Genomic DNA, 71,412 nt, shown 5'->3' on the forward strand with positions numbered 1-71,412 from the left:
TCTGCCTCCTGGGTTCAAGTGATCCTCCTGCCTCAGCCTCCCTTGTAGCTTGCACTACAGGCACACAGCACTGCACCAGACTAATTTTTGTAATTTTAGTAGAGGTAGGGTTTTACCATGTTCGCCAGGCTGGTCTTGAACTCCTGACCTCAGATGATCCACCTTCCTTGGCTTCCCAATGTGCTGGGATTACAGGTGTAAGTCACCACGCACAGCCAAAGTGGTTCATTTTCAATATGTGTAAAAGATGTGTATTGGAAACATCTGTCTTGTGAATAATGCATAACACTGTCACATAGATTTCAAAGCTTCTCACTGAAATGTTCAATAATGAGACTGGGGTGGAGGCTCATGCCTGGAATCCCAGCACTTTGGAAGGCCAAGGTGGGTGGATTGTTTCAGTCTAGGAGTTCAAGACCAGCCTGGACAACATAGTGAAACCCACTGTCTTTACAAAAAGTCAAAAAATAAAAGATTAGTTGGGCATGGTGATGCCTGCCCATGGTCCCAGCTACTCGAGAGGCTGAGGTGGAAGAATCCTTTGAGCCTGGGAGGTCAAAGCTGCACTGAGCAGAGATCACAGCACTGCACTCCAGCCTGGGTGACAGAGCAAGATGCTGTCAGAAAGAAAGAGAGAGAGAGGAAGAAAGAAAGAAAGAAGGGAGGGAGGGAGAGAGAGAAGGAAGAAAGGAAGGAAGGAAGGAAGAAAGGAAGGAAGGAAGGAAGGAAGGAAGGAAGGAAGGAAGGAAGGAAGGAAGGAAGGAAGGAAGGAAGGAAGGAAAGAAAAAGAAAGAAAGAAAGAAAGAAAAAAGAAAGAAAGAAAGAGAAAGAAAGAAAGGGAAGGAAAAAAGGAAGGAAAGAAAGAAAGAGAAAGAAAGGAAGGAAGGAAGAAGGGAGGGAAAAAAAGAAAGAAGGGAGGGAGAGAGGGAAAGAAGGAAAGAAGGAAGAGAGAAAGAGAAAGAAAGCTTAAATAATGAAAAGAAAACAAATAGAACCAGTTCTAGGGATGCCCCATGAGTGTTCCCAGCCAGCTTATTTGTAGGAACAGAAAATGTAGGCATGTAGGCTTGTGACTCTTCCATTCCCATTGTTTTAGAACCTTGAGTAATTAGAAATTTCCCCAAAGTTGGGAGGGATTAGCTTTCAGGTTCCTCCATATTCACTATTCACTGGATGGAGCACTGGATAGAAAGGAAGGGCTAGTGGTGGTCCTGCCTTCTCACTGCTGGGAAGACGCTCGTGCTGATGCAGCAGAGGCAGAAGCCTGGCTTTGTGGCCACTTAGTACAGAGTAGAATTGGAGTAAACCGAGGGCTCTTTCACCACTGCCAGAGCAGTGACTTTGGCCATAGGAGAAGATGAAATTGCATGGGCTTGGCCTGAGAGTGATGCCTTTTCTCTGGACTTGTCCTGTGGAACTTTTCCTTGCAGATTGGTGAAGATGAGCATCCGGGCTCCACCCAGACTTCTGGAGCTAGCAGTGCAGAATCTGCTGAGGGACCAGGTCTTGACCATCTCTACCCTGGAGGAGCTGCCCATGGAACTTTTCCCCCCACTGTTCATGGAGGCCTTCAACAGGAGACACTGTGAGGCCCTGAAGCTGATGGTGCAGGCCTGGCCCTTCCGCCGCCTCCCTCTGAGGCCTCTGATAAAGATGGCTTGTCTGGAGACCTTCCAAGCTGTGCTCGATGGGCTTGATGCACTGTTTACCCATGGGGTTCATATCAGGTGAGGTGGGCCAGGTGGGCTGGTGGGGAGGGCCCAGGTGTCCAGAGAAGGAACAGCTGGGTCATTAGAAGTGGGGAGGCCCAAGAGGGGATGACGCTGGTAAGAAAGCTCAGAAAGGCCTTGGCCATTCCCCAGCTCCTCAGGGAAAGGACTGCTCACCACCCAGGGTCCATGGAGGTAACAGGAACCTCCCCTCTAGTGGCACTGAAAGGCGCCACGAAAAGTGAGAACTGGGCCGGGCACAGTGGCTCACAGTGTAATCTCATCACTTTGGGAGGCCGAGGTCAAGAGTTTCAGACCAGCCTGTCCAACATGGTAAACCCCGACTCTACTAAAAATACAAAAATTTGCTGGGCATGGTGGTGGACTCCTGTAATCCCAGACACTTGTGAAGTTGAGGCAGGAGAATCATTTGAACCTGGGAGGTGGAGGTTGCAGTGAGCCAAGATCACATCACTGCACTCCAGCTGGGGAGACAGTGGGAAACTTCATCTCAAATAAAAAAGTGGAACCGGGCAGGATCCAAGGGGAAAACAGGGTGCAGAACAGTCAGAGAGAGGGAGAAGCAGCAGCAAAGGGAGCAGCTGCTATCCAGGATGTGGAGTTTAAGTTCAGAAGTAAGTCCTTGAATTCTCAGCCTCACCTCTATTTTCCCACAGGAGGTGGAAACTTCAAGTGCTGGATTTACAGGAAGTCAGTGAGAACTTCTGGATGGTTTGGTCTGAAGCCATGGCCCATGGGTGCTTCCCCAATGCCATGAGGAACAGAAAACCAGTGCCAGACTGTCCAAGGATGAGAGAACAGCAGCCCTTGACTGTCTTCATAGATCTTTGCCTCAAGAACATGATTCTGGATGAATACCTCACCTGCCTCCTTCTGTGGGTCAAGCAGAGGAAAGATGTACTACACCTGTGCTGTAAGAAGCTGAAAATTTTGGGAATGCCCTTCCACAACATCAGAAGCATCCTGAAAATGGTGAACCTAGACTGTATCCAGGAGGTGGAAGTGAATTGCAATTGGATACTGCCCATCCTGACACAGTTTACCCCATACCTGGGCCAAATGAGGAATCTTCAGAAGCTTTATCTCTCCCACATGGATGTCTCTCACTATGTTTACCCAAAACAGAAGGAGTTTGTTACCCAGTTCACAACTCAGTTCCTCAAGCTGCACTACCTCCAAAAGCTTTATATGAACTCTGTTTCTTTCCTCGAAGGCCACCTGGACCAGCTGCTCAGGTGAGGGAGGGTGGTGAGCTTTCTCTGTAGACCACAGCAGAGCCTATGTTACAGTAAACGCTAGTGGGCATCTACTGTGAGCCAGCCTATGAGGATGTAACAGTGAAGGGAACACTAGCATGTCCATGCATTGCCCTGTTGGCGGCCCTGTCCTGAAATGGTTATCATGCAAGCATCTCAATAGAGACAGAGGGATCAGCTAGTGGAGATGCTATAGAGAGGCTGCCATGCTAGGAAGCTAGCTACTGGGGAGTTCAGATCTAATGAGGGTGCCTTTCTGAATTCTTCCTGAGGACGTGTGTCTAAGTTAAGATGATGAAAACTAGGCCAGGGATGGTGGCTCATGCCTGTAATCCTAGCACTTTGGGAGTCTGAAGCAAGAGGATAACTTGAGCCTAGGAGTTTAAGACCAGTCTGGGTAACAGAGCAAGACCCCTGTCAGAAATGAATAAATAATAACAATAACAAACAACATAACTGTTTTTTTGAGATGGAGTTTCACTTTGATTGTCCAGGCTAGAGTGCAGTTGTGCCATCTCAGCTCACTTCAACCTCTGCCTCCCAGGTTCAAGCGATTCTCCTGCCTCAGCCTCCCGAGTACCTGGGATTACAAGCATGAGCCACCACACCTATCTACTTTTTATATTTTAAGTAAAGACAGGGTTTCACCATGTTGGCCAGGCTGTTCTCCAACTCCTGACCTCAGGTGGTCCACTCGCCTCAGCCTCCCAAAGTGCTGGGATTATAGGCATGAGCCACCGCGCCCAGCCAAAAAGCTAATTTTTAAGAAGATGATGGGAAGTAGGGAAGTGAAGTGGGCACTGAAGGGGGGAATGCTCAGCAAACCTGCACATTTCAGAATATAAGCTTTGTGCCCCACAGCTTGGTGAACATGAATGATCCCATCTCTAATTCCCTGTTTTAATAGGTTGTTTTGAGCTCCAGCTAAATTAATTACCTAGGAAATGCATGATTCTGAAACAGAGGGTCAAGGAGTAGGCACAAAGAATGGTGAAAGTGATAGATTGCTTGCCAATGATACAAGCATGTCAGGGAAGCCTGCAGCCCGCTCACCCTAGCTGATGTTGCAGGATCCTGCCTGGATTTGTCCTTTATGCCTGCATCTCCACTGGGCTCCTGTGGCCCAGAGATGTGGTTTTCTGCCTGACAGATGAGGAAAGGGGGCTTTAGGGATTCTGTGAACTTGATCCATTGCTGTAAATGATGGTGAAAAGACTCAGCCTCAAATGGAATTATTTTTCTCTTTTTTTTTTTTTTGCTTTTTGTTTTGATACAAAATCTCCCTCTGTCACCCAGGCTGGAGTGCAGTGGCATGATCTCTGCTCACTGCAACCTGCACCTCCTGGGTTCCAGTGATTCTACTGCCTCAGCCTCCCAAGTAGCTGGAGTTGCAGGCACCCACCACCACACCTGGCTAATGTTTGCATATTTAGTAGAGGTGGGTTTTGCCATGATCGCTAGGCTGGTCTCAAACTCCAGATCTCAAGTAATCCACCAGTCTCAGCCTCCCAGTGTTCTGGGATTGCAGGAGTGAGATACCGCATGGGGCCTAAAGTGGAACTGATCTCAATGGCAAAGCTCTTCGTCATGCTGAATCTGAAGTGCTGACCATCAGACCATCAGAATGATCCTGGACTTGGGCAAAATGGTCTCCTTCCATCACTTTGAAGTCATTTGCCACCGCCCTCCACTCACCCTTATGATTCCCCAGAACTAACTTCTTGCTCTCTCTCCCCAGCTGTCTAAAGACCTCATTAAAGATCCTCACAATAACTAACTGTGTGCTTTTGGAATCAGACTTGAGACATCTGTCCCAGAGCCTGAGCATCAGTCAGCTAAAGACCCTGGACCTGAGTGGCATCAGACTGGCCAATTTCAGTCTTGTGCCTCTCCAAGTTCTGCTAGAAAAAGTTGCAGCCACCCTTGAGTACCTGGACTTAGATGACTGTGGCATCATAGACTCCCAAGTCAATGCCATCCTGCCTGCCCTGAGCCGCTGCTTTGAGCTCACTGCCTTCAGCTTCTGTGGAAATCCCATCTCCATGGCCACCCTGGAGAACCTGCTGTGCCACACAATCAGACTCAACAACTTATGCACGCAGCTGTATCCTGCCCCACGGGAGAGTTATGATGCTGATGGTACTCTCTGCTGGAGCAGATTTGCCCAACTTAAGGCTGAGCTGATGAAGAGACTGAGGGACTTAAGGCACCCTAAGAGGATCTTGTTCTGTACTGACTACTGCCCTCACTGTGGCAACAGGTCATTTTATGACCTGGAGTCGTCAGATCATCGCTGCTGTTGAATACCTGCCTATTTGGATGGATTTGTCAAGCACTTTCTTCTGGACACTTGGAAACTAAAACCCAGGTCTTAGGTACATCCTAAAGGGAGCACAGAACCCATCGTTTCAGACACAGGCTCTGAAAATGGGAAAGGAAAGGTGATCAAGCAGGGGCCAGACTTGGGGGAAATGTTGACCTGGATTCATTGGGACTTTGGGGACCTGTGTCCTGTACAGTTGAAAATGGGAATCTGAATGTCCAGAATGGAATTCAGGCTTGAGAATACATGAGGGAGTTCCCCTTGCATGGATGGTTGTAAAGAAACAATCAGAAATAAAGGGAAACTGAGTGGAAACTGTCTGGTGCCCTCTATTATCAAGTAACCTGTTTTCCAGCTTAAGCCTCAGGAATCTTCAGGTATTGATGGAAAAAACAAAAGGCACTGAGTTGCCCAATCAATAAGATGCAGCCCAAGAAAATCAAGGCATTTAAATGAAATTTGGTTATTTTAATCAGTTTCCTCCCATTCTTTTATTTGAGACAGAGTTTCACTCTTGTTGCCCAGGCTGGGGTGTAGAGTGCAATGGTGCCATCTCAGCTGACTGCAACTGCCACCTCAGGTTTAAATGATTCTCCTGCCTCAGCCTCCCAAGTAGCTGGGATTACAGGCATGCGCCACCATGCCCAGCTAATTTTTGTATTTTTAGTAGAGACAGGGTTTCCTCACTATGTTGGTCAGGCTGGTCTCAAACTCCTGACTTCGGGTGATCCATGCAAGTCGGCCTACCAAAGTGCTGGGATTACAGGTGTGAGCCACTGTGTCCAGCTCTTTTTTGGTTTGTTTTTTAAAGGTCTCCTTCTGTCACCCAGGCTAGAGTGCAGTGGCACAATCATAGCTCACTGCAGCCTCAATTTCCTGGGTTCAAGCAATCCTCCCACCTCAGCCTCCTGAGTAGCTAGGACTACAGGCGTGTGAGCCACCACACCTGGATTTTTTTTTTTTAGTAGCAACAAGGTCTTGCTATCTTGCCCAGGCTGATCTGTAACTGCTGAGCTTGTGATTCTCCTGTCTTGGCCTCCCAAAGTGCAGGGAGTATAGGTGTGGGCCACCACGCTTGGCCTCCTCCAGTTCTTCACTTCTTTAGATGTCTGTTACCTCTTTGCTGGTTTCTGTGGCTGTTCAGTGGGTTAATACACACTACGTGGACACCAAGGGCCTGGAACATTAGTGGGCAGGAACAGTGAGCCAATCCACATGGAAAGCACCTTCTTCTCAGGGTCTTTCACTGCTAGCCAGATGCTGAGACCCTGCCCACTCCTTGTGATTCTCCACATGGTTCCAAAAGTCTTAGTTGGTGGATGTCAACTTCGCTGCACAAGTAGCCAATCTCTTCCCACTGCCCTGGAAGGGGATGTCCATATTGTGTATTAGCTGGCGCTTCCGGATGGCACCTACCTTTGCTTATTCCCCTGATGACTAGCAGCCCTTCTTGAATTAAACTGGTTGTAGCCGGTAAAGAAAGCCACATTCCCTTTAAGTAAAATACTAAAACTACACAGGTATGTAACACTTTTTAAATATTTCCATCTGACATTTAAAAAGTTACATCTTACTTGGGAGCTAAGTCAGATGGATGAGAGATTTTCTCATAGCACCTCCCCTCTCTCCCTATCAAGGAAGAGACTAGTGCAGCATGTTCTGGAGTCTCACATGATCAAAGGGTGGATAACGATCAAGTGCCTTTGGGTGATGAGTGACCTTCCCTGTGCTGAGGAAGCCTGCATAATGAGCACCCAAGTGAAAGATCCTGCTAAGGACTCAGGGGCTGGTGTTGCTGTCAGGGATCTTAGCCAAGAGCCTCAGGTTCCTGTAAAATAAGGATGATGATGTCCAATGGCTTATAGGACCCTGGTAGGATCCAATAAGATGGTTCATGTTTAGGGCTTGGCATGGGGCCTGGCATACAGTAAGATCAATACATCTTGTTGTTTTTTCTCTTCTCAGCAGAAGTCCCAGCATTTTTCATCTTTCAATCTCACCTCCTATTCCTGATAACAGGGAGGCAACAAGAACCCAGGGCATGCAGTGGGGCTCAGCTTCTACTCTCTGCCACAATTTCATCATGATTCCCCCAAAGAGCAGAGCCCCAGGAGCCAGCAGGGTGCAGGGTGGGCAGTTCAGGACTAGATTCATTCCTAAGAAGATCAAAATTTCCAATCCATACATCTCGGGTGCCATCTGCTGTTGGATCAAACCAGGTGGTGTAATTTAGTGTTGTGAGGATTATATTTTATGGTATTTTTAAAAATTTACTATTATGAGCCAGGCACGGTGGCTCAAGCCTGGAATCCCAGCAGTTTGGGAGGCTGAGGCAGGTGGATCACCTGAGGTCGGGAGTTTGAGACCAGCCTGACCAACATGAAGAAACTCCTTCTCTACTTAAAATACAAAAAATTAGCAGGCGTGGTGGCACATGTCTGTAATTGCAGCTACTCGGGAGGCTGAGGCAGGAGAATCGCTTGAACCTGGGAAGTGGAAGTTGTGGTGAGTTCAGTTACACTCCAGCCTGGGCAACAGTAGTGAAACTCTGTCTCAAAAAAATAATAATATTAAAATAAAATGAAATTTATTATCATGGCCAGACATGGTGTCTCACTCCTGTAATCCCAGCACTTTGGGAGGCTGAGGTGGGCAGATCACTTCAGGTCAGGATTTTGAGACCAGCCTCGCCAACATGGTGAAACCCCATCTCTACTAAAAATACAAAAAATTAGCCGGGCATGGTGGCATTCGCCTATAATCCCAGGTATTCAGGAGGCTGAGGCAGGACAATCACTTGAACCTGGGAGGCGGAGCTTGCAGTGAGCTGAGATTGTGCCACTGCACTCCAGCCTGGGTGACAGAGCAAGAAAAGACAATTTACTATAATGTAAATACTAGTTGAGTATAAATGTTTGTGTTGTAATTTACGTATATGAAAGATATAAAACTTTTAAATAATGCAATGTGATATTTTAAGAATGGTTAATGGCCAGGCACGGTGGGTCATGCCTGTAATCCCAACACTTTGGGAGGCTGAGGCAGGCAGATCATGAGGTCAGGAGGTCGAGACCAGCCTGGCCAACATGATGAAACCCCATCTCTTCTAAAAATACAAAAATTAGCCTGGCGTGGTGATGGGTGCCTGTAATCCCAGATAGTCAGGAGGCTAAGGCAGGAGAATCTCTTGAACCCAGGAGCAAATGCTGTTGAGCATGTGATGCATGGAAATGTTTGTCATGGGAATAGCCACTAAATTGCTCACTTGGAGATGTCAACATTAGCTGGCTACCAATAATATAAATAAATTGGATTATGGAAAAAAATGGACTTTGTGATACTGTGGCTAATCCATGTGTGTCATGAGAGTCCAGCAATTGGCCCAGCACAGTGGCTTATATCTGTAACCCCAGCACTTTGGGAGACTGAGGATCATGGATCACTTCAGGTCAGGAGTTCGAGACCAGTCTGGCCAACATGGTGAAACCTTGTCTCTATTAAAAATACAAAAATTAACTGGGCATGGTGGCACGTACCTATAGTCCTAACTACTGGGGAGGCTGAGGGAGGAGAATTGCTTGAACCCAGGAGGTGGAGGTTGCAGTGATCAAAGATCATGCCACTGCACTCCCGCCTGGATGGCAGAGCGAGACACCATATCAAAAAATAAGAAAAGAAAAGAAAAGAAAACTAAAGAAAGTCCAGCATGGTAAGAGGTACATAGAGGTACATGTGGGCGAACTTCTTTTGTTTTTCCTCCTTTTTCCCTTCTCTGGACAGAACTCTCAATGCAAAAGATTCCAAAAACACAGAGCAAAGGTTTTCTATAATCTTCCCCTTATCTGTGACTTCTCTTCACAGTGTATGTGCTAGTGTCTTCCAGACTTTTGTATGACGAGCTATACAGAACATCAGATCAAATGGGCACATCCCTAATAAGCGGTGACTTGGCAGATCTGGACTCACTTTGCAGGGTGCTGGGGCCTCTGCCAGAATCAAGCAGTAGCTCCAGGAGCCAGGGCTTTGGGTCTCTTCTGTGCATCTTCAGGAGTTTTATTGACCTTTCTGACCACAACCCCCCTTCTCGATTACCAACTTCCAATCTAAAAATGACATCCGACTAGATCCTGAACTTCCACCCTGTTAACCCTGATTGAGTTCTCAACTTTCTTCTTATTAAGTGATTAAACTAGATATGGATTTATGAAAGTGAAAGAATTAATAATAGGGTGATGGGCAAAAACTCATTTATTCACTTATTCCATAAACACTGGTAAAGTTTGACTAATATGTGACCTTCATAGTGATACAGGGAAGGATTAAATCTGTTTCAGACATTAGAAAAAATATATATATATATATAATATGGCATCTTTATTGGAGAACCTTTGACTACATCAAAAGTATCAAAACTTTTCAGAGTCAAAATAGCTTTAAGAAGACAGTGATGTCATCCCTAAAAAACACAATAAAAATCTCAGTGTATCCACTGGTCACATGGGTTTTATGCCACCTAATATGGTAGATCATATGCCCATTCAGGTGGAAGACAGGAACTCCTGAGGGTGTAATTTATCTCAAGGTTAAGGTCAACGCATCATTGAAAGAAATCAGGCCTACATTACAAAGTGAGGTGGGGGCTGGGCTGGACGGGACTCAGTGTTCTAATGGGACCCTGGGAGGGAACCAAGACAATATAAAACATGGCAGGTATTTTGAGGGCATCTAGACAAAAGGATTGAAAGACTTCCTTCTAGATTGAGTTTAAAAATTAAAAACAATGTAACTACAAAAGAGATAATGCAGACTCATAAAGCATCACAGTGTCTTTGAGGGCAGAGAGGGCAGATACAGTCTTGGCTCCTACTCGAAGGTGAAGCATCATTACTCACAAACATGTTGGGCTTCCCTCAGAATACCAGCTTGGGAAGATTGAATCTGAGTGTGTGAGCTGGGGCAGAGCCCAGAGAGGAGCAGTGTGGTCAGACATAAGGAGGGAGACTTTTCAATCTGGAAGCATGGATGGTGGAAGCTCTGTATCTGCAGAATTTGGGAGAGAAACGAACCCCTTGGGGGAATCCTGCACCATCCCCAGGACACCAGCAACAATCCTGCACTCTGGGGGGTCTTTCTACCATGTTCTGGTTGCCTGTGCTTTGAAGGTGCTCTTCTGCTGTCCAGGTCAGAGCAGCCTTTGGATCCCATCTGAAGGGATGGCCTGACCTCAATTCCACTCACAGAATTTCTACTGGGATTCCAAAGCTTCTCCAGGCTTTTCATTCGGGTCTCTAAAATATTTCTGAACTTCCATTTTCCTCCCCCAACCTGAGCTGTTGGAGAAGGTGAGTCCTCTGCTTCCTGGAAATGTCAGCCGATCTCTCCTGAACCCAGGAGTATGGCCACAAACAATGCTAAGAGACACTCTCCCTGGAATCAGCAGTGACTCATACATTCTCCCCAAATTCTACTGAGCTATTTGGGTGCACTCAGCAAGGTACAAAGCAGGGAGCTCCTCAGCTGCTATTCTGGACCTAAAGAGGCACCCAGGACCAATGGAGGGGAACTTTGTCTGCCTTGCACAGGAAGAGCTGACTCCTCTGGTTTTCCTAGAAGTGCCAGGCTGTTGGCAGAGCTTGGGACAGGTCCCGGTGCAGGTGCCATCCCTTCCAGGATCCCCTTGCCAAGCCTTAGAGCTGATGAGGCTGCACCTGGAATGCAGTAAATCTGTTTCCAAGTCAGGGCTTTCTTTGCCTGTGGGGTTTGCCCTCTCCATGTTTCTAACAGAAGAAATCACTGTTCAAGCCTTGCTGGACTCCTCCGGTCCTCAACAGGGTCTCATTCCAGGTTGCATTTGTGAGCGTCTTTTCCAAGACCAGGGGCTGCCTCTCTTTTTTTCTCCAATAAAGATCTGAGGAGAAGCTCACTCTGAGAGCAGAGAGTAGATGCCTAGGAAGGTGCTTATAGCAGCCTGGGGTGGGGGAGGTCTGGGAACTCACTGCAGGCTGGGTGGAGCCAGGGGGACTAAGGAAAAGAACAGGGTCCAGAAAGGGAATGGCTCAGAACAGCTGATGGGGGCCAGAGTAAGTGCAGAGGAGAGAGATGGCAGCAGAGTAGGGGGCCTGCTTATCTGGCTTTCACAGAGCCACATCACTGATAAGCTATGGACTTGTGTCTGAGATCCTCAAAGGACCTGTGTCTTGATGTGCGGCTGTGAGTTTCCAAGGCCCTTTGATTTTGCCCTGGTCCACATGAGGTTCCAGTGGCTGCCCCATCTCACTCCAGGGGCAGAGAGTCATTCTAGCAGGGAGACATGGGGACAGAGAGTCAGTGGCAAACATCCACCCTGGATGCAAAGACAAAGGACATGTCAGGGAGGGAGCCTTGGCGTGAGGTCAGAGGAAGAGAGCCACGTTGGATATGGTGCAGTTCTGTCTCTGCACTTGCCACAGCCTCATAGGACCGTGAGGATTGAAATTTGCAGGAGGGAATGAGGTAGAATGGGATCTAGACTGGAGTCCCTGTCATCCAAGTGACCGCATATCTACTCCTGCCAACCAGGTGAAGGTCAAACCAGGGCCTATCGGGCTGCCTGGCGCTTTCCTGTGGATCTGGAAGGAGCACAGTGATCCTCAGTCAAAAAAATCTTGCATTGTCCAGGGCTGAGGATTTTTAGGTGTCCCTAAAAATCCTGGAGGGGGAGACTCGGGAAAAACCACAGAGAAGATTTTGGCACATTTGACACTCTTAACGTCCAGTGCCTCCCCTTCCTATTAGTTGGGCGTGGTGGCAGGAGAATCACTTGAACTGGGGAGGTGGAGGTTGCAGTGAGATGAGCTAGTGCCATCACACTCCAGCCTGGGTAGGCAACAAGAGCGAAACTCTGTCTCAAAAAAAAAAAAACAAAAAAAAAAAGACCAAAAAACATGAAACAAACAGACAAAAAACCTTCGACTGAGTGCCTGCAATGTGCCACCTACTATTCTGGATGCTACTGAGGATAAACAAGAAGCAAGACAGCTGTGAAGTGAGCTCCACAGAATACACCTGGCTTGGCACTGCAATGCAGATCAGAAAAAAATGACTGTGCAGCATAAAACGTGAAGAGCCATCTTTTTTGCTTTTCTTTTCTTTCTTCTTCTTTTGAAAGACAGAGCCTCGCTCTGTTTCTAAGGCTGGTGTTCAGTGGTGCAATCTCAGCTCAGTGCAGCCTTGACCTCTCAGGCTGAAGCGATCCTCCCATTTCAGCCTTCCACTTAGCTGGAAATACAGGTGTGTTACATGGAATATCTTTTTCTACCCCTTCACTTTCAGACTACATGTATCCTTAGAGGTGAAGTGAGTTTCTGGAAAACAGCATATAGTAGGGTCTTGTTCTTTGACTCATTCAATGACTCAGCCTTTCACTTGCAGAACTGAGATAAATTGTATTCATTGTTATTATTGATAAAGGCTTAGTACTCCCATTTCATTCCATGTTTTCTGGTTGGTTAGAGATTTCTGTCTTCCATCCTTCTTTTCTTATTTTCTTTCTTTGTGTTTAAGTAATTTTCTCTTATGAAATACTTGGGATGTGACTTTTCTGGCTAGAAACCTCTATGGCTGGGGGCAACTTTGCTGGAGTTTTGATGGGGTTCACTGGGATTGTTCTACCCACTCAGCCTGGTAGACTATGCTTGGCTCATGCTTCTGGCCTGGATCACATGCCTATTAAGGGCAGGTCAGGTTTGGAGCAGTGAGGGGTATGTGAGTGAGCAGGGGGTCTGGCCACTTTGGACAGTCACTGGCTCCTGCAGCAGTGGGGCAGGCAGCTCCAGGTGCCAGCACAGGTGCCAGATTTTTGCAAGGCTGCAAATGAACCAGACACAGCACAAGCAGCTTCCATGTTTGTGCCTGGAGTACACAATGGTGTCTGAAAGCTTGGAAATGCCAGGAACTACAGGACCCCGAAAAGGGAGTCACAGACCTGGCTCAGGAAGCTCCCACAACTGGGCTCCTGGAAGAGCTCCAGTAGTAGCTCTTCTCTTTTTCTCTTCACCTACAACTTGGTGAGCAAGGGGCATGGTTCAGCTTTGTTTGTGTTACTGCTCTTTTAGCCCTACCATTAGGTGGGTCCCAAGTTCTTGTCCTGTGACCAGGAAGAATGAAATATGCAGACAAGTGGAGGGTGAGCAAGATAAAGAGGAGACTTACTGAGCAATAGAACAACTCAGAGACCCACAGTGAGTAGCTTCTTTCTGCAGCCAGGGTGTCCTGATGAGTGTTCAGCCCTGAGCAGAGAGGAGGTCCTGTGGTGGTGGCCCCTCTGTCCTGGCAGGTTGTTCCATCATCACCACAGTTCTCAGTAGGGAGGAGGCCCTGAAGTGGCTGCTGCTCTCTCCAGTTAAGTTATCTCATCATCTCCACAGCTCTCAGTAGAGAAAAGGCCCCAGAGTGGATTGCTTGTCTCTGCAGGAAAATCATCCCAATAGTGGGTAGTTTCTCTCTGCCACTTCTCATCCTGATGATCTCCCTGAGTCTGGGGCTTTTAGGGCATCATGGGGAAGGAAGTATGTGCTGCTTGGGTCATAGATAGCCATTGGCAAGCACAGAAAAGGCACCACATGTTCACACTGTGGTCCATAGCACTGGTGGCCCAGCCCACAGGCTTCAGCCCTCCTTGATCACAAGGTAGAGCCTCACCAGGTACCCTCGTCTTCCCATCCAGAAGTCTGTCTGCCTTCCACCACCACCCATGGCGCCAAGGTCACTTGCACCAAGGAGCATCCAAAGGCCAGCACTGATCTGTCCTCAGGCCCCTCTCAGCCTCCCTCCCATGCTCATCAGGGCCCAAAGCCCAGAGTGTTCAAGACAGCAGGGGGACGGTGCATCAGCACTAACCCTAGCAAGCACACAGTCACCTGGGTTGTGATGGCATACAGGAATGACCCCAACCCTGCTGCAAAATTAGAGCACATGCCAGGGGGGACCACACAGTGGGAGCAGACACCCCCATGCTGCAGGGGAAGGGGAGACCTCCTGGGCCCTTGAGAGCACTGGGGGACCTTAGTTGGAACTGCGACATAAGCAGCTTCATTTGTGCCTTTGGAGCACAGTGCAGGAGCTACTGTCCTGCCAACTCGGGAGGCCAGGACTCCCTCTTGTCCCAGGCTCCCATCAGCTCCAAAGTGTACATAGCCTCAGCTATGCCCTCTCTCTGTGTTTCCCCACAGAGGTGACAGGTGAGATGCAAGTTCACAGCAGCTCTGGCCAACCCTGCAAAAACAAACCCAATGCTTCTGGGTCTGGTTTACTGAGCCCCAACTGCACTCTAGTTAAGAATATTGCAGGCTAACAGCAGGCAGTGAGGAGTGAGGATGAGGCTTTGTAGAGGCTCCAGACCTGGGAGCGGGTCCCATTTAGCCATGAGAGGGTGTGGGTGGCACAACTGGCTGCCTCAGCAACATGGGGCACAGGCCTGGCTCACAACTCTGCCAAGGTGGGGTGCCTCCAGGAGTGGACCATGGTCCCCAGACCCAGCAATGAAGAATGTCAGGCTCTGTGGTCACCCCTGTGGGGAGCAGATCTTGGAAATGCAGCCTCAGGAGGATTAGCACAGAACCTCCCTTCGACACCCAGGAACTTGGCACTGTTAGGGTGGGCACAGTGGCCCCATAGCTGGCCAGATCATTGAACTAGGTGCCATTTCTGCTTCCCAATAAAGGCCCCTGTAGCTTGACTCCTGCTCCGCCTACCACCTCAAGCCCGTCTTCTCCTCAGGGCCCCTCTCTGCCCGTCCCTTTGTGCCCGAATGAGCTGCTCCTTGCAGGCGAAAATGTAAGGAAAAAACAGATGACTGAAGAGAAGTAAAGAATGGGTGGAGATCATTGGCACACCCATAATCCCAGCACATTGGGAGGCCAAGGTCAGCAGATCACTGGAAGCCAGGAGCTCAAGACCAGCCTGTTCAACATGGAAAAACCCCATCTCTACTAAAAATACAAAAAGTAGCAGGCTTGGTGGCACTTGCATGCAATTCCAGCTACTAGAGTGGCTGAGGCATGAGAATCACTTGAGCCCTGAAGGACAGGATTGCAGTGAGCCCAGATGGGACCACTGCACTGCAGCCTGGGTGACAAAGCAATATATATATATTTTTTAAAAAAACAAAGAACAAGAATGGGTGGGAATTAGATGTTTTGCAGCTGAACCTCAATCACAGACAACAGAGTACTTCGATATTTTTCCATCAGTAACTCAGTAACTAGAGATTTCTGATGTATAAATTGCAAAAACAAGTCAATCAAATACAGAGGACACCAGAAAGTTTTCATTGAGGTTCTTTATTTCTGATATTCCTTGGTAACCATCCCTTCAGGGATAACATTCTCATCACTGTAGAACTTTAGCTTCTCTTCTGACTCTGTAGGACATGGGTCCTGTAAGCTCTCATTGACTCCACCTCAACATTTTCCTCCAGCCTTGCCCTCTGCTGTTATGTTTTTTTCCGTCGTACTGAACACCTGCCTGAAGCAAAGAGTTCTGTGCTTCCTTTAAGTTGCATGTGGCCTGGTCACAATCACTCATGCAAGTAATCCTAGAACTTTAGGAGGCCAGGGCAGGAGAAACCCATGTGTCCAGCAGTTTGAGACCAGCTGGGGCAACACAGCGAAACCCTGTCTCAAATGTTCTTTAATAAAATTTTAGAATTATTTAAAAAGGAAATAAGAAAAAACAAAAATAACTTGCACCTACATACTAGATTTTAGTGTCCAAGTGCCTGGAAGAGAACTTTCGATGTATCTACCCCGCTGGACACGCCTTCCCTAGCAGCAAAGATGGAGCTCCAGTTCCTCAGATGGTGATGAGCCACAGGAAGGGCAGGGGGTGGGACAAATGAAGATCCTCTTGGGCTGCCTGACTTCCCTCAGTGTGCCCATCAGCTCAGCCCGAAGTGGGGTGAAGATCTCCCAATTGACACGAACCAAGGAATTCAAACTCTCCTCAGGGGCAGGATCCATCTCCAGGCTTAACTTGCTCAGCCCACTGGTGTGGCACAGCAGGTCCTTCAGGGCGTCCATAGACATGCAATTTCTGCCAAAGTAGAAGGTGGTGAGCTGGGAGCAGTGACTCAGATGGCACTGAGTTGGGAGTAGTGGATCTGACAGCCCTCCAACATGAGGGTCTTAAGAGTGACAGCAACTTTCTCTAGCAGAGCTCTGAGGAGTTCAAGACTGATGCGGAACAGCAGCACATAGCTGAGATTCAGATGATTTAGGTAGCCGAGGCTTGGGTACTGGGAGAGACACTTCACGTCCTCTTCCAATAGTAGCCACAAGTTAATTCCAAGTTCTCCAAGGGCATCTGGAGGCACCTGTGGAGATCAAGAAGTTGGTTCTGTGCAATGGTACCAGTTAGATGAAGGTGGTGGGGAATGACTTAAAGGGAAATGTCTGCTTCACCCAAACACCAGTTTATTCCCATCATCTGATGATGGTCGGCATGCAAGTTGCTGTGTGATGAGGACCCTGATCATTCAGGGGCAGTCCCAGTTTAGCCTCAGCCCTTTCACCGTTGCTTGTGTGATTGGTTCAAGGCCACAAAATCACATCACTAAAGCCTCTTTTCTTCATCTTTTAGCAGAAAAGTTCATCTCTGGGCCACAGGTACCTAGTGGGAGATGTGCACAAAGAACTCAACTCAGCAAGGTCTAGGGTCATCAGCTAGGGCTACCTGCTGGCAGGGGCTCCCTGACATGCCTGCATCTGCAAACCACCTATCATTTTTTCCACTCTCACGCCTACTCCCTCACCCTCCATTCAAGAAGCACATGTTTCCCATGTCAATTACCTTTCCTGGGGTTCAAAACAACCTTTTACAGACAGGGAATTAGAGACAGGATCATTCATGATCACTAAGCTGGTGAGGACAGAGTTTCTACTGTGAAATGCACAGTTTTGATACACTTTCCCTTCTTTCATACCCTCCTCTATTACCTCTTTTATATCATATCAACTTGAAACACACTTTGTAACAAGAAATTCACACGTGCACCCCCAGTAGAGCTGAAACCCCCACTAACTAGCTTGTACTTGTTGTGGCTCTCTAGCCTCTACCCCAGGTGACCCCACTGCCCTCATTGCAGAGATCCCGTGATAGCCACTCCAGAACATGGAGCACTGAATGGGACAATGTGTTGACATTCTGGTGTCCCCTTCACTGTGACATTGCCACTGGCTGGCACACAGTACACGCCTTGTAGTGTTTGCTGTAACAAAACAAGGCTGTGCTGTGGTCTACAGAGAAAGTGTACGATCCTTTCTCACCTGATCCGCTGTTACAGGTGCCCACTGAAGAAGGTGATCAATTTTACTTTAAGCAACCGGAGGTGTTCCAGCCTGAGGAACACAGAGCTGAATTTGGTGACTAACCATTCCTCGAGGTCATTGTCCGACGTGTAATGATGGCATCTGGAGAAAACGAGTTTGCAAAGATTCTTCATCTCCTTCAGGTAACAATGAAGCTTTCTTAACAGACGTAGCCAGGACATGTTGTGAATTTCCAGCTCCTGAATACCATTCAGGTGGATTATTTTCAATGATCTTCTGAGATATTTAATGAGTGTTAGATAATTCACCAACTTACTACAGCACAGGTGTACTAAACCCCTCCTTTGGTAAACCCACTGAAAGAGGTATCTCAGGCATTCATCTTGGGGTATTCCCTTGAGGCAGACGTCTATGAACACCTTTAAGGGCTGGTGCTCTCCTGTCCTTGGACAGTCCTCTGGGTCTGCCTCTTACTCATGGTCTCTGGGGAGCAGGACAGGGCCCAGGCTCCAGGCCATCCAGCCCAGAAATTCTCATCAACATCCAGTAAGTCCAGCACTTGAAGTTTCCACCTCCTGTAGGTAAAGTAAGGGAGAGGCTCAGAATTTAGAAGGACCCATCCCTGACCTTTGCTTTCATTCTCATTGCTCCCTGTTCTCTTTATGACTTTTCTTGGTCCCTTTTCTCTTTTGATTCAGACTGCTCCCCACTTCTAGTCCCTTTACTGTCCACTGGGAAAAAGCAGGTTTCTGTTCCCACGGTGGACCCTGTACGGTGAGCAGTCCTTTCTCTGAGAATCTGGACAATGGCCAAAGCCTCCCTGAGCTTCCTTGCCAACACCATCGGAAGACTCTGGGCCACCCTTGGGCTACTTCTCTACCTGACCCTGCTGTTCTTTCCCTGGACACCTGAGCTCTATCTACCAGCCCTCCTGGGTCACCACACCTGAGGGGAACCTTCTGTGTAAGCAGCAGATGAAGCCCTTCCAGCAATGCTTTTAAGGTCTCCAGATGAAGCGTCTTCATCAGCAATCCCAGAGGGAGGCGGGTGAAGGGCCAGGCCTGCACCATCACCATCAGAGTCTGGAAATGTCTCCTGCTGAAGGCCCCCAGGAAGAGTGGGTGATAGAGCACCCTGGGCAGCTCCTCCATGGCAGAGATGGCCAAGGCCTGGTTTCTCAGCAGGCTCTGCCCCGCCAGCTCCAGGAGTCTCGGTGGAGCCTGGATGCTCATCCTAATGGATCTGCAAGGAAAAAACTCTAGAAGACAAATCCAGGGAAAACATATCACTCTCAGGGCAAATACAATCACCTCATCTTCTCCTAGGACCAATATCATTGCTCTGGTAGAGGTAGAAAAATTACCAGTTTACCCCAATTCCACTCTGCACTTGGTGGCCACAGACCTATACTTCTGCTGCTACTGGTACCAGGAAGAATGTCTTCCAAACACCAAGGAGGGAGGGGTCAAGGAGACCACTGGCCCATTAATTTTCATCCATTGCTCCACTGAATCCCAGAACCACCAGAAACTGTCACTGAGGATCCTGAAAGCTAATGCTACCTCTTTGAGGAAAAATTCCTTGTCACTTACCACCCTGAAGCAATGAGAATGAGAGTGTCCTGTGGTCCCACACAGCCTACATTCTCTGTTCACACCATGAACATACTGGGGGAACACCAAAGGGACTCACTAAAATCGATGCCATTATTTTTAATTTTGAAGAATTTCAACCAGAAATGGACCAGGTGTTGTGACTCATGTCTGTAATCTCAACACTGTTGGAGGGCAAGGTAGGCAGATCACTTAAGGTCAGGAGTTTGAGAACAGCCTGGCTTACATAATGAAACCCTGTCTCTATTAAATATAAGACAATTCAGAATCATTTGACTCCAGAAGGCAGAGGTTGCAGTGAGCTGAGATCACACTACTGCACTCCAGCCTGGGTGACAGAGTTAGACTCTGACTCAAAAATAAACAAATTAATAAATTAACTAATTAATTTAAGTATTAGCCAGATGTGGTGGTGCATGACTGTAATCCTAGCTACTCTGGAGACAGAGGAAGGAGAATCACTTGAACCCCAGATCACCTGAGGTCAGGAGTTTGAGATCAGCATGGCCAACATGGCGAAACCCTGTGTCTACTAAAAATACAAAAATTAGCTGGGCATGGTGGCGAGTGCATGTAACCCAAGCTACTCTAGAGGCTGAGGCAGGAGAATCGCATGAACCCGGAGGCAGAGGTTGCAGTGAGCTGAGATCGTGCCATGGCACTCCACCCTGGGCAACAAGAGGGAAACTCCATCTCAAAAAAAAAAAAAAAAATTTACCAGAAACTGTAAAAGTGATATGATGCTATTCTAGAGCATTCTACCTCTAAGATGAAAGTTCCAATACACATCACTTCAAGATATTCACAATTACCCACTTTTGGGCGGATTCTAGGGGCAAAGATAAATCCCATGATCTGAGCAAAACTGCACTCTTGAGATTGGTGTGTGGGATACCTTTAAGTATTTTATGGAAATGAAAGCACACTTGGAGAATCACAATAACACCAAGTCTATGAACTGTAATTGAAGGGCACAAAAACAAATAACTTCAAGTGTCAAGAAATAAAATTCATCCAACTGTAAATTTTTAATATTTTTTTGAAAACTGCTTCGATAAGAATTTTAAAAGGACGAAAACCAAGCACAAATCACAATTCGATGGATGGAGACAAAACTACATTTAGAGGAAAAATGAAAACCCAAATCTGTTCATCTGATGAAACAAACAGGAAAATATTCTGTGCCACCTTGGGATGCATGTCGCCATCCCTGACTGGCTGGCTGCAGATCAGATGGGCATGAGCCTAAGAAGGTGGTGCCTTACCAGATCTGGACTGAGTTTGAAGGGTGCTGGGACGTCTCAGAGAACCAAGCAGTAGCTCCAGGCACCCGGGCTGTGTGTCTCTTCTGTGTACCCTCAGGAGCTTTTACGGACCTTTCTAACCCCACCCTTCCATTCTCAATCACCAGCTTCCAATCAGAAAGTGACACCTGATTGGATCCTGAAGTTCCACCCAGTTAATTCTGATTGAGTTTTCATCTTTCTTCTAATTGATTGAATTGGATACACATTTATGAACGTGAAAGAATCAAGAAGAGAGTAAAAGTCCAAAACTCATTCATTCATTTATTTCCCAAACACTGATGAAGTTTGGCTAATAGATCACTTTCATAATGATACAGGGAAGGGATTAATCTGTTCCTGATATGAGACAAAAAAACACAAAACCTGAAGGTGTCCTTATTGCAGGAGGTTTGGCCACATCAAAATTATCAGAACATTTCAGAGTTAAAACAGCTTGAAGAAGATCTTGATGTTATTCCTAAGAAAACAGAATAAAAAGCTGTGCATATTGAATGGTCGCCTGGGTTTTATGCTATCTGACATAGCAGATCATATGCATATTCATGTAGAAGAAAGGAACCACTGAGGGTGTGATGGATCTCAAGACTAAGTCATGGCTTCACTGAAGGAAATCAGGACAAAGTGACCAAGTGAGGTGGGGCCTGAGAAGAATAGGACTAGCTGTTCTAATGGGACCCTGGAAAGGAACCAAGACAATATAAAACATGGCAGTTATCTTCTGGGCATCTAGATGTCAGGAGTGAAAGTCTTTTGTCTAGATTGAGTTTATTGATTGATTGATTGATTTTGAGACAGGGCCTCGATATGTCACCCAGGCTGGAGTGCAGTGGCACTATTTCGGCTCACTGCAGCCTTAACCTTCCGGGTTCAAGCGATTCTCCCAACTCTTCCTCCCAAGTGCCTGGAATTAGAGGTGCACTCCACCATGCCCCACTAATTTTTGTATTTTTAGTCGAGATGGGGCTTCATCATGTTGGCCCAGCTGGTCTCAAACTCTTTTTTTTATTATTATTATACTTTAAGTTCTAGGGTACATGTGCACAATATGCAGGTTTGTTACATATGTATACATGTGCCATGTTGGTGTGCTGCACCCATTAACTCCTCATTTACATTAGGTATTTCTCCTAATGTTATCCCTCCCCCAACCCACCCCACAACAGGCCCCAGTGTGTGATGTTCCCCACCCTGTGTCCAGGTGTTTTCATTGTTCAATTCCCACCTATGAGTGAGAACATGCAGTGTTTGGTTTTCTGTCCTTGCAATGGTTTGCTCAGAATGATGGTTTCCAGCTTCATCCATGTCCCTACAAAGGTCATGAACTCATCCTTTTTTATGGCTGCATAGTATTCCATGGTGTATATGTGCCACATTTTCTTAATCCAGTCTATCATTGATGGGCATTTGGGTTGGACTGTAAACTAGTTCAACCATTGTGGAAGACAGTGTGGTGATTCCTCAAGGATCTAGAACTAGAAATACCATTTGACCCAGTGATCCCATTACTGGGTATATACCCAAAGGATTACAAATCATGCTGCTATAAAGACACATGCACATGTACGTTTATTGTGGCACTATTCACAATAGCAAAGACTTTGAACTCTTGACCTCAAGTGATCCGCCCACCTTGGACTCCCAAAGTGCTGGGATTACAGGTGTGAGCCACTTCACCCAGCCTAGATTGACTTCAGAAATTAAAAGGGGAATCAACCAAAGAGAGAGTGCAGACTCTTAAACCATAACATTGCTTTTGAAAACACAGGGGCAGGTGTAGTCTTGGCCCTACTAGAAGGTAAAGTGTGTTTACTCACAAAAATGATGGGCTCCTCTCAGAAAACCAGATTGGGAAGACAGAATCTGAGAATGTAAGCTAGGGCAGAGGCCAGAGAGAAGCAGTGTGGCCAGACCTGGGAAGGGAGACTTTCCTAAGCTGGAAGACATGGAGGTAGAAACTGTGGACTCTACAGGATGTGAGAGAGAAATGAACGAGGGTCCATATGTCCCTGTCATGGTTCTATCAACTGGAAACCTTTCCTTTACACTCAGGGATCTTCCCACAGTGGAACATTTCCCAGCAATCATCAGCCCCTGTCATTTTCCAGGACCCTTCATCCAAATCTTAATCTCACCCACTCCCTTCCTACTCTAATTTGATAATTCATGTTTCCTCTGAAGGGAAAAGAAAGAGAGATGCGACTGTTACTGCATCTATGTAGAAAAGGAAGACATAAGAAACTCCATTTTGATCTGTATCCTGAACAATTGTTTTGCCTTGAGACGCTGTTAATCTGTAACTTTAGCCCCAACACTGTGCTCACAGAAACATGTGTTGTAGGGAATCAAGGTTGAAGGAATCTGGGGCTGTGCAGGATGTGCCTTGTTGGCAATATGTTTACAGGCAGTATGCTGGGTAAAAGTCATTGCCATTCTCCATTCTTGATTAACCAGGGGCACAGTGCCCTGTGGAAAGCCGCAGGGACCTCTGCCCAAGAAAGCCTGGGTATTGTCCAAGGTTTCCCCCCACTGAAACAGCCTGAGATATGGCTTCATGGGAAGGGAAAGGCCTGAGCGTCCCCAAGCCCAACACCCATAAGGAGGAAGGCCTCTTGCGATTGAGATAAGAGGAAGGCCTCCCTCTCCTGCATGACCCTGGAAACGGAATGTCTGGGTACAAAACGCGATCATACATTTGTTCTGTTCTGAGATAGGAGAAAACCACCCTGTGGCTGGAGGCGAGATATGCTGGCAGCAATGCTGCTCTGTTACTCTTTGCTGCACTGAGATGTTTGGGTGGAGAGAAGCATAAATCTGGCCTATGTGAACATCCGGGCACAGTACCTTCCCTTGAACTTATTTGTGACACAGATTCCTTTGCTCACATGTTTTCCTGCTGACCTTCTCCCCACTATCACCCTGTTCTCCTGCCGCATTCCCCTTGCCGAGATAGTGAAAATAGTAATCAATAAATACTGAGGGAACTCAGAGACCGGTGCCGGTGCAGGTACTCCGTATGCTGAGCGCCTGTCCCCTGGGCCCACCGTTCTTTCTCTATACTTTGACTCCTGTATAGAATTAGAACTGCGCAGTTCTAATTCAAGATATGGCCAAGAAACATATTTGGGGTAAAAATCTTTTTATTTCCTTTCTTATCTGTCATGTGATGCTATGCCAGAATCAGGCTGGAAAACAAGCAGGTTTATTTATCTATTTATTTATTTATTTATTTATGTATTTTGAGACAGAGTTTTGCTCTTGTTACCTCGGTTGCAGTGCAATGGTGTGATCTCAGCTCACCACAACCCCCATCTCCTGCGTTCAAGCGATTCCCCTGCTTCAGCCTCCTGAGTAGCTGGGATTACAGACATGCACCGCCATGCCCAGGTAATTTTATATTTTTAGTAGAGATGGTGTTTCTCCATGTTGGTCAGGCTGGTCTCCAACTCCCGACCTCAAGTGATCTGCCCGCCTCAGCCTCCCAAAGTGCTCGTATTACAGGCGTGAACCACTGCACTCGGCCTCAAGCCACTTTATATAGGGTTAAATAAACCACCTTTGAGGGGAATTTGTGGTTTGTAGGAGGTGACTCCCCACGCCCTTTAGATAGGAATTGAGGACCTTCATGTCCCAACTTCACCTTTGGATGTAGAGAACCTAACTATAATGCATTTAAGTGTAAAGCCTCAACCACAAGGTGAACCTGGGACGTATGTGACATGTATATTTGCTTACCATATATGAATGCATCCCCCACCCTGTGAATTTTCATAGCTGCTCCAATAACCTACTGAATATGCACACTTGGCAGCCAACAGGTTCAGCACAGATTCCTGGGTCACCTTCCCTCCCTCAAGCGCTTGCCTCAGGTCCTGCCTGGAGGCCCATTTCCCAGCGAGCAGGTTGTAAACTTTTAGAAGAAATTACGCTCCCTTTTTCTAAATCTGTAGACCCCACGATTTTTAGTGGACCTCATTGATGTTACAAGTGGGATTCAAAGGGGACCTCCGATCTCTTCCTGATGCCTCTGGAACCAACGCATCCTGCACTGGCAAGAGCCCCGAGAGCTCTTCTCGATTGAGCCATGGGAAGGCCTCGGGTAAGTCTTCCTGAATTCAGATGTCCAGCTCTTAGGTGGAAAATCTCAGAGACTTTAATTCTTCCCAGCTGGTTCTCTCCGAACAGTTTCTGGAGGGGACCTTCTCCATCAGTTCCAGGTTTTGGGACCTACGGTGCCTTCCCTTCCCAGTTCCCTCTCAGTCCCTGTCCTGGCTCCCTATTTGGGATCTTGGAGGGAATCTCTTTGTTGGTCCTGGGTTTGAGGAGACTCTTCCAGTTCCCTCCATCTGGACTCGATAGAAGATTCCTCTGAGGACCCCTGCCTAGCAAGGAGACATTCAGATCAGACTCCATGGGTCCATCAGGTTTGGTGAAGATGCTCACCCTCTAGTGGCGCTTACAGGGACTCCTGTGGTAGGTAAGTGCAGTTATGAGGGACCTTAGCTCCAAGGGGACAGACTCAGGCCAGTGGCCATCAGGAACCCTGGTGACTCTTTGTTTAAAGACTGTGTCTTGTATTATGTGGGGGGAAATCTGTAAAAAACAGATGAAGTTCACCCATGTGATGACGGCACTGCCGTGACACACAGGTAGTGACCACGGCATCAGGAGGGTGACTTCATCCATATTCAACATGTTTATATTATTGGTGGCAGCTCGTGTTGACTGCCCGACATTTGCATTGTAGTGGCTATAAACTGATTCCTAAGCACTATGTGATCAATAAGCATTTACAGCCACCTGCCAGGCTCCATGCTCTGCTGTGGGACCACAGGGTGAGAGAGACACAGTCCCTCCCCTTGAAGAAGCAATCTCTGTCTACCACATGAGATTGTCAAGGAAATAAATCATTATCAAACACAACCTAGGCACATGGTCCAGCAGCCACGCTCCTTGGCATTTACCCAAATGAGAAAACCTAAAACCTGGATGTTTTTAACCACTACATTCATAATAGACAAAACTTAATAGGGACCAACATGTTCTTCAGCAGATAAATGGATGTATATACTGTAGCACATCCTGACAATGTAGATTATTATGTCCTAAAAGACATTAAAAAAAACTTAAATGCACATAACTAAGTGAAAGAAGCCAACATGAAAAGGCCACATGACATTCTGGAAAAGGCAAATCTATGGACACAGTAGAAAGCCCAGGGGTTGCCAGGAGTCAGGGTAGAGTGGGATGGATAGAAAGAGAACAGATGATTTTTCAGGGCACTGAAGCTACTCTGTGTGATGCTATAAGGGTGAATACATGTCATCATCAATTCATCAGAGCTCATAGAATATACAGCACCAACTGTGAACCCTTAATGTTAATTATGAACTTTGGGTGATAAGGATGGTTCATGTGGTTCATGCGGTTCATGCATTGGAACAAATGGACCACGCTGGGGCAAGATGTTGATCCTTCAGGAGTCCGCGCTAGTGTGGGGTCATGGAGTATGTGGGAATGTTCTACTTTCTGTTCAACTTCACTGCAACCTTATAACTGCTCTAAGAAAATAAATCATATTTCCCTAAAAATATTGCACTTCCTTCCAGCTCCAAAATTGTATAAATTTAAATATTTTTAAATAAGAGCATTTCTTATTCATTGATCTTCAAAATCAGTTTTGAAGGTGTCATTTTATTTGAGACTCAAAACCACATGAAGCATTTTTTAAATATACTTTAAGTTCTGGGACACATGTACAGAACGTGCAGGTTTGTTACATAGGGATACATGTGCCATGGTGGATTGCTGCACCTATCAAGCCGTCATCTACACTAGGTATTTATCCTAATGCTATCCCTCCCCCACCATCCCCACCCCCCAACAGGCCCCCGTGTATGATGTTCCCCTCCCTGTGTCCATGTGTTCTCATTGTTCAACTCCCACTTATGACTGAAAACATGTGATATTTGGTTTTCTGTTCCTGTGTTAGTTTGCTGAGAATGATTATTTCCAGCTTCATCCATGTCCCTGAAAAGGACCTGAACTCATCGTTTTTTATGGCTGCATAGTATTGAATGATGAATATGTGCCATATTTTCTTTATCTAGTCTATCACTGAAAAGCTTTTGGTTTGGTTCCAAGTCTTTGCTATTATGAACAGTGCCACAGTAAACATATGTGTGCCAGTGTCTTTATAGTAGAATGATTTATAATCTTTTGGTATATACCCTGTAATGAGATTGCTGGGTCAAATGATATTTCTAGTTCTAGATCCTTGAGGAATCACCTCACTGTCTTCCACAATGCTTGAACTAATTTACATTCCCACCAACAGTGTCAAAGCGTGCCTAATTCCTGAACATTCTCTCCAGCATCTGTTGTTTCCTGAAAAATATGGAATGTGTCAAGAATTTGCATGTCATCCTTGCACAGGGGCCATGCTAATCTTCTCTGTATCATTCCAATTTTAGTATATGTGCTGCCCAGACCAACACAAACATTTTTTTTTCTTTCTTTTTTTTTTTGAGATGGAGTCTCACTCTGTGCCCCAGGCTGGGGTGCAGTGGCACGCTCTTGGCTCATTACAAACTCTGCCTCCTGGGTTCACGCCATTCTCCTACCTCATCCTCCTGAGTAGCTGGGACTACAGGTGCCCGCCACCATGCCCGGCTAATTTATTATATTTTTAGTAGAGACGGGGTTTTATTGCGTTAGCCATGATGGTCTCAATCTCCTGACCTCGTGATCCACCCATTTTGGCCTCCCAAAGTGCTGGGATTGCAGGTGTGAGCCACTGCGCCCGGCCCACAAACATTTTTAAAATATTGCACTACATACTTTAAAATACCAAATTCCCATTATAAGTTAAAATTTCAATATATATATATTCAATATGTATAAATGTATTGTATATAAATCACAATATTTATTCTCTATAAATATTTACATAACAGCAGATTTTTGGAGATACCACTCAATATCATCCTGTTTGCATCAATAAATTACACCAGATGGTCTGACCAACCAGCAGATGGCACATGAGTCTCATGTGTTGGAAATTTTTATCTCATGATCACTAGAGATGAACTCAGTCCTGCCCCACCCATTGCACCCTCTGCTGGCTGCTGAGGCTCTGCTGTTTGGGGGCATCATGATTAAGTGGTGGTGGCATGTAGAAGTTGAGTCCCATTGCCTGCCCTGGGTTTCTGCTGCCTCCCCGTTATCAGGAATAGAAGGTGAGATTGAAGGGTGAAGAATGCTGGGACTTCTATTAGGAGGAGAAAAAAATAACAAGATGCATGTATTGAGCTCTTACTGTATGCCAGGCCCCATTTCAAGTCCTGACCATGCATGAACTCATTGGTTCCTACAAGAGTCTCATAGGGTGGTGGCATCATCATCTTCATTTTACAGGGAAACTGAACCTCTTGGCTGTTTTGTGCCCAACACCACCAGCCCCTGAGTCCTCAGCAGGGTTCTACACTTAGGTGCCCTTTGTGTAGGGTCCTTCAGCACAGGTGTGGTCATTAATTACCCACAAGCACTTGATCGTTATCCACCCTCTGAGGATGTGTGATTCCTACTACTATGCACTAGACTTCCTTCACAGGGAGAAAAAGGAGGAGTTAAGAAAAGGTCTTTCATTGATGTTATAGGTATTATATGCCTACATAATGTAAGCATTTTGCTAAAAGGGAATTTGGATGTCTTTATTGGCCAAAACTACTTTAATTCAGCAAGGGCTGCTACCCACCATGACAGGCATGGGTTGGTGATGCCCTGAGGCTCCTGCTCATACAGTGTGGAGCTCCCCTTCCAGGGCAGGGGCCATGCCTTGGGCAGTGAACTCCTTTCTTAGCACATGTAACGGTCAGGAACTGACAGATCTGAATCCACCCATTGAGAGTGAACAGGGTCTCGGCATCGGGACAGAATGAAGGCACCTGAAGGGGCTTAACTTCAGTGGCTGACACTCACTTTCCACTTAGAATGCTTCAGGCCCTGTGTGCATCTCTCATGTGTATTAACCCACTAAATAGGCACAGAGAATAGCAAGAAGGTAACAGATGCCCAGAGAGAAGAAAAGAGGGGGGAATTGATCCAAATGATCAAATTCCATTTTGATGGCTTGATTTCCAGGAGCTGAACCTCATCAGTCACAGACAAATCAGTGCCTTATTACCTCGATCAGTAACTGGACTTTTCTAGGTTTAAATTGTTTAATTGTTAAGCCATGTTAAGCAATTATGGAGGACACCAGATAGTTTCCACTCAGTTTCCCTTTATTTATGACCGTTACTTTACAACCATCTGTGCAGGGGTAACCCTCTCATGTGTCTCTCCTACCTGATTCTCACTCTAGCAATTCAGATTCCCATTTCCGATTCTCTGGGACAAAGGTCTCTAAAGAGCCCATCCACTCCAAGTCAACTTTTCCGCCAGTCCTGCCCCTCCTGCATCCTCGTTCCTTTCTCATTCACACTGAGGAGGCATCTGAAATGATGGGTCTGTGCTCCCTTTAACATACACTCATGGCCTAAATTTCAGCTCCCAAATGACCAGAAGAAAGCCTTAAATATATCCACTCTGACAGCAGGCATTCAACAGAGGCAGTGACTGGGCTCCAAGTCATAGGAGGCCCTGATGCCACAGCGAGGGCAGGGGACGGTGCTGAACACAATGATCTTGGGCTGCCTTAAGTCCCTCAGTGTCTTCATCAGCTCATCCCCAAGTTGAGAAAATCTCCCCCAGCAGAGAGCACCGTGGGTGTCATAACTCTCCAGAGGGGCAGGATACAGCTCCAGGCTTAGCTTGCTCAGCCAGACGGTGTGGCGCAGCAGGTTCTCCAGGGCGGCCATGGAGATGAGGTTCCCACAGAAGCTGAAGGTGCTGAGCTGGCAGCAGTGGCTCAGGGCAGGCAGGATGGTGCTGAGTTGGGAATCCACGATCCCACAGTCCTCTAAATCCAGGGTCTGCAGGGTGGCCACAACTTGCTGCAGCAGACCTGCGAGGGGCTCAGGGCTGAAATGGGTCAGTGTGATGCCCCTCAGGTCCAGCTCCTTTAACTGACAGATGTTCAGGCACCAAGAGAGATGCTTCAAGTCCAACTCTGACAGCAGGCAGTCGGTCATAACGACCATCTCCAAGGGGGCCTGGAGACACCTGGGAGAGAACAAGAAGGAGTTACAGGAGAGTAGTGCGGATGACTTCAGGGTGAGAGATGATGCTCTCCATAACCCAAGGCTGCTCTGCTCATCTGAGGATAGTCAGCACCTGGGGTGTGGGAATGGAGACTCTGCTCCTTCAGTACAGTCCCAATCAAGGTTCAGTCCTTCACCATCACCGAGGTGACTGGATCAAGTCCGTGAACTCTAAGTCTCCCTTTCCTCATGTGTCAGGTAGAAAACCACATCTCTGGGCCACAGGAGCCTAATGGAGACACAGGCATAAATGACAAACCCAGGCAGGATCCTGCAACATCAGCTGGGGTGGCCAGGTTGCAGGGGGCCCTGACACACCTGTACCATCAGCGAACCATCTATCACATTTACCATTCTTCACTCCTGCTCCCTCACCCTATATTCTATCATCATGTATTTCCCATACATTAATTACCTGACCTGGAGCTCAAAACAGGGTGCTGACAGGGAGACACAGGATTCTGCCTGTTCACTAGGCAGGTGAGGATAGACCTCATATTTTAAAATATAGGAGTGTGATGGGCATTCCCTTCCTTAGTGCCCTCTTCACCTCCCTATTTCCCATCATCTTAACTTAGACACACATCCTTGGGAGGAATTCACAAATGCACTCTCACCAGATCTAAACCCTGCAGTAGCTAGCTTCCTAGCTTGGCACCTTCTCTATAGCATCTAGCCCAGGAGATCCCTCTGATTTTATTGGGATGGTTGTGTGATACCCACATCAGGACAGAGCCACCAACAGGACAATGCATGGATATTCTATTGTCCCCTCACTGTTACTTCCTCACAGGCTCACAGTGCATACCCACTGGTGTTTACTGTAACAAAGAAAGGCTCTGCTGTGGTCTGAAGGGAAAGCTCACCATCCTTCCTCACCTGAGCAGATGGTCCAGGTGGCCTTCGAGGAAAGAGACAGAGTGCACAGACAGATTCTGGAAATAGTCCAGCTTGAGGAACTGAGAGGTGAATCGGGCAATGAACTGCCCCTTGTTGTCTGGGGGAACGCAGGCAGATGCACTGATGTTGAAGAGAACAAGTTTGTGGAGATTCCTCATCTGGCCCAGGTAAGGGGCAAACTTCACAAGAATGGACAGCTCCCAGGGGCAGCACACTTCCACTTCCTGGATACAGTCTAGCTCCACCATGTTCAGGACTTCTATGATACTGTGGATGGGCATTCCAAAAACCTGCAGCTCCTTGCAACACACGTGCAGTAAGCCTTTTCTCTGCTTGCCCCACTCTAAGAGGTCGATGAGGCATTCATCCAGTGTCTTGTTCTTGAGGCAAAGGTCTACGAACACCATCAATGGCTGCTGCCCGCCTGTCCCTGGACAGTTATCTGCTGTTTGCTTCTGACTCGGAGCCTCCAGGAAGGATGCAGCAGTTCCAGACAATATGTCACAGAAGTTCTCATCCACATTCCTCAAGTCCAGCACTTGAAGTTTTGACTGCCTGTGGGTAAAGGAGAAGAAAGGCTCCAAATTAAGGCAAGGACCTGAGCTTTTATTTACATCCCAGACATCACCTGTTCTCCTCCCTGCCACTTTTCCCTCTCTGATTTTGTCCAACCCCTTTTCCCTCTGGATTTTTCCTCATCCCCATTGCCTGTAGCTTTCAGAGCTACTAGAGGAGAAGTTCCTATTGCCTCAGTGGACCCTGCATGGTGAGCAGTCCTTTCCCAGAGGAGCTGGGCAATGGCCAAGGCCTTCCTGAGCTTCCTCACTGGCACCATCAGAAGCCTCTGGGCCTCCATTTTGCCCCTCCTCCTCCTGAAACAGCTGTCCCTACCCTGGACAAAAGGGCCCTCCCCACCTGGACACCTGGGTCACCTCACCTGGGGTGAACCTCCTGGGTCAGCAGCACATCAACCCCCTCCAGCACAGATTTTAACGACTCCAGATGAGGTGACTTCATCAGGGACCCTAGAGGGAGGCAGGTGAAAGGCCAGGCCTGCACCATCGTTTTCAGGGTTTCACAGCGTCTCCTGCTGAAGGCCTCCATGAACAGTGTGGGGAAGAGCTCCCTGGGCAGCTCCTCCATGGCGGAGGTGGCCAAGGCCTAGTCCCTCAGCAGCCTCTGCCTTGCCAGCTCCGGGAGTCTGGGTGGGGCCCTGATGCTCATCTTGATGAATCTGCAAGGGAAAACTCTAGAGGACAAATCCAGAGAAAAGGCATCACTCTCAGGTCAAATACGATCACCTCATCTTCTCCTATTGCTAATCTCATTGCTCTGGTGGAGGTGGAAAAGCCCTCCATTCCCCCAATTCCATTCTGCACTTGGTGGCCACAAATCTGTATTTGTGCCCCTGCGACTACCACAAAGAATGTCTTCCAAACACGAAGGAGGGGACAAGGTAGCCAGTGGCCCATTAATTTCTATGCATTGCTCCACTGAAACTCAGGATTACTGAGATCTGTCACTCAGGATCCTGAAAGCTAAGTTCCACCTTATGGAGGGAAATTTTTTTGTTACTTACTACCCAAAAACAATGAGAATGACTGTCCTGTGGCCCCACACAGCCTGCATTCTCAGTTTACACAATTAGCATGCTTGGGGAAGACTAAAGTGACTCCCTAAAATCAATGCCACTTGTTTTTATTTTGAAAAATTATAAGAGAAACTATAAAAGCAGTGTGGCAGTATTCTAGAGCATTTGGAAGGTAGGGATGGAAACACTAAGTCTCAGATGAAGGATCCAATACACATCCCTTCCACATACTCACAATCACCCACTTAGGGACAGAGTCTAAGGGAAGAGATAAATCCCATGTTCAGAACAAGACTCTTGAGAAAATCACAATATCATCAAGTGTGTGAACTATAGCTGAAGGGCACAGAAACCAATAACTTCACATGTCAAGACACAAAAATTCATCCAACTGTAAATTTTTAATATCTTTTTTAAAAAACTGCTTCAATAAGAATTTTGAAATGAGAAAAATGAAGCACAAATCAAAATTTGAGGGATGAAGTCAAAACTATATTTAGAGGAAAAATCAAAACCTACATCTGTTTAATTGAAAAAACAGACAGGAAATTCTCTGTGCCACTTTGGACTGCGTGTCACCATCCCTGACTGGCTGGCTGCAGATCAGATGGGCATGTTCCTAAGAAGGTGGTGACTTACCAGATCTGGACTCAGTTTGCAGGGTGCTGGGATCTCTCAGAGAACCAAGCAGTAGCTCCAGGCACCAGGGCTTTGGGTCTCTCCTTTGCAAACTCAGGAGTTTTTATTGATGTTTCTAACCACAGCCTCCCCTTCTCAGTCACCAGCTTCCAATCAGAAAGTGATACCTGATTAGATCCTGAAGTTCCACCTAGTTAATCCTGATTGAGTTTCACACTTTCTTCTGATTCATTGATTACATTAGATGTGCATTTATGAAAATGAAAGAATAAATAATAGGGTGAAAGTCCAAAACTCATTAATTCATTTATTCCCCAAACACTGATGAAGTTTGACTAATATGTGACCTTCATAGTGACATGGAAGGTTTAATCTGTTCCTGACATTAGAAAGAAAAAAGAAAACCTAATGATATCTTTATGGGAAAATCTATGGCCACATCAAAATTATCAAAATGTTTCATTAAGACAGTTAAAACAGCCTTAAAAAGACAGTGATGTCAACCCTAAGAAAACGGATTAAAAAGCTCCTTTATCCAATGGTCACCCGGGTTTTATGTTTTATAACAGGGCAGGTCACATGTGGGTTCAGGTTGAAGAGGGCAACCACTGAGGGTGTTATTGATCACAAGACTAAGGTCGAGGCTTCGCTGAAGAAAATCAGGACAGAGTGACAAAGTGAGGTGGGGGCTGGGCAGGATGTGACTGGGTGTTCTAATAGAACCCTGGGAAGGAACCAAGACAACATAAAACATGGTGGGTATTTTGTGGGCATCTCCACAGAAGGATTGAAAGATTCTGTCTAGATTGAGTTTAAAAATTAAAAAGGGAATAATTACAGAAGAGACAGTGCAGACTCTTCAAACACAACATTGTCTCTGAGGGCAGAGGAGGCAGATACAGTCTTGGCCTCTACTACAAGGGAAAGTGTGTTTACTCCCAAAAATGATGGGTTCACCTCAGAAAATCAGCCTGGGAAGATGGAATCTGAGAATGTGAGCTGGAGCAGATGCCAGAGGAAAGAAGGAAGGAAGGAAGGAAGAGACAGAAGGAAAAGAAAGAAAGAAAGAAAGAAAGAAAGAAAGAAAGAAAGAAAGAAAGAAAGAAAGAAAGAAAGAAAGAAAGAAAGAAAGAAAGAAAGAAAGAAAGAAAGAAAGAAAGAAAGAAAGAGGAAAGAAAGAAAGGAGAAAGAAAGAAAGAAAGAAAGAAAGAAAGAAAGAAAGAAAGAAAGAAAGAAAGAAAGAAAGAAAGAAAAGAAAGAAAGAAAGAAAGAGAAAGAAAGAAGGGAAGGAGGGAAGGGAAGGGAAGGGAAGGGAAGGGAAGGGAGAGAAACTCAGCCTCCCTGTCTTTAAGAACAGTGCACACATATGGTTGTATTGTGTGCAAATGTACAATACATTTCCCCCACAAAACCTGGAAGCTCTATTTCATGTTAAAAGATCTGCTAAGTTCAGGGATGGCTCCCATCCTAAGAAGGATCATGCAGTCATTCTTCTGATATTTTAGGGTACAAAGTAGCAGGAACATCCCCCCGCCTCCAGAAAGTCCTCCAGGCCTTTCTCTCCCATTCCATATGAAACCCAAACAGCTCGGAGATGCCACTGACTTCCAAAACTGGAGTACTCTGAAGGATGTTCTCTATCATGGAATATTTCTGTAAATGTTCTTTCTCCACACTTCTGACCTCACTATCAATGCCCTGCTATGTGTGCAATCGAGTTAAACTGAAACGTGCTCAGTGCAGCTTCTACTTCACCTGCCCTCACTTTGTGAGCCTGAGGCTGAGGGTGAGCTCAGCACCAAAGGTGATCATGAGTGCATCTGTTGATTGAGCATCCACAAGGCACAGCAGGGACTCATACCATTCATCCAAGATCTCAGCTCTCCCTCACGAGGAATCTAAGGCATGATGCTATATTCCCCATTTTTAAAGTGGTGACCTTGAGACTTGGCTAGGGAGAGGAACCTGTCTGTGTTCAGGCAGCAAATGATTGGCAGAGCCCTCAGGTGAGAGACTCAGAGGATCCCCTAAGGAGTTCAATAATCTAAATGTTGAAAAGAACTGATTGACAGACTTTCCCTTCCTGCACAATTCAGAAGGTCCAGCACCACCCCCAGGACCCCCGTGAGAATCCCGCACTTGGGGGCATTTCTACCATGTCCTGTCACCTGTTCTTCTCAAGGTGCTCATCTGCTGTCAAACTCAGAGCAGCCTTCAGAGCCCCTCTGAGAAGATGACCTGACCCCTTCTCCACTCACAGAATCGCCAACAGAATACCAAAGCTCCCCCAGGCCCTTGCTCAGGGTCTCTAGAATATTTCTGAGCTTCTGTTTCAGGCTGCCTCCTCCAGCCTGAGCTGTCAAGGCAAGCATCTCTTTATGCATCCTGGATACATCAGCCCAAATCTCCTGAACAACAGAACATGGCCACAATGCTGGGAGATCCTCACCCCAGAGCAGTCATTAAGGAATTCTCCCAAAATTCTATCGAGCTATTTTGGTGAACATGAGAAGCCATAAAGCAGGGAGTTCCTCAGCTATTGCTCTGGCCCTAAAGAGGCCCCTGGGACTGCTGGAGGGTGACCCTGGCTGGCATGCAGAAGGAGATCTGACTCCTCTGGTCTTCCTATGGGTGCCAGGCTGAGAATGGGTCCTGGGAAAGGTCCCTGTATCCCTTCCCAGGCTCCCCTGGCTCAGCCTTAGAGCTGACAAGGCTGCACCTGGAATGCAGTAAGTCTGTTTCTGTCCAAGTCAGGTCTCTTCTTAGCCTGAGCTGTTCCCCCTCTGTGCATTTCTAAGAGTCAAAATCTCTGTTCTGGCCCTGTTGCCCTTCTCTAGTCCTCAACCGGGTCTGATTCCAGGTCAGATTCATGAACATCATGTGCTAAAGTAGGGGCTTCCTCTCTTTCTTCCTCCAATCAAGTCTGAGGACAAGGTCACCCTGAAAGCAGACACTTGATGCTGAGGGAGGTGCTCAGAGCCTGGGGTGGGAGGAGTTCTGCACCCTCACTCCAGGCTGGACACAGCCAGAGGGACTGAAAGTAGGAATGGGGCCAAGAAGGGGAGTGACCAGAGGAGCTGATGGGGCTGAAATAAAGGGGAAGGAGGGAGGTGGCAGCAGGGCAGGAGGCCAGGTGCTCTGGCTCTCATAGAGCTGTGTCTCTGAAAAGCAGGGACTTGTATCTGAGACCATGGGGGCACTGGGGCTTGGACTTGGGTCTGTGAGTTCCCAAGACACTTTATGTGCCCTGGTCTGCATGAGGTTTTAGTGGCTGCCCCATCCTGCCCCAGGGGCACAGAGTCAGGAGAGTGGGGAGTCCTAGGAGAGGAAGAGCAGGTGGCAAGTGTCCATCCTGGATGAAAAGACAAGCAGCAGGTCAGAGGGAAGAAGTTGTGGCTTGAAGCCAAGGAAAGGATTCTCCTTGGAAATCGTGCAGCTCCATCTTTTCACTGGTCAGAGCCTTATGGGATGGTGAGGCCTGGGCTTTTCAGGAGGGAATGAAAGAGAATGGGGTCTGGCTCAAAGTCATTGACATCCAAGTTATTCCAAACCTCCTCTGACAAGCAAAGGGAAAATCATGGAGGATGGAAGTCAAACCAAGGCTCATCTGGCTGCCCAGAGCTTTCCAGTGGATCCAGAAAGGGCGCAATGATCCTCAATCAGAAAAATCCTCCAATGTCCAGCACTGAGACCCAACAAGAGTGCCTGGAGGGGACTCTCTGTGACACGTCTGAAGAGAAGATTCTGGCACATGTGACTCCTCCCACATCCTCTGCCTCCCCCTGACTCCTCTCCCCTTGATTCATTCAAAGACCTTCACTGAGCACCTGGGATTGCTTCCTGCAATTCTGGGTGCTATCAGGGAAGACAAATAAAATGCAAGGAAGCTGGAAAATGAACTCAGCAGAGGACACCAGGCTCAGCACTGCAGTCCCGGTCAGAAAAATGACTGTGCAGGCTGCACGGTGCAGAGAGATCATAATAACCCATGGGGATAATCACAGATGTCCCAAATCCTTTAATCACTTTCTGTTGGAATACGAAGAGGTCTCTCACTGCTGAATATAAATATACAGGTAAGTGAAAAACATTAGTAAAACGAACATTTACTAAGTGCAGTGTGACTCAAAACACTGAGAAGCCAAGGGTTTTATTTCTTTGAAACAACTTGCCAAGGCAGTTTGAACAGTGATCATCTTCCTCTTGGGCTCAGCACCGCAGTGGCAGCTGGTGTCTTCTCCACCTGGGAAAGTTGTCCTGCTTTTTTTTAAGCTGGGATAGGCCAGTGAGTCGGGAAGTTTGTTCATCTTGGGCTTGGGGTACAGGAGGAGTTGGTGGGGTGCCTGTGGCCACTCCACTGCCCTCTGGGATTAGGAGGAGACAGTGGGGTCAGGACCCACACCCTGGCCTGTGCTTCAGGTGATCCCTCTCCGTCCTCTGGATGTGGGGTTGGGAGCAGGTTTGGGGTCCTCGCCCATCCCCATTGGCTCTTCTTGGGAAGATAAATTTATGGGGCACCTGCAGGTGGCCACAGGTGGGAAGGAGTCTCAGAACTTACATGGATCCATGCAAATGAGGCTTCCTTCAGGCAGACACAGGAACTCTGAACCTCCCTGATGCTGCAGGAGCCTGGGTTTCGGGACCCTCATGGAGACAAATGCATGGAGCATCCCAGCAAGTTTCCCTGTCTCCCAGCTCCTCCCTGGGCTTCTGCATCTGGGAGTCAGGGCCAGCTCAAGAGAAGCCCTGCAGGGAGTGGGAAGGACATAGGATTCTCAGGGTCTCAAGTTCAGCTTTTAACATTATCCTCAAAGGTGGAGCTTTTCCCAGAAGCCTCGTATCCACAGATCCCATGCCTTCTTGCTGGACTCACGGGAAAGTTGCCCTGCTAGAGACCTGGGATATTTTACTTTTCTCTGCAATGGAGCCATGCTGGAGAGCTGTGACTTCCTAGCTGACCACACACACATAAACATGTAAACACCATGAGGTCATTGTAGGGATGCCCACTGGGCCTGCGTTTCTCCCATAGCACCCAGTTCATAAAAGCCTCCCTTCCACTCACCTGGGGCCTGGAGTCATTGGCCTCCTCCTGTCTCATTGATCCAGCATTTGGCCTTGACTGGCCAGTGACTCAGACCCCAGCAAGAAGGACAAAATGACTAGATCATGTGCCTTAGAGGAAACACAGAGAGAATGAGAAGACCAGTGTCTGAAGTGGCAGGTTGTGAATTGGCTCAGGGAGATTAGACTGGAGAGGAGCAGCCAGGGGCAAGCGTGGCTCAGGGGTCATTGGCAGTTTGGGATTAGGGTTGTGAGGCCACTTGAAGCCTATTTTCCACATCCCCATGGTGGCTGAGAGGACTGTGTTCCCTGGGGGAGGTAACCAGAGGGCAGGGACACGCATCAGAAGATTCTTGCACTGTCCAGACAGGAGGTCCTGGTGTCCACTTGAGTGGCCATGGACAGCATGGGGACATCCTAGAGGCAGAGTCAGCAAGACTTGCTCTTACTTCTTCCTGTGGTGGATGTGAAGCTTGTGTCCTGGCAGAGGGAGTGGTGGCACAGGAGAGGACTCTGCCTTAGGGCTGAGTTATCCCCTGTGTCCTCAACTGTTTTCCTGATTATGCCTGTTGTCTTTGAATGTCAACAAAAGTAGGCAACATTTATGGAGGGTTTATTAGGCCCCTTGCTTTGGGCTCAGCATTTTTACCTGAAGATTGAGATTATCCTTCTACACATTTGATGGAGAGAGACACAGATTCAAAGAGAGAGGGAGAATTTTTCAAGGCCACACAGCCTGTAAGTGGTGGGACTGGAATGATGGAATGTCTGTTTGTCAACATCTTTGGCAGTGACATGATACTGTCCCAGTCCCTGCAATGTGCTGCTCATTTTCATCCTTTCAAATAAAACTCCACAGTCAGAGGCTTGGGCAAGAGCTGGGGTCCAGAGCATCAGGTTTAATGTTTACCATGTTTATATTTACTGCCAAATCTGTTATTCCAAAGAAATTTTACTAGTGAAATAGAAATACATTGTCTGCCAGCATTACCCTGTGATATGGTTTGGATCGAACCATTGCTCTCCAGCCTGGCAACAGAGCGAGACTCCATCTCCAAAAAAAGTAATTAACTATAACAACATGTCCATTCACTCTCCAAAGTGTCCGGGACTAGACAATTAATTCTCAGGCCCTCTTCTGTAGCACCATACACTATAGCATATACATGGATTAAAATAAATACACATACAAAATGCAAGTATATATTCTTTTTTTATTAGTAGTATACTTTAAGTTTTAGGGTACATGTGCACAACGTGCATGTTTGTTATATGTGTATACATGTGCCATGTTGGAGTGCTGCACCCATTAACTCGTCATTTAGCATTAGATATATCTCCTATTGCTATCCCTCCCCCCTCCCCCCATCCCAAACAGTACCCGGTGTGTGATGTTCCCCTTCCTGTGTCCATGTCTTCTTATTGTTCAATTCCCACCTATGGGTGAGAACATGCGGTGTTTGGTTTTTTGTCCTTGCGGTAGTTTGCTGAGATGATGGTTTCCAGCTTCATCCATGTCCCTACAAAGGACATGAACTTATCATTTTTTATGGCTGCATAGTATTCCATAATGTATATGTGCCACATTTTCTTAATCCAGTCTATCATTGTTGGACATTTAGGTTGGTTCCAAGTTGCTGCTATTGTGAATAGTGCTGCAATAAACATACGTGTGCATCTGTCTTTATAGCAGCACGACTTATAATCCTTTGGGTATATACCCAGTAATGGGATGGCTAGGTCAAATGGTATTTCTAGCTCTAGATCCCTGAGGAATCGCCACACCAGCTTCCACAATAGTTGAACTAGTTTACACTCCCACCAACAGTGTAAAAGTGTTGCTATTTCTCCACATCCTCTCCAGCACCTGTTGTTTCCTGACTTTTTAATGATTGCCATTCTAACTGGTGTGAGATGGTATCTCATTGTGGTTTTGGTTTGCATTTCTCTGATGGCCAGGGGTGATGAGCATTTTTTCATGTGTCTTTTGGCTGCATAAATGTCTTCTTTTGAGAAGTGTCTGTTCATATCCTTCACCCACTTTTGATGGGTTGTTTGTTTTTTTCTTGTAAATTTGTTTGAGTTCATTGTAGATTCTGGATATTAGCCCTTTGTCAGATGAGTAGGTTGCAAAAGTTTTCTCCCATTCTGTAGGTTGCCTGTTTACTCTGATGGTAGTTTCTTTTGCTGTGCAGAAGCTCTTTAGTTTAATTAGATCCCATTTGTCAATTTTGGCTTTTGTTGCCATGGCTTTTGGTGTTTTAGACATGAAGTCCTTGCCCATGCCTATGTCCTGAATGGTATTGCCTAGGTTTTCTTCTAGGGTTTTTATGGTTTTAGGTCTAACATGTAAGTCTTTAATCCATCTTGAATTAATTTTTCTATAACATGTAAGGAAGGGATCCAGTTTCAGCTTTCTACATATGGCTAGCCAGTTTTCCCAGCATCAATTATTAAATAGGGAATCTTTCCCCATTTCTTGTTTTTCTCAGGTTTGTCAAAGATCAGATAGTTGTAGATATGTGGCATTATTTCTGAGGGCTCTGCTCTGTTCCATTGGTCTATATCTCTGTTTTGGTACCAGTACCATGCTGTTTTGGTTACTGTAGCCTTGCAGTATAGTTTGAAGTCAGGTAGCTTGATGCCTCCAGCTTTGTTATTTTGGCTTAGGATTGACTTGGCTATATGAGCTCTTTTTTGGTTCCATATGAACTTTAAAGTAGTTTTTTCCAATTCTGTGAAGAAAGTCATTGGTAGCTTGATGGGGATGGCATTGAATCTTTAAATTACCTTGGGCAATATGGCCATTTTCACGATATTGATTCTTCCTATCCATGAGCATGGAATATTCTTCCATTTGTTTGTATCCTCTTTTATTTCATTGAGCAGTGGTTTGTAGTTCTCCTTGAAGAGGTCCTTCACATCCCTTGTAAGTTGGATTCCTAGGTATTTTATTCTCTTTGAAGCAATTGTGAATGGGAGTTCACTCATAATTTGGCTCTCTGTTTGTCTGTTATTGGTGTGTAAGAATGCTTGTGATTTTTGCACATTGATTTTGTATCCTGAGACGTTGCTGAAGTTGCTTATCAGCTTAAGGAGATTTTGGGCTGAGAAAATGGGGTTTTCTAGATATACGATCATGTCATCTGCAAACAGGGACAATTTGACTTCCTCTTTTCCTAATTGAATACCCTTTATTTCCTTCTCCTGCCTGATTGCCCTAGCCAGAACTTCCAACATTATGTTAAATAGGAGTGGTGAGAGAGGGCATCCCTGTCTTGTGCCAGTTTTTAAAGGGAATGCTTCCAGTTTTTGTCCATTCAGTATGATATTAGCTGTGGGTTTGTCATAGATAGCTCTTATGATTTTGAGATACGTCCCATCAATACTTAATTGATTGAGAGTTTTTAGCATGAAGGGTTCTTGAATTTTGTCAAAGGCCTTTTCTGCATCTATTGAGATAATCATGTGGTTTTTGTCTTTGGTTCTGTTTATATGCTGGATTACATTTGTTGATTTTTGTATGTTGAACCAGCCTTGTATCCCAGCGATGAAGCCCACTTGATCATGGTGGATAAGCTTTTGGATGTGTCACTGGATTCGGTTTGCCAGTATTTTATTGAGGATTTTTGCATCAATGTTCATCAAGGATATTGGTCTAAAATTCTCTTTTTTTGTTCTGTCTCTGCCAGGCTTTGGTATCAGGATGATGCTGGTCTCATAAAATGAGTTAGGGAGGATTCCCTCTTTTTCTATTGATTGGAATAGTTTCAGAAGGAATGGTACCAGCTCCTCCTTGTACCTCTGGTAGAATTTGGCTGTGAATCCATCTGGTCCTGGACTTTTTTTGGTTGGTAAGCTATTAATTATTGCCTCAATTTCAGAGCCTGTTATTGGTCTATTCAGAGATTCAACTTCTTCCTGGTTTAGTCTTGGGAGGGTGTATGTGTTGAGGAATTTATCCATTTCTTCTAGATTTTGTAGTTTATTTGTGTAGAGGTGTTTATAGTATTCTCTGATGGTAGTTTGTATTTCTGTGGGATCGGTCATGATATCCCCTTTGTCATTTTTTATTGCAACTATTTGATTCTTCTCTCTTTTCTTCTTTATTAGTCTTGCTAGCGGTCTATCAATTTTGTTGATCTTTTCAAAAAACCTAGCTTTTGAATGTGTTTGCTCTTGCTTCTCTAGTTCTTTTAATTGTGATGTTAGGGTGTCAATTTTAGATCTTTCCTGCTTTCTCTTGTGGGCATTTAGTGCTATAAATTTCCCCCTACACACTGCTTTGAATGTGTCCCCGAGATTCTGGTATGTTGTGTCTTTGTTATCATTGGTTTCAAAGAACATCTTTATTTCTGCCTTCATTTCATTATGTACCCAGTAGTCACTCAGGAGCAGGTTGTTCAGTTTCCATGTAGTTGAGTGGTTTTGAGTGAGTTTCTTAATCCTGAGTTCTAGTTTTATTGCACTGTGGTCTGAGAGACAGTTTGTTATAATGTCTGTTCTTTTACATTTGCTGAGGAGTGCTTTACTTCCAACTATGTGGTCAATTTTGGAATAGGTGTGGTGTGGTGCTGAAAAGAATGTATATTCTGTTGATTTGGGGTGGAGAGTTCTGTAGATGTCTATTAGGTCCGCTTGGTGCAGAGCTGAGTTCAATTCCTGGATATCCTTTTTAACTTTCTGTCTCATTGATCTGTCTAATGTTGACAGTGGTGTGTTAAAGTCTCCCATTATTATTGTGTGGAAGTCTAAGTCTCTTTGTAGGTCACTCAGGACTTGCTTTATGAGTCTGGGTGCTCCTGTATTGGGTGCATATATATTTAGGATAGTTAGCTCTTCTTGTTGAATTGATCCCTTTATCATTATGTAATGGCCTTGTCTCTTTTGATCTTTGTTGGTTTAAAGTCTGTTTTATCCGAGACTAGGATTGCAACCCCTACCTTTTTTTGTTTTCCATTTGCTTGGTAGATCTTCCTCCATCCCTTTATTTTGAGCCTATGTGTGTCTCTGCACATGAGATGGGTTTCCTGAATACAGCACACTGATGGGTCTTGAGTCTTTATCCAATTTGCCAGTCTGTGCCTTTTAATTGGAGCACTTAGCCCATTTACATTTAAGGTTAGTATTGTTATGTGTGAATTTGATCCTGTCATTATGATGTTAGCTGGTTATTTTGCTCGTTAGTTGATGCAGTTTCTTCCTAGCATTGATGGTCTTTACAATTTGGCATGTTTTTGCAGTGGCTGGTACCGGTTGTTCCTTTCCATGTTTAGTGCTTCCTTCAGTAGCTCTTGTAGGGCAGGCCTGGTGGTGACAAAATCTCTCAGCATTTGCTTGTCTGTAAAGTATTTTATTTCTCCTTCACTTATGAAGCTTCACTTATGAAGCTTCACTTATGAAGTTTGGCTGGATATGAAATTCTGGGTTGAAAATTCTTTTCTTTAAGAATGTTGAATATTGGCCCCCACTCTCTTCTGGCTTGTAGAGTTTCTGCTGAGAGATCAGCTGTTAGTCTGATGGGCTTCCCTTTGTGGGTAATCCGACCTTTCTCTCTGGCTGCCCTTAACATTTTTTCCTTCATTTCAACTTTGGTGAATCTGACAATTATGTGTCATGGAGTTGCTCTTCTCGAGGAGTATCTTTGTGGTGTTCTCTGTATTTCCTGAATTTGAATGTTGGCCTGCCTTGCTAGATTGGGGAAGTTCTCCTGGATAATATCCTGCAGAGTGTTTTCCAACTTGGTTCCAGTCTCCCTGTCACTTTCTGGTACACCAATCAGATGTAGATTTGGTCTTTTCACATAGTCCCATATTTCTTGGAGGCTTTGTTCGTTTCTTTTTATTCTTTTTTCTCTAAACTTCTCTTCACACTTCATTTCATTCATTTCATCTTCCATCGCTGATACCCTTTCTTCCAGTTGATCACATAGGTTACTGAGGCTTGTGCATTCGTCACATAGTTCTCATGCCATGGTTTTCAGCTCCATCAGGTCCTTTAAGGACTTCTCTGCATTGGTTATTCTAGTTATCCATTCATCTAATTTTTTTCCAAAGTTTTTAACTTCTTTGCCATTGGTTCAAACTTCCTCCTTTAGCTTGGAGTAGTTTGATCTTCTGAAGCCTACTTCTCTCAATTTGTCAAAGTCATTCTCCATCCAGCTTTGTTCCATTGCTGGTGAGGAGCTGCGTTCCTTTGGAGGAGGAGAGGTGCTCTGATTTTTAGAGTTTCCTGTTTTTCTGCTTTGTTTTTTTCCCCAACTTTGTGGTTTTATCTACCTTTGGTCTTTGATGATAGTGATGTATAGATGGGTTTTTGGTGTGGATGTCCTTTCTGTTTGTTAGTTTTCCTTCTAACAGCCAGGACTCTCAGCTGCAGGTCTGTTGGGATTTGCTGGAGGTCCACTCCAGACCCTGTTTGCCTGGGTATCAGCAGCAGTGGCTGCAGAACAGCGGATATTGGTGAACCACAAATGCTGCTGTCTGATCATTCCTCTGGAACTTTTGTCTCAGAGGAGTACCCAGCTGTGTGAGGTCTCAGTCCACCCCTACTGGGGGGTGCCTCCCAGTTAGGCTACTTGGGGGTCAAGGACCCACTTGAGGAGGCAGTCTGCCCATTCTCAGATCTCAAGCTGCGTGCTGGGAGAATCACTACTCTCTTCAAAGCTGTCAGACAGGGACATTTAAGTCTGCAGAGGTTATTGCTTTCTTTTGTTTGTCTGTGCCCTGCCCCCATAGTTGGAGCTTACAGAGGCAGGTAGGCAGGCCTCCTTGAGCTGTGGTGGGCTCCACCCTGTTTGAGCTTCCTGGCCACTTTGTTTACCTACCCAAGCCTCAGCTATGGCAGGGGCCCCTCCCCCAGCCTTACTGCCGCCTTGCAGTTTGATCTCAGACTGCTGTGCTAGCAATGAGCAAGGCTCTGTGGGCGTAGGACCCTCCAAGGCAGGTATGGGATATAATCTCCTGGTGTGCCGTTTATTATGCCCATTGGAAAAGCGCAGTATTAGGGTGAGAGTGACCCAATTTTCCAGGTGCCGTCTGTCACCCCTTTCTTTGACTAGGAAAGGGAATTCCCTGACCCCTTGTGCTTCCCAGGTGAGGTGATGCCTCACCCTGCTTCAGCTCATGCATGGTGCACTGCAGCCACTGTCCTGCACCCACTGTCCAGCACTCCCCGGTGAGATGAACCCCGTACCTCAGTTGGAAATGTAGAAATCACCCGCCTTCTGCATCGCTCATGCTGGGAGCTGTAGACTGGGGCTGTTCCTATTTGGCCATCTTAAATATATATTCTCTATACTTCCTATATGCTTATATTCTAAGAGGTCACATGCAAATTCAAGGCTAGGTCAAAGAGTAGAGTGGCTATCTATGGAAAGGGGAGTGGAAGTGAATCATGGTAATAAAAATTAAGTATAGATATAGATAGGAATAGATAGACATACACACATATAGCTGCAAGAAGGGGGAATGTCATGGACCAATGATGACAGTGAGCCATGTAAAAAGGCTACAATTCTTGTGATTGTGTGTCCGTTTTCAGGATGGGTTGTAGCTTATCTTTTTAGAAAGGCTGATGCCACAGCCATAGCGAATAAATGATTATAAAATGTGTTTCCTTTCTGGGGCATCTCTGGAGAAATCTCCAATGGTAGGAGAACTGAGTTTACTGGGCAGGTGATCACACAGATAAGATTTTTCAGATCTAATGGCACTACCATTAACTTCATTATCCTTGGTATTCTACAAAGATCGAGTGAACAAATGGTATCTTGAAACTAAAATTAGCTAAATTAACAAAGTTAACCCCAGTTAACTTTTTTTTTTTTTCAGACAGAGTCTCTGTTTCAGGCTGGAGTACAGTGGTGCTATCTCAGCTCACTGCAACCTCTGCCTCCTGGGTTCAAGTGATTCTCATGCCTAAGCCTCCCAAGTAGTTGGGATTACAGGCATGCCACCACACCCAGCTAATTTTTGTATTTTTAGTAGATAAGGGGGTTTCACCATGTTTCCCAGGCTGCTCAACTCCTGGCCTCAAGTGATCCGCCAGCCTCGGCCTCCTAAAGTGCTGAGATTACAGATGTGAGCCGCCATGCCCAGCAAGACTGGATTACTTTAATGAAATTTTTACCACCCCCTATGGGAAAACACAGCCAGATCCCCCATAAGGTATTTTTTTTCACCAACTGCAATCAGAAGCACTGATCATATAGTATTTACTGGAGAACCTATGCCTTTCATAATAGAGCCTCATGTATTCCCTGCATTTTTAGCTCTGACCGTGTAACCAGATGATCAACTCCAACAGATTAATCATTGCTTAAGTTGTTACAGGTGATGATGCAAAGCACAAATTGCTCAGGCATGTCTGATGGGAAAAAGTTTTAACCTCTTAACTATTAACGCAGCCAGGCAGACTGTTTGAACTGGCATCATCTGAAACCAGTTGGAAAGATGATGCGAGCTTGCTTCACCATCCCCAGATTGGGGAGACAGGTTTGGAACTTGTCTCCTACCTGCTTGTCAGTTAACTCTTTTTTATTTTTATTTTTATTTTTTTCTTTGAGACAGAGTCTTGCTTTGTTGCCCAGGCTGGAGTGCAGTGGCATGATCTCAGCTCACTGCAACATTGGCCTTCTGGGTTTAAGTGATTCTCCTGCCTCAGCCTCCCCAGTAGCTGGGATTACAGGCGTGCACCACCATGCCCAGCTAATTTTTGTATTTTTAATAGAGAGGGAGTTTCACCATATTGGTCAGGCTGATCTGGAACTCCTGAACTTGTGATCTGCCCACCTCAGCCTCCTAAAGTGCTGGGATTACAGGCATAAGCCACTGTGCCCAGCCCAGTTAACTCTTAATAAATTTTTTTCCTAAAATGGAGTCTTGCTCTGTCACCCAGGCTGGAGTGCAGAGGTGCAATCTCAGCTCACTGCAACCTCTGCCTCACAGGATCAAGCAATTCTTCTGCCTCAGCCTCCTAAGTAGCTGGGATTACAGGCATGGGTCATCACACCCAGCTAATTTGTGTATTTTTCATAGAGACAGGGTTTTGCCATATTGGCCAGGCTTGTCTCGAACCCCTGACCTTGTGATCTGCCTGCCTTGGCCTCCTAAAGTGCTGCAAATATAGGTGTCAGCCACCATGCCCAGACTTTTTTGCTTTTCTATGCACTTAGGAGAGTGAGCCCATCGTTCAGTAACAATATGACTCAGTACTGCAAGACCTTTCAAAGCCTATTTCCAGTTGGTGAAGGAGGGTTTCAATGATGATTGGACCTTCATGCCCTACCATTTGGAGATTGCATCTTTTAAAATGACACCAAGGGAAATCTGCCCACGAGCAGCATTGGATGGGACCATACCAGGTGATTTAAAATTAAGGATAACCAAGGAAAAAAGCCTTTCTTAGAAGCAGACATCATCACATGGTAGACAGCTTTTTTAAGAAAATGGGACAAAACTCCATATGATCTCCTTCCATTGACTGAGACTTGGTTTTGTTTTGTATTAACACAAAATGATCAAGCCTACATTTTATTTTGTTAGGTACTTTCACCACCCAAAGCAAACACTTTCTAAGTTCTATTCAAAATTTAGCCACTCTCACTAACCAAAGCAATTACTGGCTATGGAGTCACTTAAATGAATAGGAAGGATCACAACTAATAGTAGAACCTGCTCTCACACGTGGTTGGTTAATATTTCTAATTAAATGACTTGGCACTGAGAAGAAGCTATAGATACAAATGAGTGGCCCATGACTACTGTTGATTTCATTACTTGTAACTTATCTCTATGCATAGGAAACATTAGTGTAACTGGGTCTAATCTAGGTAGTGTCCCAGATTCCCCCTAGAATCAAACTCTTTCATTTGACACACATTATGAAGACTGGAATGCTATAGGTATCAACATAGACATAGAATCAGAACATGACCATGTTACCCTCTGCCATATAATCAGAGAACTTACTGAAACTAGATATTTGTTCATTGGAAACTCAAGGCAAGTAGAATGTATATATAGCTCTACTATATGAAATAAATAATAGTTTCATTTATTGGATGCATCAATACTCAGGACATATTTGGAGAAGACCCTATTCATTCTTCAATGGAGATGGTGTGCAAGGATTATATAATAAAATTCATAAAAATATTTTTTCATCCCACCCCAGTTCAAACTGTCACTATGCAACCTGGTGTCAGTGGAAGGTAAGGCTCTTGAGGCAGAAATAATTAAATAAATCTTCATTGGAAGCTAAAAGTGAGGCTCAATGTGGAAGACACACAGCAACAAAGTGGGTGTGTTCCAAAGTCTGTTACAAGTTGGAATGCTTTTTTTTCCCCCTTTTTTAAAAATTTTTTTTTATTAAGTATTTATTGATCATTCTTGGGTGTTTCTCAGAGAGGGGGATATGGCAGGGTCATAGGATAATAGTGGAGAGAAGGTCAGCAGATAAACACATGAACAAAGGTCTCTGGTTTTCCTAGGCAGAGGTCCTTGCGGCCTTCCACAGTATTTGTGTCCCTGGGTACTTGAGATTAGGGAGTGGTGATGACTCTTAAAGAGCATGCTGCCTTCAAGCATCTGTTTAACAAAACACATCTTGCACCACCCTTAATCCATTTAACCCTGAGTTGACACAGCACATGTTTCAGAGAGCAAGGGGCTGGGGGCAAGGCCATAGATCAACAGCATCCCAAGGCAGAAGAATTTCCCCTAGTACAGAACAAAATGGAGTCTCCTATGCCTACTTCTTTCTACACAGACACAGTAACAATCTGATCTCTCTTTCTTTTCCCCACATTTCCCCCTTTTCTTTTCAACAAAACCACCATCATCATCATGGCCCATTCTCGATGGTCGCTGTCTCTTCGAAGCTGTTGGGTACACCTCCCAGACAGGGCGGCCGGGCAGAGGCGCTCCTCACATCCCAGATGGGACGGCAGGGCAGAGGTGCTCCTCACTTCCCAGATGGGGCAGCCGGGCAGAGGCGCTCCTCACTTCCCAGACAGGGCGGCCAGGTAGAGGCGCTCCTCAGTTCCCAGATGGGGTGGCCGGGCAGAGGCCCTCCTCACTTCCTCCCAGATGGGGTGGTGGCCAGGCAGAGGTGCTCCTCGCCTCCCAGATGGGGCAGCCGGGCAGAGGTGCTCCTCACCTCCCAGACAGGGCAGCCAGGCAGAGGCCCTCCTCACTTCCTCCTAGACACGGTGGCAGCTGGGCAGAGACGCTCCTCACCTCCCAGACAGGGTGGCCGGGCAGAGGCACTCCTCACATCCCAGACGGAGTGACCGGGCGGAGGCGCTCCTCACTTCCCAGATGTTGGGCAGCCGGGCAGAGGGGCTCCTCACCTCCCAGACGGGGCGGCCAGGCAGAGGCGTCCCTCACTTCCCAGACGGGGCAGCCAGGCAGAGGCGGTCGTCACTTCCCAGACGGGGCGGCCAGGTAGAGGCACTCCTCACTTCCCAGATGGGGCGGCCGGGCAGAGGCGCTCCTCACTTCCTCCCAGACGGGGTGGCAGCCAGGCAGAGGCACTCCTCACCTCCCAGACTGGATGGCCAGGCAGAGGTGCTCCTCACTTCCCAGACGGGGTGGCCAGGCAGAGGCGCTCCTCTCATCCCAGATGATGGGCGGACGGGCAGAGACGCTCCTCACTTCCTAGACGGGGTGGCGGCCGGGCAGAGGCTGTAATCTTAGCACTTTGGGAGGCCAAGGCAGGCAGCTGGGAGGTGGAGGTTGTAGCGAGCCGAGATCACGCCACTGCACTCCAGCCTGGGCAACATTGAGCATTGAGTGAGCGAGACTCCGTCTGCAATCCCAGCACCTTGGGAGGCCGAGGCGGGCAGATCACTCGAGGCCAGGAGCTGGAGACCAGCCTGGTCAACAGGGTGAAACCCCGTCTCCACCAAAAATACAAAAACCAGTCAGGCATGGCGGCGCATGCCTGCAAACCCAGGCACTGGGCAGGCTGAGGCAGGAGAATCACAGGAGCCCGAGGCAGGGAGGTTGCAGCGAGCTGAGACCAGGGCAGTACAGTCCAGATTTGGCAACAGAGGGAGAGCGAAGAAAGGAGAGGGAGACTGAAGAAAGATGGAGAGGGAGACCGAAGAAAGAAGGGAGACGGAGAGGGAGAGGGAGAGGGAGATGGAATGCTTTTGTGAGAAAAGTTAAAAGAAGGGAATGAGACTCCTCCTATCAGTTTTTTTTTGTTTTGTTTTGTTTTGTTTTGTTTTACTTACCTGGCAAGGCTCAAATACGGTTGAGTTTTTGTTTTTTTTGTTTTTTGTTTTTTCCATTGGAAGGTACAATACAGAGGTTATAATCGTTGACGTTAGATGACAACATAACAAGCTAAAACATTTTCCTTGCAAGACAACCAGTGAAACTTCATGATCAGAATCAAATCAGTGTCCTTCTCACTGTCAGTGGGTGAAGTCTTCAGCAATACTTGTAGAGTTTGAGGCACTCATGAACTCAAGATCAGATTCTTTACTCAGGGACAGAATGTAAGCCAATCATAAGACCTTCCACAGGTGGTTAATTTGGACACCTGAAAAATGTGAGCTGTAAGTTTTCACTGGCAATATGCAGGTGCACATATGACAAAGAATAACCATGACCTTCATATCACCCCCAGCTGGTGCAGAATGGGATCCTTTTGACCCTTTCTCTCCATAATACCAGGCTACTCATCTTGTGTGGCAATAAAATACATGGTCTACTTCACAGAGAAAGAGATTCTTTAAAAAAAAGGATTTTTATTATGAAATGAGCAAAGCAATGGGAATAGATGTGAGATTATTCAGGGAGGTAAAGGAAGACAAAGGTGTTGAAAGGAAAAATCAGGAGAATTACATACATTGTTTTGGAAGACTCATTCTTGGTCACAAGTGTCAAAACCAAGGGGGCCTCAGTGCAATGTTGGAAAGATTCCTCCTCCATGCCCTCAATAACCCCCAACGTGTTTACCAAGTCTTGATTCACTCCCAGGATCCCATTAAAACACACAGCTCAACCCTGATCAGCCTCCACCTTCACTTCCCTTTGTAATTTTGACATGACTTTTTTACAGGACCATCAGGTTCCTATGTCTGCAGCACAGTAGCATACCAATATTCTGAGACAGCAGGGTTTGCAGCAGAGAGTTTAATGATCACAGGGTGGCAAAATGAAAAGCTGGGAGGAGACCCTCAAATTCATCTCCCCAAGAAGTACTGAGAGTTTTCAGAGGATCATGGACAGCAAGGGGCTGGAAAGTTGGTGCAGTTTGGTGGCAGTAAGAGGTATGAAGTCATCAGGATGTTAAAACTGCATTCCTTGGTGAGTTGGTGCCTTGCAGGGCCCTTCAGATCAGCTGGCATCAGTAGTTTCACTGACATGCAGAACCTGAAAGAATATGTCAAATGAAAAAGTTAATGTTTTACAAGGCTTAAACTGCTGTCTGCAGGGCAGTTAAGGGGAACTGTAATCTAAGGTCTACATGATTTTGGGACAGTAGGCTGCCAGCAACCATGAGGAAGCAGGTCACAGAGGAAGCTGACCTCATGATGAATGCTGAATGTGCTGCAAGCTTGGTTTATTTTTGTTTCTCCCCCTCCCTTCTTCACTGATTAAATTTATAAAGTTTATATGTATGGTTGCAATTTCTTCCAGAGTAGCCTTAACCTAAGCCCTGAGACCACTCAAGCCCTCAGTGGCACCTCTCTTCCATCAGCAGGAGGGAAAAACTGCTACCTTAGGTGATATAAAACCCACAAGACCATTACATACATGGAGATTTTTATTCTGATTTTGTAGGGACTACTCCTTTGTTTTTATAAAGCTATTTTAACTAGAAAGCATTTTTGTAATTTTGATGTGGCCAAAGATCTCCCAACAATACTACTGTCAGATTTTATTTTTCTGTCTAATATCCAGGAAAGATTAGACCCTTCCCTGCCTCAAACTCAGGACTATGCCGGTCACATATTAGTAAAATTCCATCAGTGTTTGTGAAGTTCATGAATGAATGAATTTTTTTTTTCAACAAAGTCTCCCTCTGTCACCCAGACAGGAGTGCAATGGTGCAGTCTTGGCTCACTGCAACCATTGCCTCTTGGGTTCAAGTGATTCTCCCACCTCAGCCTCCTGAGTAGCTGGATTACAGGCATGTGCCATCATCCCTGGCTAATTTTTGTATTTTTGTAGAGATGGGGTTTCACCTTGTTGGCCTGGCTTGTGCTGAAAGCCTGAACTCAGGTGATCCACCCAACTTGTCCTCGCAAACTGCTGGGATTACAGGAGTGAGCCACCTCGCCTGGCCTTGAATGAATGAATTCTTGATTTCCACCCTATCCCTAACACTGTCAATTTCTTGATTCATGAACTTAATATGGATATCTGATATGAATGGATATCTGATTCAATCCATTAGTCTGTGGAGAGCCAAAAATCCAATCAGGATTAACTGGGTGGAGCTTCAGAAATGCAATCAGATATCACTTTTTGATTGGAAGCTAGCAGTGGACACGTGGAGGGGTGTGGGTGGGACTTGTGATTAGAAAGGTCAATAAAGGCTTCTAAAGACCCACAGAAGAGACCCAAAGTCTTCAAGCCTGAAGTTCCTGCTTGGTTCTTCCTGAGGTCTGACCACCCTGCAAACTGAGTCCAGATCTGGTAAGTCACTAATCTCTGTAAGGACACTCCCTTCTGACCTACAGTCAGCTGGTCTGTGATGGTGACAGTGCAGCCTAAGATGGCATAGAGTTATATCCTGTTTTGTTTTGTTTTTTTTCTCATATGAACAATTTGAAGCTTTGAATTTTTTCCTCTAAATGCAGTTTTGTCTTTATTTCAAAAAATTGGATTGTGCTTTGGGTGATGTCATTTCAAAATTCTTGAAGGGAGCAGTGACTCATGCCTTTAACTCCAATGCTTTGGGAGACCAAGGCAGGAGGATCATTTCAGCCCAGGGATTTGAGACCAACCTGGACAACATGGCAAGAACCATCTCTATAAAATATTCTTTATTGAAGGGGGAATGGAGCCTCACTCTGTTGCCAAGACTAGAGAGCAGTGGCACGATCTCAAATCACTGCAACCTGTGCCTCCCAGGCTCAAGCACTTCTCATGCCTCAGCCTCCTGAGTATCTGGTATTACATCCATCTGCCACCTTGCCTGGCTAATTTTTGTATTTTCAGTAGAGGTGGGGCTTCACCATGCTGGCCAGGTTGGTCTCAAACTCCTGACCTCAAGTGATCCACCTGCCTTGGCCTCCCAAAGTTCTGGGATTACAGCCATGAGCCACTGGTGCTCGGCCTCTACAAAATATACATATTTTTTAATTAGCCAGTCATGGTAGCATGCATCTGTCTTCCCAGCTGTATGGGTTGCTGATGTGGGAGAAACAATTGAGCCCAGAAGATTGAGGCTGCAGTGAGCCATGCTCACACCACTGCTGTATTCCAGCCTGGGCAACCTTGTGAGATCCTATTAAAGAAAAAAAATCTTAACCAAAGAGGATCTTTGACCTTAATTTTAAACCAATCACATCCTCATTGTAACTCTTCCACCCAAATGGAGACACGGGTGTGGAGGTGCATGCCTGTAATCCCAGCTATATGGAAGGCTGAAGCATAAGAATCACTTGAACCTGGGAGGCAGAGGTTACAGTGAGCCGAGATGGCACCACTGCACTCCAGCCTGGGTGATGAAGTGAGACTCAGTTCCCCCCACATGAAAAAAAATTAAATTATACCACCCAGGTGATCATTGGATACATGAAGATTTCTACTGTGTTTTATTAGGGACTGTCATGTCTGTCCTTGTGAAACTGTTTTAACTCTGAAATATTTTGATAAATTAGATGTGGTCAAGGATCTCTCAACAAAGATACTTTCAAGTTTTTTTCTTTCTGTCTAATGTCAGGAAGAGATTCAACCCTTCCCTATCTCACACTCAGGACTATGAAGGACACATAGTAGTAAAATTCCATGTTTGTGGAGTAAATCAGTGAATGAGTCCTAGACTTTCACTCTATCCCTAAATATTTCACTTTCATGGATGAATACCTAATTTGATAGTTAATCTGGAAGAAAGACAAAAATCCAATCATGAGTAACTGGGTGGAGCATAAGAATTCTAATCCAATGTAATTCTCTCTCTCTCTCTCTCTTTTTTGAATCTAGCCGATTTCCCAGGCTGGATTGTAGTGGTATAATCTCAGCTAACTGCAACCTGTGCCTCCTTGGGTTCAAGTGATCCTCCTGCCTCAGCCCCCCTAGTAGCTTGGACTATAGGAGCAGACCACTGCACCTGGCTAATTTTTGTAATTTTAGTAGAGATAGTGTTTCAACATGTTGGCCAGGATTGTCTCGAACTCTTGAACTCAGAAGATCCAATGCCTCTGCCTCCCAAAGTGCTGGGATTACAGGTGTGAGTCACTGTGCACAGCCAAAGTGGTTCATTTTGAATATGTATGAGAGGTGTGTATTGGAAACATCTGTCTTGTGAATGATGCATAACACTGTGACATAGCTTTCAAAGCTTCTCGCTGAAATTTTCAATAGTGAGGCCGGGAAGAGGATTATGCCTGTAATCCCAGCACTTTGGAAGGCCAAGGCAGGTGGAATGTTTGAGTCTAGGAGTTCAAGACCAGCCTGGACAACATAGTGAAACCCACTGTCTTTACAAAAAGTCAAAAAATAAAAGATTAGCTGGGCATGAGATCCGAGCTTCAGAGATCCTCGGTAACATTTCCCAGTGCTATGAGTCTATTGCAGCAGTGGCTAATAATTCACGGACTAGGAGTGATCTTGCCTGCTCTTTAGAGGTTGGGACACACTCTTCTTGGTACCAGAAGGGTAGAACTATGTCTCTGTGGCCACTTATTGCAGATGGAATTGGAGTAAACTGAGGGCTCTTCCACACATGCTAGAAAAATGACTTTGGCCCTAGGAGAAGAGGGGGTTGCAGGGGATGGGCCTGAGAAACTTGCCTTTTCACTGGATTGTCCTCTAGAGTTTTTCCTTGCAGATTTGTCAGAATGAGCCTCCAGTCCCCATCCAGACTCCTGGAGCTGGCAGGGCAGAGCCTGCTGAGGAAGCAGTTCTTGACCATCTTCACCCTGGACAAGCTGCCCAGGGAGGTCTTCCCTCTGATGTTCATGGAGGCCTTCAGCATGAGACGTCTTGAGGTCCTGAAGCTGATGGTGCAGTCCTGGCCCTTCCTCCGCCTCCCTCTGGGATCCCTGATGAAGACACCTCATCTGGAGACCTTGCAAGCTGTCCTGAGGGGACTTGATATACTGGTGGCCCAGAAGGTTCGCCCCAGGTGAGGTGACTCAGGTGGCTTGGGGGGAAGGGTCCAGGCATCCAGGGAAGGGACAGCTGGCTCAGGAGGAGGGGTGGGGTTGGGGAGCTAGGGTGGCTCAGAGGCTTCTGATGGTGCCCATGAGAGGCCCTGGGCATTGCCCAGCTCTTCTGGGAAAGGACTGCCCACCATACAGGGTCCACTGAGGAAACAGGAACCTGCTTCCTCCCAGTGGAAGGTAAAGGTACTAGAAGTGGGTACCAGGCAGAATCCAAGGGGGAACGGGATGGAGAAGAGACAGAAGGGGGAGCACTGAGGACAGGAGCAGCTGACTGATGTCCTGGATGTGGAGTGAAAGTTCAGGTCAGGGGTGGGTCCTTGCCTACACTCTGAGCTTTTCCCCTATGTTACTCACAGGAGGTGGAAACTTCAAGTGCTGGATTTGCGGGATGTTGATGAGAGTTTTTGGACCATATGGACTGGAGCCAAGGTCCTCTCCTGCTCCCCAGAGGGCATGAGTAAAAGGCAGACAGTGGAGGACTGTCCAACGATGGGAGAGCACCAGCCCTTGAAGGTGTTCATAGACCTCTGTCTAAAGAAAAGTACACTGGATGAATGCCTGAGCTACCTTTGTGGGTGGATCCACTACAGAAGAGATCTAGTGCACCTGTGTTGTAGCAAGGTGGAGAATTACTCAATGCCCACTTCAAGTTTCACAAATTTATTAGAAAGGATATACCCAGAGAGTATCCAGGAGTTGGAAGTCTGGCAAAAGTCCTCTCTGAATAAAACAGGAAAGTTTGCCCCTTACCTGAGCCAGATGAGCAATCTTTGCAAACTCTTTTTAGCCTTCGGTTATGACCGTGAGTTATACATGAGCGGCCAATGGCAGTTCACTCCTGACTTGGACTCTCCATTCCTCTGCCTGTCCTACCCCCAGATGCTTTATATAAGAAAGATCAGTAATATCAAAGAGCACCTGGAGCACCTGCTCAGGTAAGAAATGATGGTGAGCTTTCTCTGCAGACCATACCATAGACTTTTGTTCTTTTTCACAGTAAACGTTAGTGGGCATCTACTGTGTGCCAGCCACTGGTGATGTCACAGGGAATGGGATGCTAGAATGTCAACTCATTATGCTGTTCAGTGCTCTATATCCTGAAGTGGGTATCACAAGACCACTCAAAGAAAGGCAGAGGGATGGCCTAGGGTAGATGCTACAGAGAGAGATGTGTAGAGAGCCAGTTAGTTGGGGGTTCAGATCTAGTGAGGGTGCATTTGTGAACTCCTTGTGAGAAAGAGTGTATAAAGTTAATATGATGAAAACATATTCTTCATACAGAGGACGGTATGAAAGAAGGGAAAATGTGGCCAGGTGCGGTGTCTCATGCCTGTAATCCCAGCACTTTGGGAGGCCAAGGCAGGCAGATCACGAGGTCAGCAGTTCGAGACCAGCCTGGCCAACACAGTGAATCCCGGTCTCTACTAAAAATACAAAAAAAAGTCACCGGTCATGGTGACAGGCACCTGTAATCCCAGCTGCTTGGGAGGCTGAGCCAAGGGAAGTGGAGGTTGCAGTGAGCTGAGTTTGTGCCACTACACTCCAGCCTAGGTTACAATGTGAGACTGTCTCAAAAAAAAAAAAAAAAAGAAGAGCAAGTGCATCAAATCTGTGCATTTCACAGCAGCAGCTCTGTCTTCAGCAGCTTAGTAAACACCAATGATCCTGTCTCTAATTCCCTGTCTGTAAAACATTTTGAACTCCAGGAAAGGTAATTGATATGAGAAGTGCATGCTTCTGGGATGGAGGGTGAGGGAGTAGCTGTGAGAGTAGTACCAATCACACAGGCAAGGGTGGAAGGACTGAGCCTAAGATGGAACTGCCCCTGAATGATCTGAGTCTTCATCAGGCAGCACCTTGCATGCAGACCATCATCTGATGATAGGAACAAACTTGTGTTTGGGTGAAACAGGCTTCCCCATTGCAGGTTACTATAACACGTGTGTTGTAGTAAGGTGCAGAATTACTCAATGCCCACTTCAAGTTTACCATTGAGATTATTTCCCACCCCCCTCCTCTAACTGGCACCATTGCCCATAACTAACTTCTTGCTCTCCCCAGGTGCCTCAAGAACCCCTTGGTGGCCTTTACATTCTGTGATGCTTACCTAGCTGATCGGGACATGGAGTGTCTGTCTCAGTACCCAAGCCTCAGTCAGCTAAAGGAGCTGCGTCTGACTCATATCCTAATGTGGACCACCAATCTTGAGCCCCTTGGAGTTCTGCTGGAGAAAGTTGCTGCTACTCTCAAGATCCTCATCTTAGAGGACTGTCGGATCCAGGACCCCCAACTCAGGGTCCTCCTGCCTGCCCTGAGCTGCTGTTCCCAGCTCACCACCTTCTACTTTCGTGGGAATGAGACCTCCACAAATGCTCTAAAAGACCTGCTGCGTCACACAGGCAGGCTGAGCAAGTTAGGCCTGGAGTTGTATCCTGCCCCTCTGGAGAGTCTTGACAACAGGGGTCATGTCAATTGGGAGATCTTTGCCCCAGTTCGGGCTGAGCTGATGTGTACACTCAGGGAAGTCAGGCAGCCCAAGAGGATCTTCTTTGGTCCTGCCCCTTGCCCTACCTGTGGCTCATGGCCATCTGAGAATGTGGACTTCCATCTTTGCTCTTAGGGAAGACCTGGTTAGTGGGATGGATAAGCTTTCTTCCACACACTTGGGAACTAAAATATTGTACATGGGTGCATTTTTTTTAATTTAATTTTATTATATATATTTTTTATTTTATTTTATTTTTTTTTTTTTGAGACAGAGTCTCACTCTGTCCCTCAGGATGAAGTGCAGAGGCACAATCTCAGCTCACTGCAAGCACCACCTCCTGGGTTCAAGTGATTCTCCTGCCTCAGCCTCCCCAGTAGCTGGTGTTACGGGTGTATGCCCCACCCCCGGCTAATTTTTGTAGTTTTAGTAGAGACAGGACTTTACGATGTTGGCGGAGGCTGACCTCAAACTCCTGACCTCAAGTAATCTGACCACCTTGGCCTTCTACAGTGCTGGGTTTACAGGTGTGAGCAGCAGGGCCCGGTCAGCCGCTTCTTAAAGGAAGCACACAGCCGCGTATTTGAGGCTCGTGCTCACTGTGAGTGGAAAAACAAAGGTGACTCAGCCAGGGGCAGGACTGGGTAAAAATGCTGACTTGGCATCGATGAGGCCTTCAGGGACCTGTGTCCTAGATGCAGAAATAGAACCTGAAGTTCTAGAGTGATGCAGGAGTTACCCCCGCAAGGATGGTTATTTAAAAATGTCAAAAATAAATGGAACCTGAATGGAAACTTTCTGGTGTTTTCCATGATTGATCAACCTGTTTTAGACATTTATACATCAGAAGTTTCTAGAAATCTGCCTCCTGGGTTCAAGCAATTTTCCTGCCTCTGCCTCCTGAGTAGCTGGGACTACAGGGACCCGCCACCATGCCTGGCTAATTTTTGTATTTTTTGTAGAAAGGAGGGTTTCACCATGTTGACCAGGTGGGTCTCGAACTCCTGACGTCAGGCAAACTACTCGCCTCAGCCTCCCAAAGTGCTCAGATTGTAGACATGAGCCACTGCACCTGGCCTGATATTCTGATATAAGCATAAAATGTGTAATGTTCAAATCACGGTAACAGGGATAGCCACCATCTCAAAAATTTATCATTTCTTTGTGTTAGCAACATTCCAATTCCATTGTTTTAATTATGTAGAAATTTATTATGAACTATTGTCAACATGATTTGCCCTATTGTGCTACTGAACCCTGGAACTTATTCCTATCTGTTTTTATTCCCATTAACCATCCCCTTCTTATTATCCATTTCCCAGTACCCTTCCTAGCTTCTGATAACAGTCATTTTACTATTTTTAAGTTTCGTGTTTTTAATTACCAAATATGAGTGAGAACATGCCATGTTTGTCTTTCTGTATCTGGCTTACTTCACTTAACATAACGCCCTCCAGTTCCATCCATGTTGTTGCAGATGACAGGATTTCGTTCATGTTTATGGCTGAATGATATTCTATTGAGTATATTTACCACATTTTTTTGATCCATTCATCTGTTGATGGACACACTGGTTGATTCCATATTTTGGCTATTGTGGATAGTGCTGCAATAAATAGGGGAGTGCAGGCCGGGTGCAGTGGTGCACACCTGTAATCCCAGAATTTTGGGAGGCTGAGGCAGGTGGATTACTTGAGGTCAGGAGTTCGAGACCAGCCTGACCAACAAGGTAGTTTTTTTTTTTTTTTTTTTTTTTTGGATATATGTCCAGCAGTGGGATTTATGGTTCATGTGATAATCCCATTCTTATTTTTTGGAGGAAACTCCATACTGTTTTTCATAGTAGCTGTACTAATTTATATAACTACCAATGTTGTACCAGGGTTCTCCTTTCTCCATATCCTCCCTAGCATCCATTGTTTTCTGTCAGTTTTTTATTTTTGTTTGTTCAGAGACAGAGTTTTGCAATGTTGCCCAGGTTCGTTTTGAACTTCAGGCCTCAAGTGATCCTCCCACCTCAGCTTCTCAAAGTGCTGGGATTACAGGTGTGAGTCAGTGCACCAGATCTACTGAGTAAATTAGAATCCTCACAGGAGGCTGTGACTCTGGGTTTCCTGGTTTGTATCAGTTGACACACATGTATTAGGACCTGGGAGCCTAAAAATGAATGAGTACAGCAGGGTGGAAAAAGCCTGAGGAAAGCATTATCATCTCCTCAAAAGCTACTTCCAGGGATGACCCAAAAGATGCAGTAATCCCCACTGCCTTCCCACCAAAGATTGACTGGTCCATTGTTATGGAGTGCAGTGGTGTGATCATAGCTCACTGCAGCCTCAACCTCCTGGGCTCAAGCAATCTTCCCAACTCACCCTCCTGAGCAGCTCAGACCACAAATGCACACTACCATAGCTGGCTAACTTTTTGTATTTTTATAGAGATGGGGCCTCACTCTGTTGGCTAGGCTGGTCTCTAACTCCTGGCTCAAGTGATCCTCCTGCCTCGGCCTCCAAAAATGCTGGGATTAGTCTTCAGTCACCATGCTCAGCCAACTGGTTTATTATTGAATCGTGTGAACAGAAGACAGGTGTATCAGTTTTTGATTCCAAGTCTAGAATGGTAATTTCCTTTGTAAAACCTTCTGGTCCTATAATAATAGCTAGGAAGTATTTCCTGCTAGAACTTGAAGGGCTTGGACAACTTTACTCGTTAATGGACTTCGACCACAGCTTGGTGACCTGATTGAAAAACATAAAGTAAGAAGTTACCAGGCCAGGCGCAGTGGCTCACACCTGTAGTCCCAGCACTTTGGTGGGCCGACGTGGGTGGCTCTTTTGAGGTCAGGAGTTTGAGACCAGCCTGACTAACATGGTGAAATCCCATCTCTACTAAAAATACAAAAGGCCAGGCACCGTGGCTCACGCCTGTAATCCCAGCACTTTGGGAGGCCAAGGTAGGCAGATCATGAGGTCAGGAGTTTGAGAGCAGCCTGGTCAACATAGTGAAACTCCATCTCTACTAAAAATAGAAAAATTTGCCAGGCGTGGTGGCACACACCTGTAGTTCCAGCTACTTGGGAGGCTGAGGCAGGAGAATCACTTGAACTCGGGAGGCAGAGGTTGCAGTGAGCCAAAATCATGCTACTGCACTCCAGCCTGGGTGACAGAGGGAGACTCCATCTCGAAAAAAAAAAGCAGAGTTACTATGATATGGCTGAATTGGTCACTATAGGTGAACATTTTAAGAGAGTTCTAGAACATAAAAGTATCCAATGTTGAAAGAAAAGAATGCAAAGGATCATAAAGTGTTTGCACCTAAAACAGCTGAAGGGACAAGAGTAAGGGGAGTTCCCCTTACTATTGAAACTCAAATTCAGTTCATTGTAAACAGGGAAACCCTGCTCCAGTTGCCTGTCACCTTTGAAACAGTCAGGCCATTGGAATGAAAATTGTCCACCTTTGCACCAGGTCTCAATTGGACCGAACCATTTTGTCCCATACATTGTTTGCATTAGAGGACATTTCTTTCTTTCTTTTTTCTTTTTCTTTTCTTTCTTTTTCTTTTTTTTCTTTCTTTTTTTTTTTTGAGATGGAGTTTTGCTCTTATTGTCCAGGCTGGAGTGCAATGGCATGGTCTCGGCCCACTGCAACCTCCACCTCCCTGGTTCAAGGGATTCTCCTGCCTCAGCCTCCCAAGTTGCTGGGATTACAGTCATGCACCACCACAGCCAGCTAATTTTGTATTTTTAGTAGAGACAGGGTTTCTCTATGCTGGTCAGTCTGGTCTCAAACCCCAACCTCAGGTTATCCCCCTGCCTCGGCCTCCCAAAGTGCTGGGATTACAGGCGCGAGACACTGCACCTGGCTAGAGGACATTTCTGATGTCTCCATATTGATGGAACTTCAAATAACTCTCTGGTAAATTGTTTTTTATAATACCCTTAAATAAAAATGGAGAAGCTGAGATCCAGATCAATGCAAACTTAGGTACAGAGTTGGTGGATACCAGAGCTGCCATATCCAGTTTACACCCCAACCCAATATATCCACAAATCCCTTGGAGTAAGGAAAATATTTCTGAGGAGGGGTTTCACATGAAGTTCAGAAAATTCCTGTGTTTGAAGCAGTCCAAATGACATTTGGACCATTTTTAGAAAAGTATGCCTTTTTACTAAGTGACAACACACGGTTGAGATTTGCTTTCTAAGTTAAGGTGATGCATAAAGCTTTCTTTGGAGGAGAGAAAACCCTAGAGCTTCCTGACCTTCCTTAACCTGAACTGCTTGTTTCCCTAGAAGCAGAAATTGATCACATTGGAACCCAAACTTATACCAACCTTGACCTTCGTGAAGCAAGCAAGTGTTTCTGCTCTTCTTCCTCATGTGATATAGAGGTATTAAAAGTGATGAGTTTAGGCCGGGCATGGAGGTTCGTGCCCGAAATCCCAGCACTTTTGGAGGCTGAGGTGGGAGGATCGCCTGATGTCAGGAGTTCCAGACCAGCCTGGCCAACATGGTGAAACTCTCTCTCTACTAAAAATACAAAAATTAGCTGTGCATGGTGGCTTTCACCTGTAATTCCAGCTAACTGGCAGGTTGAGGCAGGAGAATCACTTGAACTGGGAGGCAGAGGTTGCAGTGAGCCAAGATTGCACCATTGCACTCCAGCCTGGAAAACAAGAATGAAACTCCATCTAAAAAAAAATTAATTAATAAATACATTAGAAATAAATAAATGCTTTAAAGGAAAAAGAAATAAACTTTACCTACAAGTTTCATATGCAATTGAATACCTGTTAAATTTTGATGTGGACTGGCCAGGCATGGTGGCTCATGCCTGTAATCCCAGAACTTTGGGAGGCCGAGGTGGGCAGATCACTAGGTCAGGAGACCGAGACCATCTTAGCTAACACAGTGAAACTCCATCTCTACTAAAAATACAAAAAATTAGCTGGGCATAGTGGCATGCACCTGTAATGCCAGCTACTAAGGAGGCTGAGGCAGGAGAATCTCTTGAACTGGGGAGGCAGAGGTTGCAGTGAGCCGAGATCATGCCACTGCACTCCAGCCTGGTAACAGAGTAAGACTCCATCTCAAAATAAATAAATAAATTAATTAAAATGTTGTGATGTGAACCAACATTTTTCAGCTTGGAGACTAATGTCTTACAAAATCGTTTTCTTGTCACCTTCAAATCTCCATCTCAAATGCTAAACTCTGCATAACTCTACCACTTTATTGCTGTTTTCTGATGATGGAGAAGACCATACGTGTTTGCATGTGGCATCAGAACTACTGACTCCTCCTATTGATGTTTAAGACATTCCATTACACAAACCTGGATCATACTTTTTGTTGATAGATCTTATGCCAAAAATGTAGAAGAAAAATGCCAAGCAGGAAATGCTATCTCTTCTGAAGATAAACTCATAGAGATGGAATTTCTTTCAGAATTTATCTTTCCAGCTTTTGGTTTGTTGGTTGGTTGGTTGGTTGATTTTGAGACGGAGTCTCGCTCTGTCATGAGGTTGGAGTGCAGTGGCACGATCTTGGCTCACTGCAACCTCCTCCTCCCAGGTTCAAGCGTTCTCCAGCCTCAGCCTCTGGAGTAGCTAGGACTACGGGCAGGTGCCACCATGCCCAGCTAATTTTTGTGCTTTTAGGAGAGACAGGGTTTCACCATATTGACTAGGATGGTCTCAGTCTTTTGACCTCGTGATCTGCCTGCCTCGGCCTCCTAAAGTGCTGGGAATACAGGCATTAGCCACCACCACACCCGCCCTTTTTTTTTTTGAGATGGAGTCTCACTTTGTTGCCCCGGCTGGAGTGCAGTGGAGAGATCGCAGCTCCCTGCAACCTCCGACTCCCTAGTTCAAGTGATTCTCCTGTCTCAGCCTCCTGAGTAGCTGGGATTACAGGCCTGTGCCACCATGCCTGGCTAATTTTTGTATTTTTAGTAAAGTTGGGGTTTCACCATGTTGGCCAAGATGGTCTCCATCTTCTGACCTCATGATCTGCCCGCCTTGGCATCCCAGAGTGCTGGGTTACCGGCGTGAGCCACCGCACCCAGCCTATTTTTCCTATTTTAAAAGTTGGTTAATTCTTTTGTGTTTATTTTAGGGTTTATATCAGAACAATTTACAGTAATATACACCCCTACTAGAGCTTGTCATATAGTCAAAGACAAAGTAGTTAATACTTTTACAAATAGTAGATAAGCCTTTGGAGTGATTTATTTTATTTTATTCTATTTATTTATTTATTTTTGAGACGGAGTCTCGTTCTGTCTCAGGGTGGAGTGCAGTGGTGTGGTCTCGGCTCACTGAAACCTTCACCTCCAGGGTTCACGCCATTCTCCTGCCTCAGCCTCCTGAGTAGCTGGGACTGCAGGCACCCACCACCGCCTGGCTAATTTTTTGTATTTTTAGTAGAGATGGAGTTGCACCATGTTAGCCAGGATGGTCTCAATCTTCTGACCTCGTGATCCGCCCGCCTCCACCTCCCAAAGTGCTGGGATTGCAGGCATGAGCCACCATGCCTGGCCAATAATTTTAAAATGTTATGTAAACCATGAGAATTTCTCACTTCTAGTGGAAGCACATTAAATATAGACCACAAGTGAACAAGGTTTTGTCCTCAAAGGTTTTTTGTTTGTTGTTTTTTTTTTGGGGGGGGGGGACGGAGCCTTGCTCTGTCACCTAGGCTGGAGGCTGGAGTGCATTGGTGTGATCTCAGCTCACTGCAATCTCCACCTTCCAGGTTCAAGCGATTCTCCTGACTCAGCCTTCCGAGTAGCTGGGGTTACAGGCACACACCACCACGCCCAGCTAATTTTTTTGTATTTTTAGAAGAGACAGCATTTCACCGTTTCACTGGTGAGCCACCATGCCTGGCCAACATCTCTTTATGATAAAACTCACCACAAACTGCATATAGAGAAACACGCTTCAAAATATTAACGGATATTTTTGACACACCCACAGCCAACATCATACTGAATGGGGAAAAACTGAAAGCCTTTTCTCTGAGATCTGGAGCAAGACAGCGAAAGTTCTTAATAAAATATCAGCTAACTAAATGCAACAGTGCATTAGAAAGTAATATATAGGCCGGGCAAGGCGGCTCATGCCCATAATACCAGCACTTTGGGAGGCCGAGGTGGGTGGATCACCTGAGGTCAGGAGTTCAAGACCAGCCTGGCCAATATGGCAAAACCCCATCTCTACTAAAAATACAAAAAATAGCCAGGCATGGTGGCAGGCACCTGTAATCCCAGGTACTCAGGAGGCTGAGGCAAGAGAATCACTCGAACCCAGGAGGTGGAGGTTACAGTGAATCAAGATCACGTCATTGCACTCCAGCCTGGTGACAGAGCAAGACTCCATCCCCCCCCAAAAAAAAAATTAATTAATTAATTATAACAGCATGTCCATTCACTCTCCAAAGTGTCCAGGACTGGACAATTAATTGTGAGGCCCTCTTCTGTAGCACCATACAATATAGCATATATGTGGACTAAAATAAATACACAATCAAAATGCAAGCATATATTCTACATACTTTCCATATATTTATATTCTATAAGGTCACATGCAAATTCAAGGCTAGGTCAAAGAGTAGATTGTTTATGGAATGTTATGGAGTAGAGGCTGTTTATGGAAAAGCGAGTGGAAGTGAATCATGGTAATAAAAGGAAATAGATATAGATATGAATAAATAGACATACACACATCTAGCTGTAAGGGGAATGTCATGGACCAGTGGTGACAGTGAGCCATGTAAAAAGTCTACAATTCTTGTGACTGTATGTCCGTTTTCAGGATGCATTGTAGCTTACCCTTTTAGAAAGGCTGATGCCACAGTCATAGCAAATAAATGATTATAACAAGTGTTTCCTTTCTGGGGCATCTCTGGAGAAATCTCCCATGGTAGGAGAACTCAATTTACTAGGCAAGTGATCACACAGGTAAAATTTTACAGATTCAATGGCACTGCCATTAACGTCATTATCCTTGGTATTCTACAAAGCTTGAGTGAACAAATGGTATCTTGAAACTAAAATTAGCTAAACTAACAAAGAAAACTCGATTATTATTATTAATTTTTTTCAGACAGAGTCTCTGTTGCTCAGGCTGGAGATCAGTGGTGCTATCTCAGCTCACAGCAACATCCATCTCCCAGGTTCAAGCAATTCTCCTGCCTCAGCCTCCTGAATACCTGGGATTACAGGCACATGCCACCACACCCAGCTAATTTTTGTATTTTTAGCAGAAATGGGATTTCACCATGTTGGCCATGTTGGTCTTGAACCCTTGACCTCATGATCTGCCCCCCTCAGCCTCCTAAAGTGCTGGGATTACAGGTGTGAGCCACCACACCCAGCCTAATTTTTTTTCTTTTCTCAAAAGATGGTGTCATAGTATTGTGTTCTATGCACTTAGAAGAGTGAGCCCATCGTTCAGTAACAATATGACTCAATACAGCAAGAACTTGATGCAGTATTTCAAAGACTATTTCCAGTAGGTGAAGGAGGCTTTCAGTGATGCTTAGACCTTCATGCCGTAGCATTTGGAGAATGCATCCTTTAGAAATGACACCAAGGGAAATCTGCCCCTGAGCAGCATTAGATGGGACTGTACCAGGTGACTTAAAATTAAGGATATCCAAGGAAAGCCTTCCCTAGAGGCAGATGTCACCACATGGTAGACAGCTTTTCCAAGACAATGGAGCAAGATTCCATTTGATCTTCTTCCATTGACTGAGACTTGGTTTTGTTTTGTATTAACACAAAATTCTCAAACCTCTATTTTATTTTATTAGGTAGTTTCACCACCCAAAGCAAACACTTTCTAAGGTCTCCTGTTCAAAATGTAGCCACTCTCATTAACCAAAGCAATTGCTGGCTATGGAGTCATTTAGATGAATGGGAAGGATCACAAGTAGTAGTAGACCCTGCTCTCATACACAGTTGAGTAGCAATTGAGGATGCTAACTTCATGATAAGGTTTGTTATCCTTCATTTGGTAGGTTGGTTAATATTTATAATTAAGTGACTTGGCACTGAGAAGAAGCTATAGGTGCACATGGGTGGCCTATGACTATTATTGATTTCATTACTGGTAATTTATCTCTATGCATAGAAAACATTAGTGGAACTCTTTTTAAAAAACCAGCTCCTGGATTCATTGATTTTTTTAAGGGTTTTTTGTGTCTCTATTTCCTTCAATTCTGCTCTGATCTTAGTTATTTCTTGTCTTCTGCCAGCTTTTGAATGTGTTTGCTCTTGCTTCTATAGTTCTTTTAATTGTGATGTTATGGTGTCAATTTTAGATCTTTCCTGCTTTCTCTTGTGGGCACTTAGTGCTATAAATTTCCCTCTACACACTGCTTGGAGTGTGTTCCAGAGATTCTGGTATGTTGTGTCTTTGTTCTCATTGGTTTCAAGGAACATCTTTATTTCTGTCATTTCATTACATACCCAGTAGTCATTCAGGAGCAGGTTGTTCAGTTTCCATGTAGTGGAGCAGTTTTGGTAGACTGCTAGCAAGACTAATAAAGAAGAAAAGAGAGAAGAATCAAATAAACACAATAAAAATGAAAAAGGGTATATCACCACCAATCCCACAGAAATACAAACTACCATCAGATAATACTATAAACACCTCTACACAAATAAACTACAAAATCTAGAAGAAATGGATGAATTCCTCAACACATACACCCTCCCAAGACTAAACCAGGAAGAAGTTGAATCTCTGAATAGACCAATAACAGGCTCTGAAATTGAAGCAATCATTAATAGCCTACCCACCAAAAAAAGTCCAGGACCAGATGGATTCACAGCCGAATTCTACCAGAGGTACAAGGAGGAGTTGGTACCATTCCTTCTGAAACTATTCCAATCAATAGAAAAAGAGGGAATCCTCCCTAACTCATTTTATGAGGCCAGCATCATCCTGATACCAAAGCCTGGCAGAGACAAAACAAAAAAAGAGAATTTTAGACCAATATCCCTGATTAATATCGATGCAAAAATCCCCAATAAAATAGTGGCAAACCGAATCCAGTGACACATCAAAAAGCTTATCCACCATTATCAAGTGGGCTTCATCCCTGGGATACAAGGCTGGTTCAACATATGCCAATCAATAAACATAATCCAGCATATAAACAGAACCAATGACCAAAACCATATGATTATCTCAATAGATGCAGAAAAGGCCTTTGACAAAATTCAACAACCTTCATGCTAAAAACTCTCAATAAATTAGGTATTGATGGGACGTATCTCAAAGTAATAAGAGCTATCTATGACAAACCCACAGCCAATATCATACTGAATAGACAAAAACTGGAAACATTCTCTTTAAAAACTGGCACAAGACAGGGGTGCCCTCTCTCACCACTCCTATTTAACATAGTGTTGGAAGTTCTGGCTAGGGCAATCAGGCAGGAGAAGGAAATAAAGGGTATTCAATTAGGAAAAGAGGAAGTCAAATTGTCCCTGTTTGCAGACGACATGATTGTATATCTAGAAAACCCCATTGTCTCAGCCCAAAATCTCCTTAAGCTGATAAGCAACTTCAGCAACGTCTCAAGATACAAAATCAGTGTGCAAAAATCACAGGCATTCTTATACACCAATAACAGACAAACAGAGAGCCAAATCATGAGTGAACTCCCATCCACAATTGCTTCAAAGACAATAAAATACCTAGGAATCCAACTTAAAGGGACGTGAGGGACCTCTTCAAGAAGAACTACAAACCACTGCTCAAGGAAATAAAAGAGGATACAAACAAATGGAAGAACATTCCATGCTCATGGGTAGGAAGAATCAATATCATGAAAATGGCCATACTGCCCAAGGTAATTTATAGATTCAATGCCATCCCCATCAAGCTACCAATGACTTTCTTCACAGAATTGGAAAAAACTACTTTAAAGTTCATATGGAACCAAAAAAGAGCCCGCATCACCAAGTCAATCCTAAGCCAAAAGAACAAAGCTGGAGGCATCACACTACCTGACTTCAAACTATACTACAAGGCTGTGGTAACCAAAACAGCATGGTACTGGTACCAAAACAGAGATATAGACCAATGGAACAGAACAGAGCCCTCAGAAATAATGCCACATATCTACAACTGTCTGACCTTTGACAAATCTGATAAAAGCAAGAAATGGGGAAAGGATTCCCTATTTAATAAATGGTGCTGGGAAAACTGGCTAGCCATATGTAGAAAGCTGAAACTGGATCCCTTCCTTACACCTTATAGAAAAATTAATTCAAGATGGATTAAAGACTTAAATGTTAGACCTAAAACCATAAAAACCCTAGAAGAAAACCTAGGCAATACCATTCAGGACATAGGCATGGGCAAGGACTTCATGTCTAAAACACCAAAAGCAATGGCCAAAGTGGGATCTAATTAAACTAAAGAGCTTCTGCACAGCAAAAGAAACTACCATCAGAGTGAACAGGCAACCTACAGGATGACAGAAAATTTTTTCAATCTACTCATCTGACAAAGGGCTAATATCCAGAATCTACAATGAACTCAAACAAATTTACAAGAAAAAAACAAACAACCCCATCAAAAAGTGGGTGAAGGATATGAACAGACACTTCTCAAAAGAACACATTTATGCAGCCAAAAGACACATGAAAAAATGTTCATCATCACTGGCCATCAGAGAAATGCAAATCAAAACCACAATGAAATACCATCTCACAGCAGTTAGAATGGTGATCATTAAAAAGTCAGGAAACAACAGGTGCTGGAGATGATGTGGAGAAATAGGAACACTTTCACACTGTCGCTGGGACTGTAAACTAGTTCAACCATTGTGAAAGTCAGTGCGGCAATTCCCCAGGGATCTAGAACTAGAAATACCATTTGACCCAGCCATCCCATTACTGGGTATATACCCAAAGGATTATAAATCATGCTGCTATAAAGACACATGTACACGTATGTTTATTGTGACACTATTCACAATAGCAAAAACTTGGAACCAAGCCAAATGTCCAACAATGATAGACTGGATTAAGAAAATGTGGCACATATACACCATGGAATACTATGCAGCCATAAAAAATGATGAGTTCATGTCCTTTGTAGGGACATGGATGAAGCTGGAAACCATCATTCTCAGCAAACTATCACAAGGACAAAAAACCAAACACTGCGTGTTCTCACTCATAGGTGGGAATTGAGCAATGAGAACACATGGACACAGGAAGGGGAACATCACACACTGGGGCCTGTTGTGGGGTGGGGGGAGGGGGGAGGGATAGCATTTGGAGATATACTTAATGTTAAATGATGAGTTACTGGGTGCAGCACACCAACATGGCACATGTATACATATATAACTAACCTGCATGTTGTGCACATGTACCCTAAAACTTAAAGTATAATAAAAAAATTTGCAAATCAGGAAAAAAAAAAAGAAAACATTAGTGGAACTGGCTCTAATCTAGGTAGTGTCCTAGACTCCCCCTAGAATTAAACTCTTTGGTTTGACATGCATTATGAAGACTGGAATACTATAGGTATCGACCTACAAATAGAATCAGAACATGACCATTTTACCCTCTGCCATATAATCAGAGAAACTTACTGAAACTAGACATTGGCTCATTGGAAACTCTAGAGGCAAATAGAATGTGTCTACAGCTCTACTATATGAAATAAATAATAGTTTCATTTATTGAATGCATCAATACTCAGGACATATTTGGAGAGGAACCTATTCATTCTTCAATGGAGATGGCAAGCAGGGATTACTTTATAAAACTCATAGAAAAAGTTTTTCTTCCCTCCCCAATTCAAACGATTACCATGCAACCTAGTGTCAATAGAAGTTAAGGCTGTTGAGGCAGAAATAATAAAGTAAAGCTTCATTGGAAGCTGAATGTGAGGATAGACCTGGAAGACACACACTGACAAAATGGGTGTGTTCCAAAGTCTGTTACAAGTTGGAATGCTTTTATAAGAAACGTTAAAAGAAGGGAATGGGACTCCTCCTATCAGTTTTTTTTTAATTTTCTTTGTTTTATTGACCTGGCAAGGCTCAAATAGAGTTCAATTTTTTTGTTTTTGTTTTTTCCAATGGAAGGTACAATACAGAGGTTACAATCATTGACTTTAGATGACAACATAACAGGCTAAAACATTTTACTTGCAAGACAACCAGCAAAACTTCATGATCAGAATCAAATCAGTGTCCTTCTCACTGTCAGTGGGTGAAGGCTTCATCAGTACTTGAACAGTCTCAGGCCCTCATGAACTTATGATCAGATTCATTACTCAGAGATAGGATGTAACCCAATCATAAGACCTTCCACAGGTGGTTAATTTGGAAGTCTGTCCAATGTGACCTGCAGGTTTTTACTGTCAATATGCAGGTGCAGATACGTCAAAGAATAACCATGACCTTCATATCACCCTCAGCTGTTGAGAAATGGGATCCTTTTGACCCTTTCTCACCATAAAACCAGGTTACTCATCTTGTGTGGTGTTGCAGGAAGTCAGGGACCCTGAAGGGAGGGACTGGCTGAAGCCATGGCAGAAGAACATAAATTGTGAAGATTTCATGGACATTTATTACTTCTCCAAATTAATACTTTTATAATTTCTTATGC

The 71,412-nt window shown here is 45.4% G+C and overlaps 3 protein-coding genes, 1 non-coding gene and 1 pseudogene across 4 annotated transcripts in view; 2 read left to right on the forward strand and 3 right to left on the reverse strand.

Moving 5' to 3' along the window:
• Positions 1-5,289, forward strand: part of LOC100442345 (PRAME family member 5) — a 6,833-nt gene extending 1,544 nt beyond the window's left edge. The window contains exons 2-4 of the mRNA XM_024232590.2: positions 1,419-1,727; positions 2,387-2,965; positions 4,725-5,289. Of these exons, the coding sequence (XP_024088358.2) occupies positions 1,441-1,727; positions 2,387-2,965; positions 4,725-5,289 (1,431 nt within the window). The 5' untranslated portion in view covers positions 1,419-1,440. The remainder of the gene's footprint in view (positions 1-1,418; positions 1,728-2,386; positions 2,966-4,724) is intronic.
• A 10,822-nt stretch (positions 5,290-16,111) lies between these two features.
• Positions 16,112-18,846, reverse strand: LOC100450708 (PRAME family member 1-like; annotated as a pseudogene).
• Positions 18,847-26,921: 8,075 nt separating this feature from the next.
• LOC112130916 (U6 spliceosomal RNA) lies at positions 26,922-27,028 on the reverse strand. Its single transcript, XR_002913085.1, has one exon. It is a non-coding gene; the product is annotated as a U6 spliceosomal RNA (small nuclear RNA).
• A 1,843-nt stretch (positions 27,029-28,871) lies between these two features.
• LOC100441622 (PRAME family member 8) lies at positions 28,872-31,858 on the reverse strand. Its single transcript, XM_009235107.2, is given in 3 exon segments — positions 28,872-29,696; positions 30,614-31,189; positions 31,572-31,858. Coding segments are annotated over 3 exon segments (1,425 nt in total). The 3' UTR covers positions 28,872-29,134.
• A 23,096-nt stretch (positions 31,859-54,954) lies between these two features.
• LOC100442714 (PRAME family member 33) lies at positions 54,955-57,901 on the forward strand. The gene is made up of 3 exons (XM_009235115.3): positions 54,955-55,241; positions 55,638-56,216; positions 57,343-57,901. The coding sequence occupies exons 1-3, from the start codon at positions 54,955-54,957 to the stop codon at positions 57,899-57,901; spliced, it is 1,425 nt and encodes a 474-aa protein (XP_009233390.3).
• The last annotated feature ends 13,511 nt before the right edge of the window (positions 57,902-71,412 follow it).

This window comes from Pongo abelii, chromosome 1 (assembly GCF_028885655.2).
Source record: "Pongo abelii isolate AG06213 chromosome 1, NHGRI_mPonAbe1-v2.0_pri, whole genome shotgun sequence".
Classification (NCBI taxonomy): Eukaryota; Metazoa; Chordata; class Mammalia; order Primates; family Hominidae; genus Pongo; species Pongo abelii.

What these genes read in the sequence shown, in the direction of transcription:
- LOC100442714 (XM_009235115.3), top strand. Translation starts at nt 54,955, where the DNA reads ATGAGCCTCCAGTCCCCATCCAGACTCCTGGAGCTGGCAGGGCAGAGC. An exon ending in GCCCAGAAGGTTCGCCCCAG is followed by an intron (nt 55,242 to 55,637) that starts GTGAGGTGACTC and finishes TGTTACTCACAG; the next exon opens with GAGGTGGAAACTTCAAGTGC. An exon ending in CACCTGGAGCACCTGCTCAG is followed by an intron (nt 56,217 to 57,342) that starts GTAAGAAATGAT and finishes TGCTCTCCCCAG; the next exon opens with GTGCCTCAAGAACCCCTTGG.